At 45.1% G+C, this 67,855-nt stretch overlaps 35 non-coding genes and 5 pseudogenes across 35 annotated transcripts; 3 read left to right on the forward strand and 37 right to left on the reverse strand.

The window, feature by feature from the left end:
- Positions 1 to 12,203: 12,203 nt before the first annotated feature.
- On the forward strand, positions 12,204 to 12,367 carry LOC135006370 (U1 spliceosomal RNA). The gene has a single exon (XR_010206572.1). It is a non-coding gene; the product is annotated as a U1 spliceosomal RNA (small nuclear RNA).
- A 152-nt stretch (positions 12,368 to 12,519) lies between these two features.
- LOC135006487 (U1 spliceosomal RNA) lies at positions 12,520 to 12,682 on the forward strand. The gene has a single exon (XR_010206681.1). It is a non-coding gene; the product is annotated as a U1 spliceosomal RNA (small nuclear RNA).
- A 655-nt stretch (positions 12,683 to 13,337) lies between these two features.
- Positions 13,338 to 13,500, forward strand: LOC135006397 (U1 spliceosomal RNA). The gene has a single exon (XR_010206598.1). It is a non-coding gene; the product is annotated as a U1 spliceosomal RNA (small nuclear RNA).
- A 9,471-nt stretch (positions 13,501 to 22,971) lies between these two features.
- Positions 22,972 to 23,134, reverse strand: LOC135006440 (U1 spliceosomal RNA). Its single transcript, XR_010206638.1, has one exon. It is a non-coding gene; the product is annotated as a U1 spliceosomal RNA (small nuclear RNA).
- A 152-nt stretch (positions 23,135 to 23,286) lies between these two features.
- Positions 23,287 to 23,450, reverse strand: LOC135006622 (U1 spliceosomal RNA). Its single transcript, XR_010206798.1, has one exon. It is a non-coding gene; the product is annotated as a U1 spliceosomal RNA (small nuclear RNA).
- Positions 23,451 to 24,124: 674 nt separating this feature from the next.
- Positions 24,125 to 24,287, reverse strand: LOC135006441 (U1 spliceosomal RNA). Its single transcript, XR_010206639.1, has one exon. It is a non-coding gene; the product is annotated as a U1 spliceosomal RNA (small nuclear RNA).
- Positions 24,288 to 24,439: 152 nt separating this feature from the next.
- On the reverse strand, positions 24,440 to 24,603 carry LOC135006386 (U1 spliceosomal RNA). The gene has a single exon (XR_010206587.1). It is a non-coding gene; the product is annotated as a U1 spliceosomal RNA (small nuclear RNA).
- A 694-nt stretch (positions 24,604 to 25,297) lies between these two features.
- LOC135006544 (U1 spliceosomal RNA) lies at positions 25,298 to 25,438 on the reverse strand (annotated as a pseudogene).
- A 152-nt stretch (positions 25,439 to 25,590) lies between these two features.
- LOC135006420 (U1 spliceosomal RNA) lies at positions 25,591 to 25,754 on the reverse strand. The gene has a single exon (XR_010206620.1). It is a non-coding gene; the product is annotated as a U1 spliceosomal RNA (small nuclear RNA).
- Positions 25,755 to 26,428: 674 nt separating this feature from the next.
- Positions 26,429 to 26,591, reverse strand: LOC135006459 (U1 spliceosomal RNA). Its single transcript, XR_010206657.1, has one exon. It is a non-coding gene; the product is annotated as a U1 spliceosomal RNA (small nuclear RNA).
- A 152-nt stretch (positions 26,592 to 26,743) lies between these two features.
- Positions 26,744 to 26,907, reverse strand: LOC135006362 (U1 spliceosomal RNA). The gene has a single exon (XR_010206564.1). It is a non-coding gene; the product is annotated as a U1 spliceosomal RNA (small nuclear RNA).
- Positions 26,908 to 27,581: 674 nt separating this feature from the next.
- Positions 27,582 to 27,744, reverse strand: LOC135006443 (U1 spliceosomal RNA). Its single transcript, XR_010206641.1, has one exon. It is a non-coding gene; the product is annotated as a U1 spliceosomal RNA (small nuclear RNA).
- A 152-nt stretch (positions 27,745 to 27,896) lies between these two features.
- LOC135006405 (U1 spliceosomal RNA) lies at positions 27,897 to 28,060 on the reverse strand. The gene has a single exon (XR_010206605.1). It is a non-coding gene; the product is annotated as a U1 spliceosomal RNA (small nuclear RNA).
- A 674-nt stretch (positions 28,061 to 28,734) lies between these two features.
- LOC135006478 (U1 spliceosomal RNA) lies at positions 28,735 to 28,897 on the reverse strand. Its single transcript, XR_010206672.1, has one exon. It is a non-coding gene; the product is annotated as a U1 spliceosomal RNA (small nuclear RNA).
- A 152-nt stretch (positions 28,898 to 29,049) lies between these two features.
- Positions 29,050 to 29,213, reverse strand: LOC135006416 (U1 spliceosomal RNA). The gene has a single exon (XR_010206616.1). It is a non-coding gene; the product is annotated as a U1 spliceosomal RNA (small nuclear RNA).
- A 674-nt stretch (positions 29,214 to 29,887) lies between these two features.
- On the reverse strand, positions 29,888 to 30,050 carry LOC135006444 (U1 spliceosomal RNA). The gene has a single exon (XR_010206643.1). It is a non-coding gene; the product is annotated as a U1 spliceosomal RNA (small nuclear RNA).
- Positions 30,051 to 30,202: 152 nt separating this feature from the next.
- On the reverse strand, positions 30,203 to 30,366 carry LOC135006407 (U1 spliceosomal RNA). Its single transcript, XR_010206607.1, has one exon. It is a non-coding gene; the product is annotated as a U1 spliceosomal RNA (small nuclear RNA).
- A 674-nt stretch (positions 30,367 to 31,040) lies between these two features.
- LOC135006480 (U1 spliceosomal RNA) lies at positions 31,041 to 31,203 on the reverse strand. The gene has a single exon (XR_010206674.1). It is a non-coding gene; the product is annotated as a U1 spliceosomal RNA (small nuclear RNA).
- A 152-nt stretch (positions 31,204 to 31,355) lies between these two features.
- LOC135006451 (U1 spliceosomal RNA) lies at positions 31,356 to 31,519 on the reverse strand. Its single transcript, XR_010206649.1, has one exon. It is a non-coding gene; the product is annotated as a U1 spliceosomal RNA (small nuclear RNA).
- A 698-nt stretch (positions 31,520 to 32,217) lies between these two features.
- LOC135006556 (U1 spliceosomal RNA) lies at positions 32,218 to 32,352 on the reverse strand (annotated as a pseudogene).
- Positions 32,353 to 32,504: 152 nt separating this feature from the next.
- On the reverse strand, positions 32,505 to 32,668 carry LOC135006604 (U1 spliceosomal RNA). Its single transcript, XR_010206781.1, has one exon. It is a non-coding gene; the product is annotated as a U1 spliceosomal RNA (small nuclear RNA).
- A 671-nt stretch (positions 32,669 to 33,339) lies between these two features.
- LOC135006484 (U1 spliceosomal RNA) lies at positions 33,340 to 33,503 on the reverse strand. The gene has a single exon (XR_010206678.1). It is a non-coding gene; the product is annotated as a U1 spliceosomal RNA (small nuclear RNA).
- A 152-nt stretch (positions 33,504 to 33,655) lies between these two features.
- LOC135006430 (U1 spliceosomal RNA) lies at positions 33,656 to 33,819 on the reverse strand. Its single transcript, XR_010206629.1, has one exon. It is a non-coding gene; the product is annotated as a U1 spliceosomal RNA (small nuclear RNA).
- Positions 33,820 to 34,513: 694 nt separating this feature from the next.
- Positions 34,514 to 34,655, reverse strand: LOC135006508 (U1 spliceosomal RNA; annotated as a pseudogene).
- Positions 34,656 to 34,807: 152 nt separating this feature from the next.
- LOC135006369 (U1 spliceosomal RNA) lies at positions 34,808 to 34,971 on the reverse strand. The gene has a single exon (XR_010206571.1). It is a non-coding gene; the product is annotated as a U1 spliceosomal RNA (small nuclear RNA).
- A 695-nt stretch (positions 34,972 to 35,666) lies between these two features.
- LOC135006509 (U1 spliceosomal RNA) lies at positions 35,667 to 35,808 on the reverse strand (annotated as a pseudogene).
- A 152-nt stretch (positions 35,809 to 35,960) lies between these two features.
- On the reverse strand, positions 35,961 to 36,124 carry LOC135006546 (U1 spliceosomal RNA). The gene has a single exon (XR_010206731.1). It is a non-coding gene; the product is annotated as a U1 spliceosomal RNA (small nuclear RNA).
- A 671-nt stretch (positions 36,125 to 36,795) lies between these two features.
- Positions 36,796 to 36,958, reverse strand: LOC135006477 (U1 spliceosomal RNA). The gene has a single exon (XR_010206671.1). It is a non-coding gene; the product is annotated as a U1 spliceosomal RNA (small nuclear RNA).
- A 152-nt stretch (positions 36,959 to 37,110) lies between these two features.
- Positions 37,111 to 37,274, reverse strand: LOC135006410 (U1 spliceosomal RNA). The gene has a single exon (XR_010206610.1). It is a non-coding gene; the product is annotated as a U1 spliceosomal RNA (small nuclear RNA).
- Positions 37,275 to 37,889: 615 nt separating this feature from the next.
- LOC135006488 (U1 spliceosomal RNA) lies at positions 37,890 to 38,052 on the reverse strand. The gene has a single exon (XR_010206682.1). It is a non-coding gene; the product is annotated as a U1 spliceosomal RNA (small nuclear RNA).
- Positions 38,053 to 38,205: 153 nt separating this feature from the next.
- LOC135006429 (U1 spliceosomal RNA) lies at positions 38,206 to 38,369 on the reverse strand. Its single transcript, XR_010206628.1, has one exon. It is a non-coding gene; the product is annotated as a U1 spliceosomal RNA (small nuclear RNA).
- Positions 38,370 to 39,052: 683 nt separating this feature from the next.
- LOC135006530 (U1 spliceosomal RNA) lies at positions 39,053 to 39,204 on the reverse strand (annotated as a pseudogene).
- A 152-nt stretch (positions 39,205 to 39,356) lies between these two features.
- LOC135006624 (U1 spliceosomal RNA) lies at positions 39,357 to 39,520 on the reverse strand. Its single transcript, XR_010206800.1, has one exon. It is a non-coding gene; the product is annotated as a U1 spliceosomal RNA (small nuclear RNA).
- Positions 39,521 to 40,191: 671 nt separating this feature from the next.
- On the reverse strand, positions 40,192 to 40,354 carry LOC135006507 (U1 spliceosomal RNA). Its single transcript, XR_010206700.1, has one exon. It is a non-coding gene; the product is annotated as a U1 spliceosomal RNA (small nuclear RNA).
- Positions 40,355 to 40,506: 152 nt separating this feature from the next.
- On the reverse strand, positions 40,507 to 40,670 carry LOC135006363 (U1 spliceosomal RNA). Its single transcript, XR_010206565.1, has one exon. It is a non-coding gene; the product is annotated as a U1 spliceosomal RNA (small nuclear RNA).
- A 615-nt stretch (positions 40,671 to 41,285) lies between these two features.
- On the reverse strand, positions 41,286 to 41,448 carry LOC135006489 (U1 spliceosomal RNA). The gene has a single exon (XR_010206683.1). It is a non-coding gene; the product is annotated as a U1 spliceosomal RNA (small nuclear RNA).
- A 152-nt stretch (positions 41,449 to 41,600) lies between these two features.
- Positions 41,601 to 41,764, reverse strand: LOC135006380 (U1 spliceosomal RNA). Its single transcript, XR_010206582.1, has one exon. It is a non-coding gene; the product is annotated as a U1 spliceosomal RNA (small nuclear RNA).
- Positions 41,765 to 42,379: 615 nt separating this feature from the next.
- On the reverse strand, positions 42,380 to 42,542 carry LOC135006491 (U1 spliceosomal RNA). The gene has a single exon (XR_010206685.1). It is a non-coding gene; the product is annotated as a U1 spliceosomal RNA (small nuclear RNA).
- A 152-nt stretch (positions 42,543 to 42,694) lies between these two features.
- On the reverse strand, positions 42,695 to 42,858 carry LOC135006381 (U1 spliceosomal RNA). Its single transcript, XR_010206583.1, has one exon. It is a non-coding gene; the product is annotated as a U1 spliceosomal RNA (small nuclear RNA).
- Positions 42,859 to 47,295: 4,437 nt separating this feature from the next.
- On the reverse strand, positions 47,296 to 47,369 carry TRNAN-AUU (transfer RNA asparagine (anticodon AUU)). The gene has a single exon. It is a non-coding gene; the product is annotated as a tRNA-Asn (tRNA).
- Positions 47,370 to 67,855: the final 20,486 nt, after the last annotated feature.

Genomic DNA, 67,855 nt, shown 5'->3' on the forward strand with positions numbered 1-67,855 from the left:
TTTCAAACCCCCTGTTATGGTGTAGGGTACCTGGCCTTCTCTGATGTAATCAGAGTTAGATTTGATTCAGTGATTTTATAAAAACAGCTAGGAAGCACAATTTAGCAGTGGGTTGCAGAGAAAAAGAAAAATGCTGGCAGAAAAATCCAATTGAGTGATTAAACAGCTCTTCATTTTCTGGCTTTATTTTTATGCTAACTAATTTGTTCTCTGAAAAGTGTCCACAAAGCCAAGTATCTGATTAACATATTTGTAGGGATGGTTTTTCACCTATTACTAAATTAAACTTGCTTCATTGGAAAGGCAGCAAGATGCATCCTCATTTCAATATCTACTGAAATAATACAGGTTGACACCAGGAAACATTAACGCCACTGCATCCTTGCTGCTTTCTCATGTGGAAGTCTGTTTAATGTGAAAACAAGGTGATATCTAATTAGCACACAGGTAAGGAATTAAGAAAATCTTTATTTAAGGGTGAAGATGTTTCTCACAAAATCGTTGCCCCAATGCATCATTGAAATTCAAGCTGGAAAGATGATTTTAATATATCACTTGTACATTTTGTATTGCTCTTCTGGTGACAATGTAGTTTGTTTTTGTCAATTACCATTTTAATAATCGGGTAAAGAAAATTAATTGGATTTTTGAAAGAAAACAATACTGTCAATATACTATTAAAACAAATTAAAATGGTAAAAGTTATTGTACTTTAAGTAAAAATAAAAGCTAAAATATCAATCCCAGTTTTGGATTACTTTAATGAACAAAAAAAAAATGCATATAGCAAAGGATAGTTTCAATCTGCCTACCTCTGGGTTATGGGCCCAGCATGCTTCCAGTGCAGTACTCTGCTGCACATGTAAGTGCAAGAGATCCTGAAGCACTCACTCATCATGCGAAAGTACCAATGTGTTTCTTCATTGGTTGCTGGAAGAAACATCTTACAAACACTCTCCAGATTATTGACTTTTTAAAGTTTTTCTAGGAAACGTTCTAGATGAATGCTTATTAGTCTTTGTCAGTATATACTTTTCGCAAAGTGTCTCTGTGGCGCAATCGGTTAGTGTGTTCAGCTATTAATCAAAAGGTTGGTGGTTCAATCCCACCCAGGGACGTAATTGACCTTGTGATCAGATTTTGGTGATATTTAAGTAGACAAGTCAAAATTGCAAACCCCCTCTTATGGTGTAGGGTACCTGGCCTTCTCTGATGTAATCAGAGTTAGATTTGATTCAGTGATTTTATAAAAACAGCTAGGAAGCACAATTTAGCAGTGGGTTGCAGAGAAAAAGAAATATGCTGGCAGAAAAATCCAATTGAATGATTAAACAGCTCTTCATTTTCTGGCTTTATTTTTATGCTAACTAATTTGTTCTCTGAAAAGTGTCCACAAAGCCAAGTATCTGATTAACATATTTGTAGTGATGGTTTTTCACCTATTACTAAATTAAACTTGCTTCATTGGAAAGGCAGCAAGATGCATCCTCATTTCAATATCTACTGAAATAATACAGGTTGACACCAGGAAACATTAACGCCACTGCATCCTTGCTGCTTTCTCATGTGGAAGTCTGTTTAATGTGAAAACAAGGTGATATCTAATTAGCACACAGGTAAGGAATTAAGAAAATCTTTATTTAAGGGTGAAGATGTTTCTCACAAAATCGTTGCCCCAATGCATCATTGAAATTCAAGCTGAAAAGATGATTTTAATATATCACTTGTACATTTTGTATTGCTCTTCTGGTGACAATGTAGTTTGTTTTTGTCAATTACCATTTTAATAATCGGGTAAAGAAAATTAATTGGATTTTTGAAAGAAAACAATACTGTCAATATACTATTAAAAAAAATTAAAATGGTAAAAGTTATTGTACTTTAAGTAAAAATAAAAGCTAAAATATCAATCCCAGTTTTGGATTACTTTAATGAACAAAAAAAAAATGCATATAGCAAAGGATAGTTTCAATCTGCCTACCTCTGGGTTATGGGCCCAGCATGCTTCCAGTGCAGTACTCTGCTGCACATGTAAGTGCAAGAGATCCTGAAGCACTCACTCATCATGCGAAAGTACCAATGTGTTTCTTCATTGGTTGCTGGAAGAAACATCTTACAAACACTCTCCAGATTATTGACTTTTTAAAGTTTTTCTAGGAAACGTTCTAGATGAATGCTTATTAGTCTTTGTCAGTATATACTTTTCGCAAAGTGTCTCTGTGGCGCAATCGGTTAGTGTGTTCAGCTATTAATCAAAAGGTTGGTGGTTCAATCCCACCCAGGGACGTAATTGACCTTGTGATCAGATTTTGGTGATATTTAAGTAGACAAGTCAAAATTGCAAACCCCCTCTTATGGTGTAGGGTACCTGGCCTTCTCTGATGTAATCAGAGTTAGATTTGATTCAGTGATTTTATAAAAACAGCTAGGAAGCACAATTTAGCAGTGGGTTGCAGAGAAAAAGAAATATGCTGGCAGAAAAATCCAATTGAATGATTAAACAGCTCTTCATTTTCTGGCTTTATTTTTATGCTAACTAATTTGTTCTCTGAAAAGTGTCCACAAAGCCAAGTATCTGATTAACATATTTGTAGTGATGGTTTTTCACCTATTACTAAATTAAACTTGCTTCATTGGAAAGGCAGCAAGATGCATCCTCATTTCAATATCTACTGAAATAATACAGGTTGACACCAGGAAACATTAACGCCACTGCATCCTTGCTGCTTTCTCATGTGGAAGTCTGTTTAATGTGAAAACAAGGTGATATCTAATTAGCACACAGGTAAGGAATTAAGAAAATCTTTATTTAAGGGTGAAGATGTTTCTCACAAAATCGTTGCCCCAATGCATCATTGAAATTCAAGCTGAAAAGATGATTTTAATATATCACTTGTACATTTTGTATTGCTCTTCTGGTGACAATGTAGTTTGTTTTTGTCAATTACCATTTTAATAATCGGGTAAAGAAAATTAATTGGATTTTTGAAAGAAAACAATACTGTCAATATACTATTAAAAAAAATTAAAATGGTAAAAGTTATTGTACTTTAAGTAAAAATAAAAGCTAAAATATCAATCCCAGTTTTGGATTACTTTAATGAACAAAAAAAAAATGCATATAGCAAAGGATAGTTTCAATCTGCCTACCTCTGGGTTATGGGCCCAGCATGCTTCCAGTGCAGTACTCTGCTGCACATGTAAGTGCAAGAGATCCTGAAGCACTCACTCATCATGCGAAAGTACCAATGTGTTTCTTCATTGGTTGCTGGAAGAAACATCTTACAAAAACTCTCCAGATTATTGACTTTTTAAAGTTTTTCTAGGAAACGTTCTAGATGAATGCTTATTAGTCTTTGTCAGTATGTACTTTTTGCAAAGTGTCTCTGTGGCGCAATCGGTTAGTGTGTTCAGCTATTAATCAAAAGGTTGGTGGTTCAATCCCACCCAGGGACGTAATTGACCTTGTGATCAGATTTTGGTGATATTTAAGTAGACAAGTCAAAATTTCGAAAACCCCTGTTATGGTGTAGGGTACCTGGCCTTCTCTGATGTAATCAGAGTTAGATTTGATTCAGTGATTTTATAAAAACAGCTAGGAAGCACAATTTAGCAGTGGGTTGCAGAGAAAAAGAAATATGCTGGCAAAAAAATCCAATTGACTGATTAAACAGCTCTTCATTTTCTGGCTTTATTTTTATGCTAACAAATTTGTTCTCTGAAAAGTGTCCACAAAGCCAAGTATCTGATTAACATCTTTGTAGGGATGGTTTTTCACCTATTACTAAATTAAACTTGCTTCATTGGAAAGGCAGCAAGATGCATCCTCATTTCAATATCTACTGAAATAATACAGGTTGACACCAGGAAACATTAACGCCACTGCATCCTTGCTGCTTTCTCATGTGGAAGTCTGTTTAATGTGAAAACAAGGTGATATCTAATTAGCACACAGGTAAGGAATTAAGAAAATCTTTATTTAAGGGTGAAGATGTTTCTCACAAAATCGTTGCCCCAATGCATCATTGAAATTCAAGCTGGAAAGATGATTTTAATATATCACTTGTACATTTTGTATTGCTCTTCTGGTGACAATGTAGTTTGCTTTTGTCAATTACCATTTTAATAATCGGGTAAAGAAAATTAATTGGATTTTTGAAAGAAAACAATACTGTCAATATACTATTAAAACAAATTAAAATGGTAAAAGTTATTGTACTTTAAGTAAAAATAAAAGAGCAAAAATATCAATCCCAGTTTTGGATTACTTTAATTAACAAAAAAAAAATGCATATAGCAGAGGATAGTTTCAATCTGCCTACCTCTGGGTTATGGACCCAGCATGCTTCCATTACAGTACTCTGCTGCACATGTAAGTGCAAGAGATCCTGAAGCACTCACTCATCATGGGAAAGTACCAATGTGTTTCTTCATTGGTTGATGGAAGAAACATCATACAAAAACTCTCCACATTATTGACTTTTTAAAATGTTTCTAGGAATCGTTCTAGATGAATGCTTATTAGCCTTTGTCAGTATGTACTTTTGCAAAGTGTCGCGGTGGCGCAATCAGTTAGTGTGTAAGGCTTTTAACCAAAAGGTTGGTGGTTCAATCCCACCCAGGGACTTAATTGACCTTGTTATCAGATTTTGGTGATCTTTAAGTAGACAAGTCAAAATTTCAAACCCCCTGTTATGGTGTAGGGTACCTGGCCTTCTCTGATGTAATCAGAGTTAGATTTGATTCAGTGATTTTATAAAAACAGCTAGGAAGCACAATTTAGCAGTGGGTTGCAGAGAAAAAGAAAAATGCTGGCAGAAAAATCCAATTGAGTGATTAAACAGCTCTTCATTTTCTGGCTTTATTTTTATGCTAACTAATTTGTTCTCTGAAAAGTGTCCACAAAGCCAAGTATCTGATTAACATATTTGTAGGGATGGTTTTTCACCTATTACTAAATTAAACTTGCTTCATTGGAAAGGCAGCAAGATGCATCCTCATTTCAATATCTACTGAAATAATACAGGTTGACACCAGGAAACATTAACGCCACTGCATCCTTGCTGCTTTCTCATGTGGAAGTCTGTTTAATGTGAAAACAAGGTGATATCTAATTAGCACACAGGTAAGGAATTAAGAAAATCTTTATTTAAGGGTGAAGATGTTTCTCACAAAATTGTTGCCCCAATGCATCATTGAAATTCAAGCTGGAAAGATGATTTTAATATATCACTTGTACATTTTGTATTGCCCTTCTGGTGACAATGTAGTTTGTTTTTGTCAATTACCATTTTAATAATCGGGTAAAGAAAATTAATTGGATTTTTGAAAGAAAACAATACTGTCAATATACTATTAAAAAAAATTAAAATGGTAAAAGTTATTGTACTTTAAGTAAAAATAAAAGCTAAAATATCAATCCCAGTTTTGGATTACTTTAATGAACAAAAAAAAAATGCATATAGCAAAGGATAGTTTCAATCTGCCTACCTCTGGGTTATGGGCCCAGCATGCTTCCAGTGCAGTACTCTGCTGCACATGTAAGTGCAAGAGATCCTGAAGCACTCACTCATCATGCGAAAGTACCAATGTGTTTCTTCATTGGTTGCTGGAAGAAACATCTTACAAAAACTCTCCAGATTATTGACTTTTTAAAGTTTTTCTAGGAAACGTTCTAGATGAATGCTTATTAGTCTTTGTCAGTATGTACTTTTTGCAAAGTGTCTCTGTGGCGCAATCGGTTAGTGTGTTCAGCTATTAATCAAAAGGTTGGTGGTTCAATCCCACCCAGGGACGTAATTGACCTTGTGATCAGATTTTGGTGATATTTAAGTAGACAAGTCAAAATTTCGAAAACCCCTGTTATGGTGTAGGGTACCTGGCCTTCTCTGATGTAATCAGAGTTAGATTTGATTCAGTGATTTTATAAAAACAGCTAGGAAGCACAATTTAGCAGTGGGTTGCAGAGAAAAAGAAATATGCTGGCAAAAAAATCCAATTGACTGATTAAACAGCTCTTCATTTTCTGGCTTTATTTTTATGCTAACAAATTTGTTCTCTGAAAAGTGTCCACAAAGCCAAGTATCTGATTAACATCTTTGTAGGGATGGTTTTTCACCTATTACTAAATTAAACTTGCTTCATTGGAAAGGCAGCAAGATGCATCCTCATTTCAATATCTACTGAAATAATACAGGTTGACACCAGGAAACATTAACGCCACTGCATCCTTGCTGCTTTCTCATGTGGAAGTCTGTTTAATGTGAAAACAAGGTGATATCTAATTAGCACACAGGTAAGGAATTAAGAAAATCTTTATTTAAGGGTGAAGATGTTTCTCACAAAATCGTTGCCCCAATGCATCATTGAAATTCAAGCTGGAAAGATGATTTTAATATATCACTTGTACATTTTGTATTGCTCTTCTGGTGACAATGTAGTTTGCTTTTGTCAATTACCATTTTAATAATCGGGTAAAGAAAATTAATTGGATTTTTGAAAGAAAACAATACTGTCAATATACTATTAAAACAAATTAAAATGGTAAAAGTTATTGTACTTTAAGTAAAAATAAAAGAGCAAAAATATCAATCCCAGTTTTGGATTACTTTAATTAACAAAAAAAAAATGCATATAGCAGAGGATAGTTTCAATCTGCCTACCTCTGGGTTATGGACCCAGCATGCTTCCATTACAGTACTCTGCTGCACATGTAAGTGCAAGAGATCCTGAAGCACTCACTCATCATGGGAAAGTACCAATGTGTTTCTTCATTGGTTGATGGAAGAAACATCATACAAAAACTCTCCACATTATTGACTTTTTAAAATGTTTCTAGGAATCGTTCTAGATGAATGCTTATTAGCCTTTGTCAGTATGTACTTTTGCAAAGTGTCGCGGTGGCGCAATCAGTTAGTGTGTAAGGCTTTTAACCAAAAGGTTGGTGGTTCAATCCCACCCAGGGACTTAATTGACCTTGTTATCAGATTTTGGTGATCTTTAAGTAGACAAGTCAAAATTTCAAACCCCCTGTTATGGTGTAGGGTACCTGGCCTTCTCTGATGTAATCAGAGTTAGATTTGATTCAGTGATTTTATAAAAACAGCTAGGAAGCACAATTTAGCAGTGGGTTGCAGAGAAAAAGAAAAATGCTGGCAGAAAAATCCAATTGAGTGATTAAACAGCTCTTCATTTTCTGGCTTTATTTTTATGCTAACTAATTTGTTCTCTGAAAAGTGTCCACAAAGCCAAGTATCTGATTAACATATTTGTAGGGATGGTTTTTCACCTATTACTAAATTAAACTTGCTTCATTGGAAAGGCAGCAAGATGCATCCTCATTTCAATATCTACTGAAATAATACAGGTTGACACCAGGAAACATTAACGCCACTGCATCCTTGCTGCTTTCTCATGTGGAAGTCTGTTTAATGTGAAAACAAGGTGATATCTAATTAGCACACAGGTAAGGAATTAAGAAAATCTTTATTTAAGGGTGAAGATGTTTCTCACAAAATCGTTGCCCCAATGCATCATTGAAATTCAAGCTGGAAAGATGATTTTAATATATCACTTGTACATTTTGTATTGCCCTTCTGGTGACAATGTAGTTTGTTTTTGTCAATTACCATTTTAATAATCGGGTAAAGAAAATTAATTGGATTTTTGAAAGAAAACAATACTGTCAATATACTATTAAAAAAAATTAAAATGGTAAAAGTTATTGTACTTTAAGTAAAAATAAAAGCTAAAATATCAATCCCAGTTTTGGATTACTTTAATGAACAAAAAAAAAATGCATATAGCAAAGGATAGTTTCAATCTGCCTACCTCTGGGTTATGGGCCCAGCATGCTTCCAGTGCAGTACTCTGCTGCACATGTAAGTGCAAGAGATCCTGAAGCACTCACTCATCATGCGAAAGTACCAATGTGTTTCTTCATTGGTTGCTGGAAGAAACATCTTACAAAAACTCTCCAGATTATTGACTTTTTAAAGTTTTTCTAGGAAACGTTCTAGATGAATGCTTATTAGTCTTTGTCAGTATGTACTTTTTGCAAAGTGTCTCTGTGGCGCAATCGGTTAGTGTGTTCAGCTATTAATCAAAAGGTTGGTGGTTCAATCCCACCCAGGGATGTAATTGACCTTGTGATCAGATTTTGGTGATATTTAAGTAGACAAGTCAAAATTTCGAAAACCCCTGTTATGGTGTAGGGTACCTGGCCTTCTCTGATGTAATCAGAGTTAGATTTGATTCAGTGATTTTATAAAAACAGCTAGGAAGCACAATTTAGCAGTGGGTTGCAGAGAAAAAGAAATATGCTGGCAAAAAAATCCAATTGACTGATTAAACAGCTCTTCATTTTCTGGCTTTATTTTTATGCTAACAAATTTGTTCTCTGAAAAGTGTCCACAAAGCCAAGTATCTGATTAACATCTTTGTAGGGATGGTTTTTCACCTATTACTAAATTAAACTTGCTTCATTGGAAAGGCAGCAAGATGCATCCTCATTTCAATATCTACTGAAATAATACAGGTTGACACCAGGAAACATTAACGCCACTGCATCCTTGCTGCTTTCTCATGTGGAAGTCTGTTTAATGTGAAAACAAGGTGATATCTAATTAGCACACAGGTAAGGAATTAAGAAAATCTTTATTTAAGGCTGAAGATGTTTCTCACAAAATCGTTGCCCCAATGCATCATTGAAATTCAAGCTGGAAAGATGATTTTAATATATCACTTGTACATTTTGTATTGCTCTTCTGGTGACAATGTAGTTTGCTTTTGTCAATTACCATTTTAATAATCGGGTAAAGAAAATTAATTGGATTTTTGAAAGAAAACAATACTGTCAATATACTATTAAAACAAATTAAAATGGTAAAAGTTATTGTACTTTAAGTAAAAATAAAAGAGCAAAAATATCAATCCCAGTTTTGGATTACTTTAATTAACAAAAAAAAATGCATATAGCAGAGGATAGTTTCAATCTGCCTACCTCTGGGTTATGGACCCAGCATGCTTCCATTACAGTACTCTGCTGCACATGTAAGTGCAAGAGATCCTGAAGCACTCACTCATCATGGGAAAGTACCAATGTGTTTCTTCATTGGTTGATGGAAGAAACATCATACAAAAACTCTCCACATTATTGACTTTTTAAAATGTTTCTAGGAATCGTTCTAGATGAATGCTTATTAGCCTTTGTCAGTATGTACTTTTGCAAAGTGTCGCGGTGGCGCAATCAGTTAGTGTGTAAGGCTATTAACCAAAAGGTTGGTGGTTCAATCCCACCCAGGGACTTAATTGACCTTGTTATCAGATTTTGGTGATCTTTAAGTAGACAAGTCAAAATTTCGAAAACCCCTGTTATGGTGTAGGGTACCTGGCCTTCTCTGATGTAATCAGAGTTAGATTTGATTCAGTGATTTTATAAAAACAGCTAGGAAGCACAATTTAGCAGTGGGTTGCAGAGAAAAAGAAATATGCTGGCAAAAAAATCCAATTGACTGATTAAACAGCTCTTCATTTTCTGGCTTTATTTTTATGCTAACAAATTTGTTCTCTGAAAAGTGTCCACAAAGCCAAGTATCTGATTAACATCTTTGTAGGGATGGTTTTTCACCTATTACTAAATTAAACTTGCTTCATTGGAAAGGCAGCAAGATGCATCCTCATTTCAATATCTACTGAAATAATACAGGTTGACACCAGGAAACATTAACGCCACTGCATCCTTGCTGCTTTCTCATGTGGAAGTCTGTTTAATGTGAAAACAAGGTGATATCTAATTAGCACACAGGTAAGGAATTAAGAAAATCTTTATTTAAGGGTGAAGATGTTTCTCACAAAATCGTTGCCCCAATGCATCATTGAAATTCAAGCTGGAAAGATGATTTTAATATATCACTTGTACATTTTGTATTGCTCTTCTGGTGACAATGTAGTTTGCTTTTGTCAATTACCATTTTAATAATCGGGTAAAGAAAATTAATTGGATTTTTGAAAGAAAACAATACTGTCAATATACTATTAAAACAAATTAAAATGGTAAAAGTTATTGTACTTTAAGTAAAAATAAAAGAGCAAAAATATCAATCCCAGTTTTGGATTACTTTAATTAACAAAAAAAAATGCATATAGCAGAGGATAGTTTCAATCTGCCTACCTCTGGGTTATGGACCCAGCATGCTTCCATTACAGTACTCTGCTGCACATGTAAGTGCAAGAGATCCTGAAGCACTCACTCATCATGGGAAAGTACCAATGTGTTTCTTCATTGGTTGATGGAAGAAACATCATACAAAAACTCTCCACATTATTGACTTTTTAAAATGTTTCTAGGAATCGTTCTAGATGAATGCTTATTAGCCTTTGTCAGTATGTACTTTTGCAAAGTGTCGCGGTGGCGCAATCAGTTAGTGTGTAAGGCTATTAACCAAAAGGTTGGTGGTTCAATCCCACCCAGGGACTTAATTGACCTTGTTATCAGATTTTGGTGATCTTTAAGTAGACAAGTCAAAATTTCAAACCCCCTGTTATGGTGTAGGGTACCTGGCCTTCTCTGATGTAATCAGAGTTAGATTTGATTCAGTGATTTTATAAAAACAGCTAGGAAGCACAATTTAGCAGTGGGTTGCAGAGAAAAAGAAAAATGCTGGCAGAAAAATCCAATTGAGTGATTAAACAGCTCTTCATTTTCTGGCTTTATTTTTATGCTAACTAATTTGTTCTCTGAAAAGTGTCCACAAAGCCAAGTATCTGATTAACATATTTGTAGGGATGGTTTTTCACCTATTACTAAATTAAACTTGCTTCATTGGAAAGGCAGCAAGATGCATCCTCATTTCAATATCTACTGAAATAATACAGGTTGACACCAGGAAACATTAACGCCACTGCATCCTTGCTGCTTTCTCATGTGGAAGTCTGTTTAATGTGAAAACAAGGTGATATCTAATTAGCACACAGGTAAGGAATTAAGAAAATCTTTATTTAAGGGTGAAGATGTTTCGCACAAAATCGTTGCCCCAATGCATCATTGAAATTCAAGCTGGAAAGATGATTTTAATATATCACTTGTACATTTTGTATTGCCCTTCTGGTGACAATGTAGTTTGTTTTTGTCAATTACCATTTTAATAATAGGGTAAAGAAAATTAAGTGGATTTTTGAAAGAAAACAATACTGTCAATATACTATTAAAACAAATTAAAATGGTAAAAGTTATTGTACTTTAAGTAAAAATAAAAGCTAAAATATCAATCCCAGTTTTGGATTACTTTAATGAACAACAAAAAAATGCATATAGCAAAGGATAGTTTCAATCTGCCTACCTCTGGGTTATGGACCCAGCATGCTTCCATTGCAGTACTCTGCTGCACATGTAAGTGCAAGAGATCCTGAAGCACTCACTCATCATGCGAAAGTACCAATGTGTTTCTTCATTGGTTGCTGGAAGAAACATCTTACAAACACTCTCCAGATTATTGACTTTTTAAAGTTTTTCTAGGAAACGTTCTAGATGAATGCTTATTAGTCTTTGTCAGTATATACTTTTTGCAAAGTGTCTCTGTGGCGCAATCGGTTAGTGTGTTCAGCTAACCCTTGTGCACTATCCTGACTTCTCCTCCTGTCTGCTTACTTTGTGCCTTCCAATGCACAATGCAAACTACAGGTAGTGCTGCAGGGCCCACACCCTTTTACTTGCCTTACGGAGCAGCTCTGGAGCTTTTTCAGTGCCAAGCTGCTGTAAGAAATAAGCTTGAATGCTTCAGAGGCTGGGGCATTGTCAACATGAGCCCCACACCAAAGGAGGGTGGAGGTGTTTAATGCGAACTAGGGGTCATCCAAGCGCCGCAAAAGGCCGCCATACCCTGCACGCCCCTTTTCTCTTTTCATATGCAGATGAGGATTGAAGCCAACTTTGACCCACTGCTTGGATGACATCACCATATGCAAATCCATCTGCTGCAGGCCTTCCCCCCGGAATGCTTGCACTAGTTGTTGCATTTGGTTTGTTGTTTGGGGGTGCTTCAGTATTAGGCAGCCTTCTGCCCTCCCATGTTCATCTGAAAATATGTGTTCTCCCTGCAGTTGTTGTCCCAAGATGAGAGTTCCCTTGTGCTGCCTCAGTTGAATCTCCTTTACTTGACAGAGATGTGCCTGAGCAGCGGCCCTCCCCAGCCCTATCCCAAATCATACTTATTTTGCATAGGAGATACCATGGTCATGAAGATTGTTCTCCCAGGGTGAGGTTCATTCATTGCATTTTGGGTATGCTGATCCCTGTGATTTCCCCAAATGTGGGTAACTCGACTGCATTATTTGTGGTAGTGGGGGACTGTGTTTGTGTTTTCCTCTGGTCAGCTCTGGTAAAAGTCAGATTTCTTTGTTTCAGATCTTCCTCTAGCCTTGTTCTTCTTTCGAGAGTTCCCTTGTGCTTCCTCAGTTGGATCTCCTTCAGTTGACAGGGCGGTGCCCGAGCAGCGACCCTCCCCAGCTCAAGCCCAACTCCTACTTACCTGCCAGGTGAGATACTATGATCATGAAGGTGCTTCTTCCAGGGCAAGGCTTACCCATTGCACTCTGGGTGTGCTGCCCCTGCGATTTCCCCAAATGTGGGAAACTTGACTGCATAATTTGTGTTTCCCCTGGTCGGCTCTCGTATAATTCAGATCTCTTTGTCTCAGGTCTCTCTCCAGCCTAGTTTGCTGTCTGTTTCCACTTCTTTTTTCTTGAGCCCCTCCCTTTTATACCCTTGTGCACTATCCTGACTTCTCCTCCTGTCTGCTTACTTTGTGCCTTCCAATGTACAATGCAAACTACACACCCTTTTACTTGCCTTACAGAGCAGCTCTGGAGCTGTTACAGTGCCAAGCTGCTGTAAGAAATCAGCTTGAATGCTTCAGGGGCTGGGGCATTGTCAACATGAGCCCCACACCGAAGGAGGGTGGGGGTGTTTAATGCGAACTAAGGGTCATCCAAGCGCCGCAAAAGGCCGCCATGCCCTGCATGCCCCTTTTCTCTTTTCATATGCAGATGAGGGTTCCAGCCAACTTTGGCCCACTGCTTGGATGACATCACCGTATGCAAATCCGTCTTCTGCAGAACTTCCCCCAGGAATGCTTGTACTAGTTGTTGCATTTGGTTTGTTGTTTGGGGGTGCTTCAGTATTAGGCAGCCTTCTGCCCTCCCATGTTCATCTGAAAATATGTGTTCTCCCTGCAGTTGTTGTCCCCAGATGAGAGTTCCCTTGTGCTGCCTCAGTTGAATCTCCTATACTTGACAGAGATGTGCCTGAGCAGCGGCCCTCCCCAGCCCTATCCCAAATCATACTTATTTTGCATAGGCGATACCATGGTCATGAAGATTGTTCTCCCAGGGTGAGGTTCATTCATTGCATTCTGGGTATGCTGACCCCTGTGATTTCCAAAATGTGGGAAACTCGACTGCATTATTTGTGGTAGTGGGGGACTGTGTTTGTGCTTTCCTCTGGTCAGCTCTGGTAAAAGTCAGATTTCTTTGTCTCAGATCTTCCTCTAGCCTTGTTCTTCTTTCGAGAGTTCCCTTGTGCTGCCTCAGTTGGATCTCCTTCACTTCACAGGGGGTGCCCGAGCAGCAATCCTCCACAGCTCTGGCCCAACTCCTACTTACCTGCCAGGTGAGATACTATGATCTTCACTGTTAGGGCAATCAGGATGTGGAATTCCCTGCCAGGGAAGGTGGTAATGGCGGACTCTGTAATTGGATTTAAAAAAGGAATGGATACATTTCTGAATGAAAAAGCTATCCAAGTTTATAATACTTAAAATATCAACATGGTTAATCCGGGGGTAACATGAGTTGTAGTAGCTAACTAGTCATAATACATTATTAAGCAAGTATGTAGAATCATCACAACTTAAAACAGGTTGAACACGATGGGCAATTTGCCTCTATTCAACCTCAAAAACTATGTTACTATATGTTACTATATTACTATGTTACTGTAGTATACAGAACACCACAATGCAATGAGCAGTGATAGTGAGCACTGATGAGGATACTAGAACTGACACTGAGCAGCAAGATGCAGCACTGGACTATTAGTAATGTACTGTAGTATGCTGAGCACAACAATGCAGCACAAGACAATGAGCAGTGATACTGAGCACTGATGAGGATACTACTGAGAACTGACACTGAGCAGGAGAGACACACTACTAGTATTACTGAGCAGCAATAAGTATCCACTGATACTGAGCACTGATATTGAGATTTCCACTGAGAGAACATAGCCACGTCCTCTCCGCTCTCTCTTCAATGCACGAGTAAAAATGGCGGCAACGCGCAGCTCTTTATATGGAATCCGAATCTCGCGAGAATCCGACAGCGGGATGATGACATTTTCCCTTGTTCATAGAATTTGGGAGTCATTTTGATCCCAAAGTATTATTAACCTCAATAACCATAATTTCCACTCATTTTCAGTCTATTCTTAACACCTTACACCTCACAATATTATTTTTAGTCCTAAAATTTGCACCGAGGTCGCTGGATGACTAAGCTCAGCGACCCAAGTGGCCGACACAAACACCTGGCCCATCTAGGAGTGGCACTGCAGTGTCACGCAGGATAGCCCTTCCAAAAAACACTCCCCAAACAGCACATGACGCAAAGAAAAAAAGAGGCGCAATGAGGTAGCTGTGTGACTAAGCTCAGCGACCCAAGTGGCCGACACAAACACCTGGCCCATCTAGGAGTGGCACTGCAGTGTCACGCAGGATGGCCCTTCCAAAAAACACTCCCCAAACAGCACATGACGCAAAGAAAAAAAGAGGCGCAATGAGGTAGCTGTGTGACTAAGCTCAGCGACCCAAGTGGCCGACACAAACACCTGGCCCATCTAGGAGTGGCACTGCAGTGTCACGCAGGATGGCCCTTCCAAAAACACTCCCCAAACAGCACATGACGCAAAGAAAAAAAGAGGCGCAATGAGGTAGCTGTGTGACTAAGCTCAGCGACCCAAGTGGCCGACACAAACACCTGGCCCATCTAGGAGTGGCACTGCAGTGTCACGCAGGATGGCCCTTCCAAAAAACACTCCCCAAACAGCACATGACGCAAAGAAAAAAAGAGGCGCAATGAGGTAGCTGTGTGACTAAGCTCAGCGACCCAAGTGGCCGACACAAACACCTGGCCCATCTAGGAGTGTCACTGCAGTGTCACGCAGGATGGCCCTTCCAAAAAACACTCCCCAAACAGCACATGACGCAAAGAAAAAAAGAGGCGCAATGAGGTAGCTGTGTGACTAAGCTCAGCGACCCAAGTGGCCGACACAAACACCTGGCCCATCTAGGAGTGGCACTGCAGTGTCACGCAGGATGGCCCTTCCAAAAAACACTCCCCAAACAGCACATGACGCAAAGAAAAATGAAAGAAAAAAGAGGTGCAAGATGGAATTGTCCTTGGGCACTCCCACCCACCCTTATGTTGTATAAACAGGACATGCACACTTTAACCAACCCATCATTTCAGTGACAGGGTCTGCCACACGACTGTGACTGAAATGACGGGTTGGTTTGGACCCCCACCAAAAAAGAAGCAATTAATCTCTCCTTGCACAAACTGGCTCTACAGAGGCAAGATGTCCACCTCATCATCATCCTCCGATTCATCACCGTGTACATCCCCCTCCTCACAGATTATCAATTCGTCCCCACTGGAATCTACCATCTCAGCTCCCTGTGTACTTTGTGGAGGCAATTGCTGCTGGTCAATGTCTCCACGGAGCAATTGATTATAATTCATTTTAATGAACATCATCTTCTCCACATTTTCTGGAAGTAACCTCGTACGCCGATTGCTGACAAGGTGAGCGGCGGCACTAAACACTCTTTCGGAGTACTACTTGTGGGAGGGCAACTTAGGTAGAATAAAGCCAGTTTGTGCAAGGGCCTCCAAATTGCCTCTTTTTCCTGCCAGTATACGTACGGACTGTCTGACGTGCCTACTTGGATGCGGTCACTCATATAATCCTCCACCATTCTTTCAATGGTGAGAGAATCATATGCAGTGACAGTAGACGTCATGTCCGTAATCGTTGGCAGGTCCTTCAGTCCGGACCAGATGTCAGCATCAGCAGTCGCTCCAGACTGCCCTGCATCACCGCCAGCGGGTGGGCTCGGAATTCTGAGCCTTTTCCTCGCACCCCCAATTGCGGGAGAATGTGAAGGAGGAGCTGTTGACCGATCAAGTTCCACTTGACTTGATAATTTTCTCACCAGCAGGTCTTTGAACCCCTGCAGACTTGTGTCTGCCGGAAAGAGAGATACAACGTAGGTTTTAAATCTAGGATCGAGCACGGTGGCCAAAATGTAGTGCTCTGATTTCAACAGATTGACCACCCGTGAATCCTGGTTAAGCGAATGAAGGGCTCCATCCACAAGTCCCACATGCCTAGCGGAATCGCTCTGTCTTAGCTCCTCCTTCAATGTCTCCAGCTTCTTCTGCAAAAGCCTGATGACGGGAATGACCTGACTCAGGCTGGCAGTGTCTGAACTGACTTCACGTGTGGCAAGTTCAAAAGGTTGCAGAACCTTGCACAACGTTGAAATCATTCTCCACTGCGCTTGAGACAGGTGCATTCCACCTCCTATATCGTGGTCAGATGTATAGGCTTGAATGGCCTTTTGCTGCTCCTCCATCCTCTGAAGCATATAGAGGGTTGAATTCCACCTCGTTACCACTTCTTGCTTCAGATGATGGCAGGGCAGGTTCAGGCGTTTTTGGTGTTGCTCCAGTCTTCTGTACGTGGTGCCTGTACGCCGAAAGTGTCCCGCAATTCTTCTGGCCACCGACAGCATCTCTTGCACACCCCTGTCGTTTTTTAAATAATTCTGCACCACCAAATTCAAGGTATGTGCAAAACATGGGACGTGCTGGAATTTGCCCAGATATAATGCACGCACAATATTGCTGGCGTTGTCCGATGCCACAAATCCACAGGAGAGTCCAATTGGGGTAAGCCATTCTGCGATGATCTTCCTCAGTTGCCGTAAGAGGTTTTCAGCTGTGTGCGTATTCTGGAAAGCGGTGATACAAAGCGTAGCCTGCCTAGGAAAGAGTTGGCGTTTGCGAGATGCTGCTACTGGTGCCGCCGCTGCTGTTCTTGCGGCGGGAGTCAATACATCTACCCAGTGGGCTGTCACAGTCATATAGTCCTGAGTCTGCCCTGCCCCATTTGTCCACATGTCCGTGGTTAAGTGGACATTGGGTACAACTGCATTTTTTAGGACACTGGTGAGTCTTTTTCTGAGGTCTGTGTACATTTTCGGTATCGCCTGCCTAGAGAAATGGAACCTAGATGGTATTTGGTACCGGGGACACAGTACCTCAATCAAGTCTATAGTTGGCTCTGAAGTAATGATGGATACCGGAACCACGTTTCTCACCGCCCAGGATGCCAAGGCCTCAGTTATCCGCTTTGCAGCAGGATGACTGCTGTGATATTTCATCTTCCTTGCAAAGGACTGTTGGACAGTCAATTGCTTGGTGGAAGTAGTAAAAGTGGTCTTACGACTTCCCCTCTGGGATGACCATCGACTCCCAGCAGCAACAACAGCAGCGCCAGCAGCAGTAGGCGTTACACTCAAGGATGCATCGGAGGAATCCCAGGCAGGAGAGAACTCGTCAGAATTGCCAGTGACATGGCCTGCAGGACTATTGGCATTCCTGGGGAAGGAGGAAATTGACACTGAGGGAGTTGGTGGGGTGGTTTGCGTGAGCTTGGTTACAAGAGGAAGGGATTTACTGGTCAGTGGACTGCTTCCGCTGTCGCCCAAAGTTTTTGAACTTGTCACTGACTTATGATGAATGCGCTGCAGGTGACGTATAAGGGAGGATGTTCCGAGGTGGTTAACGTCCTTACCCCTACTTATTACAGCTTGACAAAGGCAACACACGGCTTGACACCTGTTGTTCGCATTTCTGTTGAAATACTTCCACACCGAAGAGCAATTTTTTTTGGTATTTTCACCAGGCATGTCAATGGCCATATTCCTCCCACGGACAACAGGTGTCTCCCCGGGTGCCTGACTTAAACAAACCACCTCACCTCCCCAGCGCCAGCAACACCCATATCCTCCTCATCCTGGTGTACTTCAACACTGACATCTTCAATCTGACTATCAGGAACTGGACTGCGGGTGCTCCTTCCAGCACTTGCAGGGGGTGTGCAAATGGTGGAAGGTGCATGCTCTTCACGTCCAGTGTTGGGAAGGTCAGGCATCGCAACCGACACAATTGGACTCTCCTTGTGGATTTGTGATTTTGAAGAACGCACAGTTCTTTGCTGTGCTTTTGCCAGCTTAAGTCTTTTCATTTTTCTAGCGAGAGGCTGAGTGCTTCCATCCTCATGTGAAGCTGAACCACTAGCCATGAACATAGGCCAGGGCCTCAGCCGTTCCTTGCCACTCCGTGTGGTAAATGGCATATTGGCAAGTTTACGCTTCTCCTCCGACGATTTTTATTTAGATTTTTGAGTCCTTTTTTTTACTGATCTTTTGTGTTTTGAATTTTACATGCTCTGTACTATGACATTGGGCATCGGCCTCGGCAGACGACGTTGATGGAATTTCATCGTCTCGGCCATGACTAGTGGCAGCAGCTTCAGCACGAGGTGGAAGTGGATCTTGATCTTTCCCTATTTTTGGAACCTCAACATTTTTGTTCTCCATATTTTAATAGGCACAACTAAAAGGCACCTCAGGTAAACAATGGAGATGGATGGATACTAGTATACTTATGGATGACGAGTGACTGACGACACAGAGGTAGCTACAGCCGTGGACTACCGTACTGCGTCTGCTAGTATAGAGATGATAATTAATGATATAAAAAAAATATATATATAACTACTGTAGGTATATATTATATAATGACGGACCTGGTGGACACTGTCAGCAGACTGCTAAACTACTAGTATGATGAAGACAGAAAAAAAAACCCCACCACAGGTAGGTAGGTATACAATTATGGACGAGCACTGACGACACAGAGATAGCCACAGCCGTGGCCTACCGTACTGCGTCTGCTAGTATAGAGATGATAATTAATGATATAAAAAAAAATATATATAACTACTGTAGGTATATATAATGTAATGACGGACCTGGTGGACACTGTCAGCAGACTGCTAAACTACTAGTATGAAGAAGATAGAAAAAAAACTTCACCACAGGTAGGTATACAATTATGGACGAGTGACGACACAGAGGTAGGTACAGCCGTGGACTACCGTACTGCGTCTGCTAGTATAGATAATATACTAAATATATTACTACTGTAGGTATATAATATAATGACGGACCTGGTGGACACTGTCAGCAGACTCCTAAACTACTAGTATGAAGAAGATAGAAAAAAAAACCCACCACAGGTAGGTAGGTATACAATTATGGATGAGCACTGACGACACAGAGATAGCCACAGCCGTGGCCTACCGTACTGCGTCTGCTAGCATAGATAATATACTAAATATATTACTACTGTAGGTATATAATATAATGACGGACCTGGTGGACACTGTCAGCAGACTGCTAAACTACTAGTATGAAGAAGATAGAAAAAAAAACCCCACCACAGGTAGGTATACAATTATGGACGAGTGACGACACAGAGGTAGGTACAGCCGTGGACTACAGTACTGCGTCTGCTAGTATAGATAATATACTAAATATATTACTACTGTAGGTATATAATATAATGACGGACCTGGTGGACACTGTCAGCAGACTCCTAAACTACTAGTATGAAGAAGATAGAAAAAAAAACCCCACCACAGTTAGGTATACAATTATGGACGAGTGACGACACAGAGGTAGGTACAGCCGTGGACTACCGTACTGCGTCTGCTAGTATAGATAATATACTAAATATATTACTACTGTAGGTATATAATATAATGACGGACCTGGTGGACACTGTCAGCAGACTCCTAAACTACTAGTATGAAGAAGATAGAAAAAAAACACCCCACCACAGGTAGGTATACAATTATGGACGAGCACTGACGACACAGAGATAGCCACAGCCGTGGACTACCGTACTGCGTCTGCTAGTATAGATAATATAATAAATATATTACTACTGTAGGTATATAATATAATGATGGACCTGGTGGACACTGTCAGCAGACTCCTAAACTACTAGTATGAAGAAGATAGAAAAAAAAAACCCACCACAGGTAGGTAGGTATACAATTATGGACGAGCACTGACGACACAGAGATAGCCACAGCCGTGGACTACCGTACTGCGTCTGCTAATATAGAGATGATAAAGATGATAGAGATGAAAAAAAAATATAACACTACTGCAGGTAAATATTTATATAATATAATGTATGACCGACCTGCTGGACACTGTCAGCAGAATGCGTTTATAGAATAAAAAAAAAAAACACCACAGGAGTGTTTAACTTTTTCAGGCAGACAATATACTGGTGGTCACACTGGCAGCAAAAGTGTGCACTGTACTCCTGCTATAACTGCTCCCCAGTCTCCCCCACAATTAAGCTGTGTGAGCAGTGAGCACTCAGCACAGTCAGATATACATAGATGATATATCATGCAGCACACTGAGGCTGAGCACATATATGGTATGTGTATCGTTTTTTTTCAGGCAGAGAACGGATTATAAATAATAAAACTGGTGGTCACTATCAGCAAAACTCTGCACTACTGAGTACTCCTGACAAGTTCAACTGCTCCCCAAATTAGTAGTAAATCAAATGTCACTCGTCTCTATCTTCTAATCTAAACGGAGAGGACGCCAGCCACGTCCTCTCCCTATCAATCTCAATGCACGTGTGAAAATGGCGGCGACGCGCGGCTCCTTATATAGAATCCGAGTCTTGTGAGAATCCGACAGCGGGATGATGACGTTCGGGCGCGCTCGGGATAACCGAGCAAGGCGGGAGGATCCGAGTCTGCTCGGACCCGTGCAAAAAAGGGTGAAGTTCGGGCGGGTTCGGATTCCGAGGAACCGAACCCGCTCATCTCTAATGGCCACCCAGCATGACGCCTCCCTTCTTGACCATGCTGTAATTGCAGTCGCACTGCAGTTCAGCGTGATCATAAAAAATGGTGTAGCCTCCTGCTGGTGCAGACTGTATGTGCGCGCAGGAAGCCGCCACCATTTTTGTGATCACAGCGGCTGAATGTGATGTCATACAGCCGCTGTGACCACGCCCCCTGTGTCTCCTCCATTGCAGACCCCATTTTGAAGCCTTGCCCCCGCACCGCTCCATCCCTGACTTGGAAATGGAGTGTTGCTGACCCCCCTCTCCCCCCCTGCCCCGATTGACAGGCAGAGGCGATCGCATTCTCTGCGGGGTGCCGCAGAAAATGCAGGCACATGCGTATGCTCTTAGCAATTTTTGCAGTTGGATCGCTTATTGTGATTGCAATCCAACCTGAATCAGGCCCTATTACCTATCACAATGCGCTGCGGGCAGTACAAAATTGGTTTAATATAGGAGAAAAACCCCCAGACCTGTGTTCCTTAACTGTACCTGGTGGCTAGTGGAGCGGCTGCCCAGTAATCAGTGTCCACGACAGTGCGCACACGGTCCACCCCCTACGGCCACGCTCCCCTTCATCAGCGGCCTCGTGATCCGGAAGGGCGGTGTGTGTGTGACTGACCTTAGGAAGAAACCGGAGCCTCCGCTGCAGTGACCCAGCAACCAGGGCACGGGAGTATACAGCGCCGCTGGGAGTGATGAAGCTGCAGTAAAGATGTCTATTAGACCTAGCCTGCTGCAGCCCTTGTAGATTCTCATAAAACAAGTTCTTCTTTTCTTGTCAAAATTAATAGCTAAGAATAGGCTGCCTGAGGCAGGCCCCTGTTAAGTGGCCTGCTACTGAAGGCACCAACTACAAACTGAGCTCCCTGTTCATGGAAGCGGGGTTATAGAGGAGAATGCACTGAGCTTCTTGGGAACAGTCAAAAGCTTTGAGCCGGTTGGTGCCTCAGATCAAGATCCTACTCTACACACCAATGTGAATCCTTGTGGAGTCCAGTGTACCCCACAGAAGAAATTAATGTGTCACACCCATTGGCAGCAACCTTAGAATAGCTGCTGACGGGCACAATTGAGAAAGGAAGGGGGGGGGGGACATTTGAATCCAACACATAGATGCAATTCAAATATGTAATTTGTACCTTCCTATTTTAAAATATAATGGATGAACCTCACCCTGTGAGAACAATCTTCATGATCAAGAGATCTCATATGCAAAATAAGTATGAGTTGGGATAGGGCTGGGGAGGGTGGCTGCTCGGGCAGCCCCTCCCCCGTCAAGTTAAGGAGATTCAACTGAGGAAGCACAAGGGAACTTTCGTCTGGGGACAACAACTGCAGGGAGACCACATCTTTTCAGATGAACATGGGAGGGCGGAAGGCTGCCTAATACTGAAGCACCATCAAATATCAAACCATATGCAACAACTAGTACAAGCATTCCTGGGGGAAGGTCTGCAGAAGACGGATTTGCATACGGTGATGTCATCCAAGCAGTGGGCCAAAGTTGGCTGGAACCCTCATCTGCATATGAAAAGAGAAAAGGGGCATGCAGGGCATGGCGGCCTTTTGCGGTGCTTGGATGACCCTTAGTTCGCATTAAACACCCCCACCCTCCTTTTGTGTGGGGCTCATGTTGGCTCTGCCCCAGCCCCTGAAGCATTCAAGCTGATTTCTTGCAGCAGCTGGGCACTGTAACAGCTCCAGAGCTGCTCTGTAAGGCAACTAAAAGGGTGTGGGCCCTGCAGCACTACCTGTAGTTCGCATTGTGCGTTTGAAGGCACAAAGTAAGCAGACAGGAGGATAAGTCAGGATAGTGCGCAAGGGCATAGAAGGGAGCGGCTCAAGAAAAGAGAAGTGGAAACAGACAGCAAACTAGGCTGGAGAGAGACCTGAGACAAAGAGATCTGAATTATACGAGAGCCGACCAGGGGAAACACAAATTATGCAGTCAAGTTTCCCACATTTGGGGAAATCGCAGGGGCAGCACACCCAGAGTGCAATGGGTGAGCCTTGCCCTGGGAGAAGCACCTTCATGATCATAGTATCTCACCTGGCAGGTAAGTAGGAGTTGGGCTAGAGCTGGGGAGGGTCGCTGCTCGGGTACCCCCCTGTAAAGTGAAGGAGATCCAACTGAGGCAGCACAAGGGAACTCTCGAAAGAAGAACAAGGCTAGAGGAAAATCTGAGACAAAGAAATCTGACTTTTACCAGAGCTGACCAGAGGAAAGCACAAACACAGTCCCCCACTACCAAAAATAATGCAGTCAAGTTTCCCACATTTGGGGAAATCACAGGGGTCAGTATACCCAAAATGCAATGAATGAACCTCACCCTGGGAGAACAATCTTCATGACCATGGTATCTCCTATGCAAAATAAGTATGATTTGGAATAGGGCTGGGGAGGGCCGCTGCTCAGGCACATCTCTGTCAAGTAAAGGAGATTCAACTGAGGCAGCACAAGGGAACTCTCATCTGGGGACAACAACTGCAGGGAGAACACATATTTTCAGATGAACATGGGAGGGCAGAAGGCTGCCTAATACTGAAGCACCCCCAAACAACACACCAAATGCAACAACTAGTGCAAGCATTCCTGGGGGAAGTTCTGCAGAAGACGGATTTGCATACGGTGATGTCATCCAAGCAGTGGGTCAAAGTTGGCTTCAACCCTCATCTGCATATGAAAAGAGAAAAGGGGCGTGCAGGGCTTGGCGGCCTTTTGCGGTGCTTGGATGACCCCTAGTTCGCATTAAACTCCTCCACCCTCCTTTGGTGTGGGGCTCATGTTGGCCATGCCCCATCCCCTGAAGCATTCAAGCTGATTTCTTGCAGCAGCTGGGCACTGTAACAGCTCCAGAGCTGCTCTGTAAGGCAAGTAAAAGGGTGTGGGCCCTGCAGCACTACCTGTAGTTTGCATTGTGCATTGGAAGGCACAAAGTAAGCAGACGGGAGGAGAAGTCAGGATAGTGCACAAGGGTATAGAAGGGAGCGGCTAAAGAAAAGAGAAGTGGAAACAGACAGCAAACTAGGCTGGAGAGAGACCTGAGACAAAGAGATCTGAATTATACGAGAGCCGACCAGGGGAAACACAAATTATGCAGTCAAGTTTCCCACATTTGGGGAAATCGCAGGGGCAGCACACCCAGAGTGCAATGGGTGAGCCTTGCCCTGGGAGAAGCACCTTCATGATCATAGTATCTCACCTGGCAGGTAAGTAGGAGTTGGGCTAGAGCTGGGGAGGGTCGCTGCTCGGGCACCCCCCTGTCAAGTGAAGGAGATCCAACTGAGGCAGCACAAGGGAACTCTCGAAAGAAGAACAAGGCTAGAGGAAGATCTGAAACAAAGAAATCTGACTTTTACCAGAGCTGACCAGAGGAAAACACAAACACAGTCCCCCACTACCACAAATAAAGCAGTCGAGTTTCCCACATTTGGGGAAATCACAGGGGTCAGCATACCCAGAATGCAATGAATGAACCTCACCCTGGGAGAATAATCTTCATGACCATGGTATCTCCTATGCAAAATAAGTATGATTTGGGATAGAGCTGGGGAGGGCCGCTGCTCAGGCACATCTCTGTCAAGTAAAGGAGATTCAACTGAGGCAGCACAAGGGAACTCTCATCTGGGGATAACAACTGCAGGGAGAACACATATTTTCAGATGAACATGGAGGGCAGAAGGCTGCCTAATACTGAAGCACCCCCAAACAACAAACCAAATGCAACAACTAGTGCAAGCATTCCTGGGGGAAGGCCTGCCGCAGATGGATTTGCATATGGTGATGTCATCCAAGCAGTGGGTCAAAGTTGGCTTCAACCCTCGTCTGCATATGAAAAGAGAAAAGGGGCGTGCAGGGCATGGTGGCCTTTTGCGGCGCTTGGCTGACCCCTAGTTTGCATTAAACACCTCCACCCTCCTTCGGTGTGGGGCTCATGTTGGCTATGCCCCAGCCCCTGAAGCATTCAAGCTGATTTCTTGCAGCAGCTGGGCACTGTAACAGCTCCAGAGCTGCTCTGTAAGGCAAGTAAAAGGGTGTGGGCCCTGCAGCACTACCTGTAGTTTGCATTGTGCATTGGAAGGCACAAAGTAAGCAGACGGGAGGAGAAGTCAGGATAGTGCACAAGGGTATAGATGGGAGGGGCTCAAGAAAAAAGAAGTGGAAACAGACAGCAAACTAGGCTGGAGAGAGACCTGAGACAAAGAGATCTAAATTATACGAGAGCCGACCAGGGGAAACACAAATTATGCAGTCAAGTTTCCCACATTTCGGGAAATCGCAGGGGCAGCACACCCAGAGTGCAATGGTGGGCCTTGCCCTGGGAGAAGCACCTTCATGATCATAGTATCTCACCTGGCAGGTAAGTAGGAGTTGGGCTAGAGCTGGGGAGGGTCGCTGCTCGGGCACCCCCCTGTCAAGTGAAGGAGATCCAACTGAGGCAGCACAAGGGAACTCTCGAAAGAAGAACAAGGCTAGAGGAAGATCTGAAACAAAGAAATCTGACTTTTACCAGAGCTGACCAGAGGAAAACACAAACACAGTCCCCCACTACCACAAATAAAGCAGTCGCGTTTCCCACATTTGGGGAAATCACAGAGGTCAGCATACCCAGAATGCAATGAATGAACCTCACCCTGGGAGAACAATCTTCATGACCATGGTATCGCCTATGCAAAATAAGTATGATTTGGAATAGGGCTGGGGAGGGCCGCTGCTCATGCACATCTCTGTCAAGTAAAGGAGATTCAACTGAGGCAGCACAAGGGAACTCTCATCTGGGGACAACAACTGCAGGGAGAACACATATTTTCAGATGAACATGGGAGGGCAGAAGGCTGCCTAATACTGAAGCACCCCCAAACAACAAACCAAATGCAACAACTAGTACAAGCATTCCTGGGGGAAGTTCTGCAGAAGACGGATTTGCATATGGTGATGTCATCCAAGCAGTGGGTCAAAGTTGGCTTCAACCCTCGTCTGCATATGAAAAGAGAAAAGGGGCGTGCAGGGCATGGCGGCCTTTTGCGGCGCTTGGATGACCCCTAGTTCGCATTAAACACCTCCACCCTCCTTCGGTGTGGGGCTCATGTTGGCTATGCCCCAGCCCCTGAAGCATTCAAGCTGATTTCTTGCAGCAGCTGGGCACTGTAACAGCTCCAGAGCTGCTCTGTAAGGCAAGTAAAAGGGTGTGGGCCCTGCAGCACTACCTGTAGTTCGCATTGTGCGTTGGAAGGCACAAAGTAAGCAGACAGGAGGAGAAGTCAGGATAGTGCGCAAGGGCATAGAAGGGAGCGGCTCAAGAAAAGAGAAGTGGAAACAGACAGCAAACTAGGCTGGAGAGAGACCTGAGACAAAGAGATCTGAATTATACGAGAGCCGACCAGGGGAAACACAAATTATGCAGTCAAGTTTCCCACATTTGGGGAAATCGCAGGAGCAGCACACCCAGAGTGCAATGGGTGAGCCTTGCCCTGGGAGAAGCACCTTCATGATCATAGTATCTCACCTGGCAGGTAAGTAGGATTTGGGCTAGAGCTGGGGAGGGTCGCTGCTCGGGTACCCCCCTGTCAAGTGAAGGAGATCCAACTGAGGCAGCACAAGGGAACTCTCGAAAGAAGAACAAGGCTAGAGTAAAATATGAGACAAAGAAATCTGACTTTTACCAGAGCTGACCAGAGGAAAGCACAAACACAGTCCCCCACTACCACAAATAATGCAGTCAAGTTTCCCACATTTGGGGAAATCACAGGGGTCAGCATACCCAAAATGCAATGAATGAACCTCACCCTGAGAGAACAATCTTCATGACCATGGTATCTCCTATGCAAAATAAGTATGATTTGGAATAGGGCTGGGGAGGGCCGCTGCTCATGCACATCTCTGTCAAGTAAAGGAGATTCAACTGAGGCAGCACAAGGGAACTCTCATCTGGGGACAACAACTGCAGGGAGAACACATATTTTTAGATGAACATGGGAGGGCAGAAGGCTGCCTAATACTGAAGCACCCCCAAACAACAAACCAAATGCAACAACTAGTGCAAGCATTCCTGGGGGAAGTTCTGCAGAAGACGGATTTGCATACGGTGATGTCATCCAAGCAGTTGGTCAAAGTTGGCTTCAACCCTCGTCTGCATATGAAAAGAGAAAAGGGGCGTGCAGGGCATGGCGGCCTTTTGCGGTGCTTGGATGACCCCTAGTTCGCATTAAACACCTCCACCCTCCTTTGGTGTGGGGCTCATGTTGGCCATGCCCCATCCCCTGAAGCATTCAAGCAGATTTCTTGCAGCAGCTGGGCACTGTAACAGCTCCAGAGCTGCTCTGTAAGGCAAGTAAAAGGGTGTGGGCCCTGCAGCACTACCTGTAGTTTGCATTGTACATTGGAAGGCACAAAGTAAGCAGACGGGAGGAGAAGTCAGGATAGTGCACAAGGGTATAGAAGGGAGCGGCTGAAGAAAAGAGAAGTGGAAACAGACAGCAAACTAGGCTGTAGAGAGATCTGAGACAAAGAGATCTGAATTATACGAGAGCCGACCAGGGGAAACACAAATTATGCAGTCAAGTTTCCCACATTTGGGGAAATCGCAGGGGCAGCACACCCAGAGTGCAATGGGTGAGCCTTGCCCTGGGAGAAGCACCTTCATGATCATAGTATCTCACCTGGCAGGTAAGTAGGAGTTGGGCTAGAGCTGGGGAGGGTCGCTGCTCGGGCACCCCCCTGTTAAGAGAAGGAGATCCAACTGAGGCAGCACAAGGGAACTCTCAAAAGAAGAACAAGGCTAGAGGAAGATCTGAAACAAAGAAATCTGACTTTTACCAGAGCTGACCAGAAGAAAACACAAACACAGTCCCCCACTACCACAAATAAAGCAGTCGAGTTTCCCACATTTGGGGAAATCACAGGGGTCAGCATACCCAGAATGCAATGAATGAACCTCACCCTGGGAGAATAATCTTCATGACCATGGTATCTCCTATGCAAAATAAGTATGATTTGGGATAGAGCTGGGGAGGGCCGCTGCTCAGGCACATCTCTGTCAAGTTAAGGAGATTCAACTGAGGCAGCACAAGGGAACTCTCATCTGGGGACAACAACTGCAGGGAGAACACATATTTTCAGATGAACATGGGAGGGCAGAAGGCTGCCTAATACTGAAGCACCCCCAAACAACAAACCAAATGCAACAACTAGTGCAAGCATTCCTGGGGGAAGGCCTGCCGCAGATGGATTTGCATATGGTGATGTCATCCAAGCAGTGGGTCAAAGTTGGCTTCAACCCTCGTCTGCATATGAAAACAGAAAAGGGGCGTGCGGGGCATGGTGGCCTTTTGCGGCGCTTGACTGACCCCTAGTTTGCATTAAACACCTCCACCCTCCTTCGGTGTGGGGCTCATGTTGGCTATGCCCCAGCCCCTGAAGCATTCAAGCTGATTTCTTGCAGCAGCTGGGCACTGTAACAGCTCCAGAGCTGCTCTGTAAGGCAAGTAAAAGGGTGTGGGCCCTGCAGCACTACCTGTAGTTTGCATTGTGCATTGGAAGGCACAAAGTAAGCAGAAGGGAGGAGAAGTCAGGATAGTGCACAAGGGTATAGAAGGAAGCGGCTGAAGAAAAGAGAAGTGGAAACAGACAGCAAACTAGGCTGGAGAGAGACCTGAGACAAAGAGATCTGAATTATACGAGAGCCGACCAGGGGAAACACAAATTATGCAGTCAAGTTTCCCACATTTGGGGAAATCGCAGGAGCAGCACACCCAGAGTACAATGGGTGAGCCTTGCCCTGGGAGAAGCACCTTCATGATCATAGTATCTCACCTGGCAGGTAAGTAGGAGTTGGTCTAGAGCTGGGGAGGGTTGCTGCTCGGGTACCCCCCTGTAAAGTGAAGGAGATCCAACTGAGGCAGCACAAGGGAACTCACGAAAGAAGAACAAGGCTAAAGGAAAATCTGAGACAAAGAAATCTGACTTTTACCAGAGCTGACCAGAAGAAATCACAAACACAGCCTCCCACTACCACAAATAATGCAGTCAAGTTTCCCACATTTGGGGAAATCACAGGGGTCAGCATACCCAAAATGCAATGAATGAACCTCACCCTGGGAGAAAAATCTTCATGACCATGGTATCTCCTATGCAAAATAAGTATGATTTGGAATAGGGCTGGGGAGGGCCGCTGCTCATGCACATCTCTATCAAGTAAAGGAGATTCAACTGAGGCAGCACAAGGGAACTCTCATCTGGGGACAACAACTGCAGGGAGAACATATATTTTCAGATGAACATGGGAGGGCAGAAGGCTGCCTAATACTGAAGCACCCCCAAACAACAAACCAAATGCAACAACTAGTGCAAGCATTCCTGGGGGAAGGCCTGCCGCAGATGGATTTGCATATGGTGATGTCATCCAAGCAGTGGGTCAAAGTTGGCTTCAACCCTCGTCTGCATATGAAAAGAGAAAAGGGGCGTGCAGGGCATGGTGGCCTTTTGCGGCGCTTGGCTGACCCCTAGTTTGCATTAAACACCTCCAACCTCCTTTGGTGTGGGGCTCATGTTGGCTATGCCCCAGCCCCTGAAGCATTCAAGCTGATTTCTTGCAGCAGCTGGGCACTGTAACAGCTCCAGAGCTGCTCTGTAAGGCAAGTAAAAGGGTGTGGGCCCTGCAGCACTACCTGTAGTTCGCATTGTGCGTTGGAAGGCACAAAGTAAGCAGACAGGAGGAGAAGTCAGGATAGTGCGCAAGGGCATAGAAGGGAGCGGCTCAAGAAAAGAGAAGTGGAAACAGACAGCAAACTAGGCTGGAGAGAGACCTGAGACAAAGAGATCTGAATTATACGAGAGCCGACCAGGGGAAACACAAATTATGCAGTCAAGTTTCCCACATTTGGGGAAATCGCAGGGGCAGCACACCCAGAGTGCAATGGGTGAGCCTTGCCCTGGGAGAAGCACCTTCATGATCATAGTATCTCACCTGGCAGGTAAGTAGGAGTTGGGCTAGAGCTGGGGAGGGTCTCTGCTCGGGCACCCCCCTGTCAAGTGAAGGAGATCCAACTGAGGCAGCACAAGGGAACTCTCGAAAGAAGAACAAGGCTAGAGGAAGATCTGAAACAAAGAAATCTGACTTTTACCAGAGCTAACCAGAGGAAAACACAAACACAGTCCCCCACTACCACAAATAAAGCAGTCAAGTTTCCCACATTTGGGGAAATCACAGGGGTCAGCATACCCAGAATGCAATGAATGAACCTCACCCTGGGAGAATAATCTTCATGACCATGGTATCTCCTATGCAAAATAAGTATGATTTGGGATAGAGCTGGGGAGGGCCGCTGCTCAGGCACATCTCTGTCAAGTTAAGGAGATTCAACTGAGGCAGCACAAGGGAACTCTCATCTGGGGACAACAACTGCAGGGAGAACACATATTTTCAGATGAACATGGGAGGGCAGAAGGCTGCCTAATACTGAAGCACCCCCAAACAACAAACCAAATGCAACAACTAGTGCAAGCATTCCTGGGGGAAGGCCTGCCGCAGATGGATTTGCATATGGTGATGTCATCCAAGCAGTGGGTCAAAGTTGGCTTCAACCCTCGTCTGCATATGAAAACAGAAAAGGGGCGTGCAGGGCATGGTGGCCTTTTGCGGCGCTTGTCTGACCCCTTGTTTGCATTAAACACCTCCACCCTCCTTCGGTGTGGGGCTCATGTTGGCTATGCCCCAGCCCCTGAAGCATTCAAGCTGATTTCTTGCAGGAGCTGGGCACTGTAACAGCTCCAGAGCTGCTCTGTAAGGCAAGTAAAAGGGTGTGGGCCCTGCAGCACTACCTGTAGTTTGCATTGTGCATTGGAAGGCACAAAGTAAGCAGACGGGAGGAGAAGTCAGGATAGTGCACAAGGGTATAGAAGGGAGCGGCTGAAGAAAAGAGAAGTGGAAACAGACAGCAAACTAGGCTGGAGAGAGACCTGAGACAAAGAGATCTGAATTATACGAGAGCCGACCAGGGGAAACACAAATTATGCAGTCAAGTTTCCCACATTTGGGGAAATCGCAGGAGCAGCACACCCAGAGTACAATGGGTGAGCCTTGCCCTGGGAGAAGCACCTTCATGATCATAGTATCTCACCTGGCAGGTAAGTAGGAGTTGGGCTAGAGCTGGGGAGGGTCGCTGCTCGTGTACCCCCCTGTAAAGTGAAGGAGATCAAACTGAGGCAGCACAAGGGAACTCTCGAAAGAAGAACAAGGCTAAAGGAAAATCTGAGACAAAGAAATCTGACTTTTACCAGAGCTGACCAGAGGAAAGCACAAACACAGTCTCCCACTACCACAAATAATGCAGTCAAGTTTCCCACATTTGGGGAAATCACAGCGGTCAGCATACCCAAAATACAATAAATGAACCTCACCCTGGGAGAAAAATCTTCATGACCATGGTATCTCCTATGCAAAATAAGTATGATTTGGAATAGGGCTGGGGAGGGCCGCTGCTCATGCACATCTCTGTCAAGTAAAGGAGATTCAACTGAGGCAGCACAAGGGAACTCTCATCTTGGGACAACAACTGCAGGGAGAACATATATTTTCAGATGAACATGGGAGGGCAGAAGGCTGCCTAATACTGAAGCACCCCCAAACAACAAACCAAATGCAACAACTAGTGCAAGCATTCCTGGGGGAAGGCCTGCCACAGATGGATTTGCATATGGTGATGTCATCCAAGCAGTGGGTCAAAGTTGGCTTCAACCCTCGTCTGCATATGAAAATAAAAAAGGGGTGTGCAGGGCATGGCGGCCTTTTGCGGCGCTTGGATGACCCCTAGTTCGCATTAAACACCTCCACCCTCCTTCGGTGTGGGGCTCATGTTGGCTATGCCCCAGCCCCTGAAGCATTCAAGCTGATTTCTTGCAGCAGCTGGGCACTGTAACAGCTCCAGAGCTGCTCTGTAAAGCAAGTAAAAGGGTGTGGGCCCTGCAGCACTACCTGTAGTTTGCATTGTGCGTTGGAAGGCACAAAGTAAGCAGACGGGGAAGTCAGGATAGTGCACAAGGGCATAGAAGGGAGCGGCTCAAGAAAAGAGAAGTGGAAACAGACAGCAAACTAGGCTGGAGAGAGACCTGAGACAAAGAGATCTTAATTATACGAGAGCCGACCAGAGGAAACACAAATTATGTAATCAAGTGTCCCACATTTGGGGAAATCTTAGGAGCAGCACACCCAGAGTGCATTGGGTGAGCCTTGCCCTGGGAGAAGCACCTTCCTGATCATAGTATCTCACCTGGCAGGTAAGTAGGAGTTGGGCTAGAGCTGGGGAGGGTCGCTGTTCGGGCACCCCCCTGCCAAGTGAAGGAGATCCATCTGAGGCAGCACAAGGAAACTCTCGAAAAAAGAACAAGGCTAGAGGAAGATCTGAGACAAAGAAATCTGACTTTTACCAGAGCTGACCAGAGGAAAGCACAAACACAGTCCCCCACTACCACAAATAATGCAGTCGAGTTTCCCACATTTGGGGAAATCACAGGGGTCAGCATACCCAGAATGCAATGAATGAACCTCACCCTGGGAGAACAATCTTCATGATAATGGTATCTCCTATGCAAAATAAGTATGATTTGGGATAGGGCTGGGGAGGGCCGCTGCTCAGGCACATCTCTGTCAAGTAAAGGAGATTCAACTGAGGCAGCACAAGGGAACTCTCATCTGGGGACAACAACAGCAGGGAGAACACATATTTTCAGATGAAAATGGGAGAGCAGAAGGCTGCCTAATACTGAAGCACCCCCAAACAACAAACCAAATGCAACAACTAGTACAAGCATTCCTGGGAAAAGGTCTGCAGAAGACGGATTTGCATACGGTGATGTCATCCAAGCAGTGGGCCAAGGTTGGCTGGAACCCTCATCTGCATATGAAAAGAGAAAAGGGTTATGCAGGGCATGGCGGCCTTTTGCGGTGCTTGGATGACCCTTAGTTCGCATTAAACACCTCCACCCTCCGTCGGTGTGGGGCTCATGTTGGCTATGCCCCAGCCCCTGAAGCATTCAAGCTGATTTCTTGCAGCAGCTGGGCACTGTAACAGCTCCAGAGCTGCTCTGTAAGGCAAGTAAAAGGGTGTTGGCCCTGCAGCACTACCTGTAGTTTGCATTGTGCGTTGGAAGGCACAAAGTAAGCAGACAGGAGAAGTCAGGAGAGTGCACAAGGGCATAGAAGGCAGGGGCTCAAGAAAAGAGAAGTGGAAACAGACAGCAAACTAGGCTAAAGAGAGACCTGAGACAAAGAGATCTGAATTATACGAGTAGCCGACCAGAGGAAACACAAATTATGCAATCAAGTGTCCCACATTTGGGGAAATCGTAGGAGCAGCACACCCAGAGTGCAATGGGTGAGCCTTGCCCTGGGAGAAGCACCTTCCTGATCATAGTATCTCACCTGGCAGGTAAGTAGGAGTTGGGCTTGAGCTGGGGAGGGTCGCTGCTCGGGCACCCCCCTGTCAAGTGAAGGAGATCCAACTGAGGCAGCACAAGGAAACTCTCAAAAAGAGAACAAGGCTAGAGGAAGATCTGAGACAAAGAAATCTGACTTTTACCAGAGCTGACCAGAGGAAAGCACAAACACAGTCCCCCACTACCACAAATAATGCAGTCGAGTTTCCCACATTTGGGGAAATCACAGGGGTCAGCATACCCAGAATGCAATGAATGAACCTCACCCTGGGAGAACAATCTTCATGACCATGGTATCTCCTATGCAAAATAAGTATGATTTGGGATAGGGCTGGGGAGGGCCGCTGCTCAGGCACATCTCTGTCAAGTAAAGGAGATTCAACTGAGGCAGCACAAGGGAACTCTCATCTGGGGACAACAACTGCAGGGAGAACACATATTTTCAGATGAACATGGGAGAGCAGAAGGCTGCCTAATACTGAAGCACCCCAAACAACAAACCAAATGCAACAAATAGTACAAGCATTCCTGGGGGAAGGTCTGCAGAAGACGGATTTGCATACGGTGATGTCATCCAAGCAGTGGGCCAAAGTTGGCTGGAACCCTCATCTGCATATGAAAAGAGAAAAGGGGTATGCAGGGCATGGCGGCCTTTTGCGGCGCTTGGATGACCCTTAGTTCGCATTAAACACCTCCACCCTCCGTCGGTGTGGGGCTCATGTTGGCTATGCCCCAGCCCCTGAAGCATTCAAGCTGATTTCTTGCAGCAGCTGGGCACTGTAACAGCTCCAGAGCTGCTCTGAAAGGCAAGTTTAAGGGTGTGGGCCCTGCAGCACTACCTGTAGTTTGCATTGTGCGTTGGAAGGCACAAAGTAAGCAGACAGGAGGAGAAGTCAAGAGAGTCCACAAGGGTATAGAAGGGAGGGGCTCAAGAAAAAAGAAGTGGAAACAGACAGCAAACTAGGCTGGAGAGAGACCTGAGACAAAGAGATCTGAATTATATGAGAGCCGACCAGGGGAAACACAAATTATGCAGTCAAGTTTCCCACATTTGGGGAAATCGCAGGGGCAGCACACCCAGAGTGCAATGGGTGAGCCTTGCCCTGGGAGAAGCACCTACATGATCATAGTATCTCACCTGGCAGGTAAGTAGGAGTTGGGCTAGAGCTGGGGAAGGTCGCTGCTCGGGCACCCCCCTGTCAAGTGAAGGAGATCCAACTGAGGCAACACAAGGGAACTCTCGAAAGAAGAACAAGGCTAGAGGAAGATCTGAGACAAAGAAATCTGACTTTTACCAGAGCTGACCAGAGGAAAGCACAAACACAGTCCCCCACTACCACAAATAATGCAGTTGAGTTTCCCACATTTGGGGAAATTACAGGGGTCAGCATACCCAGAATGCAATGAATGAACCTAACCCTGGGAGAACAATCTTCATGACCATGGTATCTCCTATGCAAAATAAGTATGATTTGGGATAGGGCTGGGGAGGGCCGCTGCTCAGGCACATCTCTGTCAAGTAAAGGAGATTCAACTGAGGCAGCACAAGGGAACTCTCATCTGGGGACAACAACTGCAGGGAGAACACATATTTTCAGATGAACATGGGAGGGCAGAAGGCTGCCTAATACTGAAGCACCCCCAAACAACAAGCCAAATGCAACAACTAGTAAAAGCATTCCTGGGAGAAGGTCTGCAGAAGACGGATTTGCATACGGTGATGTCATCCAAGCAGTGGGCCAAAGTTGGCTGGAACCCTCATCTGCATATGCAAAGAAAAAAGGGTTATGCAGGGCATGGCGGCCTTTTGCGGTGCTTGGATGACCCCTAGTTCGCATTAAACACCTCCATTCTCCTTCGGTGTGGGGCTCATGTTGGCTATGCCCCAGCCCCTGAAGTATTCAAGCTGATTTCTTGCAGCAGCTGGGCACTGTAACAGCTCCAGAGCTGCTCTGTAAGGCAAGTAAAAGGGTGTGGGCCCTGCAGCACTACCTGTAGTTTGCATTGTGCGTTGGAAGGCACAAAGTAAGCAGACAGGAGGAGAAGTCAAGAGAGTCCACAAGGGTATAGAAGGGAGGGGCTCAAGAAAAAAGAAGTGGAAACAGACAGCAAACTAGGCTGGAGAGAGACCTGAGACAAAGAGATCTGAATTATATGAGAGCCGACCAGGGGAAACACAAATTATGCAGTCAAGTTTCCCACATTTGGGGAAATCGCAGGGGCAGCACACCCAGAGTGCAATGGGTGAGCCTTGCCCTGGGAGAAGCACCTACATGATCATAGTATCTCACCTGGCAGGTAAGTAGGAGTTGGGCTAGAGCTGGGGAGGGTCGCTGCTCGGGCACCCCCCTGTCAAGTGAAGGAGATCCAACTGAGGCAACACAAGGGAACTCTCGAAAGAAGAACAAGGCTAGAGGAAGATCTGAGACAAAGAAATCTGACTTTTACCAGAGCTGACCAGAGGAAAGCACAAACACAGTCCCCCACTACCACAAATAATGCAGTTGAGTTTCCCACATTTGGGGAAATCACAGGGGTCAGCATACCCAGAATGCAATGAATGAACCTAACCCTGGGAGAACAATCTTCATGACCATGGTATCTCCTATGCAAAATAAGTATGATTTGGGATAGGGCTGGGGAGGGCCGCTGCTCAGGCACATCTCTGTCAAGTAAAGGAGATTCAACTGAGGCAGCACAAGGGAACTCTCATCTGGGGACAACAACTGCAGGGAGAACACATATTTTCAGATGAACATGGGAGGGCAGAAGGCTGCCTAATACTGAAGCACCCCCAAACAACAAACCAAATGCAACAACTAGTAAAAGCATTCCTGGGAGAAGGTCTGCAGAAGACGGATTTGCATACGGTGATGTCATCCAAGCAGTGGGCCAAAGTTGGCTGGAACCCTCATCTGCATATGCAAAGAAAAAAGGGTTATGCAGGGCATGGCGGCCTTTTGCGGTGCTTGGATGACCCCTAGTTCGCATTAAACACCTCCATTCTCCTTCGGTGTGGGGCTCATGTTGGCTATGCCCCAGCCCCTGAAGTATTCAAGCTGATTTCTTGCAGCAGCTGGGCACTGTAACAGCTCCAGAGCTGCTCTGTAAGGCAAGTAAAAGGGTGTGGGCCCTGCAGCACTACCTGTAGTTCGCATTGTGCGTTGGAAGGCACAAAGTAAGCAGACAGGAGAAGTCAGGAGAGTGCACAAGGGCATAGACGGCAGGGGCTCAAGAAAAGAGAAGTGGAAACAGACAGCAAACTAGGCTGGAGAGAGACCTGAGACAAAGAGATCTGAATTATACAAGCGCCGACCAGGGGAAACACAAATTATGCAGTCAAGTTTCCCACATTTGGGGAAATCGCAGGAGCAGCACACCCAGAGTGCAATGGGTGAGCCTTGCCCTGGGAGAAGCACCTTCATGATCATAGTATCTCACCTGGCAGGTATGTAGGAGTTGGGCTAGAGCTGGGGAGGGTCGCTACTCGGGTACCCCCCTGTCAAGTGAAGGAGATCAAACTGAGGCAGCACAATGGAACTCTCGAAAGAAGAACAAGGCTAGAGGAAGATCTGAGACAAAGAAATCTGACTTTTACCAGAGCTGACCAGAGGAAAACACAAAAACAGTCCCCCACTACCACAAATAATGCAGTTGAGTTTCCCACATTTGGGGAAATCACAGGGGTCAGCATACCCAGAATGCAATGAATGAACCTCATCCTGGGAGAACAGTCTTTATGACCATGGTATCTCCTATGCAAAATAAGTATGATTTGGGATAGGGCTGGGGAGGGCCGCTGCTCAGGCACATCTCTGTCAAGTAAAGGAGATTCAACTGAGGCAGCACAAGGGAACTCTCATCTGGGGACAACAACTGCAGGGAGAACACATATTTTCAGATGAACATGGGAGGGCAGAAGGCTGCCTAATACTGAAGCACGCCCAAACAACAAACCAAATGCAACAACTAGTACAAGCATTCCTGGGGGAAGGTCTGCAGAAGACGGATTTGCATACGGTGATGTCATCCAAGCAGTGGGCCAAAGTTGGCTGGAACCCTCATCTGCATATGAAAAGAGAAAAGGGGTATGCAGGGCATGGCGGCCTTTTGCGGCGCTTGGATGACCCTTAGTTCGCATTAAACACCCCCACCCTCCTTCGGTGTGGGGCTCATGTTGGCCATGCCCCAGCCCCTGAAGCATTCAAGCTGATTTCTTGCAGCAGCTTGGCACTGTAACAGCTCCAGAGCTGCTCTGTAAGGCAAGTAAAAGGGTGTGGGCCCTGCAGCACTACCTGTAGTTTGCATTGTGCATTGGAAGGCACTTAAGAAAAGAGAAGTGGAAACAGACAGCAAACTAGGCTGGAGAGAGACCTGAGACAAAGAGATCTGAATTATACGAGAGCCGACCAGGGGAAACACAAATTATGCAGTCAAGTTTCCCACATTTGGGGAAATCGCAGGAGCAGCACACCCAGAGTGCAATGGGTGAGCCTTGCCCTGGGAGAAGCACCTACGTGATCATAGTATCTCACCTGGCAGGTAAGTAGGAGTTGGGCTAGAGCTGGGGAGGGTCGCTGCTCGGGTACCCCCCCTGTCAAGTGAAGGAGATCCAACTGAGGCAGCACAAGGGAATTCTCGAAAGAAGAACAAGGCTAGAGGAAGATCTGAGACAAAGAAATCTGACTTTTACCAGAGCTGACCAGAGGAAAACACAAACACAGTCCCCCACTACCACAAATAATGCTGTCGAGTTTCCCACATTTGGGGAAATCACAGGGGTCAGCATACCCAGAATGCAATGAATGAACCTCATACTGGGAGAATAATCTTCATGACCATGGTCTCTCCTATGCAAAATAAGTATGATTTGGGATAGGGCTGGGGAGGGCCGCTGCTCAGGCACATCTCTGTCAAGTAAAGGAGATTCAACTGAGGCAGCATAAAGGAACTCTCATCTGGGGACAACAACTGCAGGGAGAACACATATTTTCAGATGAACATGGGAGGGCAGAAGGCTGCCTAATACTGAAGCACCCCCAAACAACAAACCAAATGCAACAACTAGTGCAAGCATTCCTGGGGGAAGGCCTGCAGCAGATGGATTTGCATATGGTGATGTCATCCAAAGCAGTGGGTCAAAGTTGGCTTCAACCCTCGTCTTTATATGAAATGAGAAAAGGGGCGTGCAGGGCATGGCGGCCTTTTGCGGCGCTTGGATGACCCCTAGTTCGCATTAAACACCTCCACCCTCCTTCGGTGTGGGGCTCATGTTGGCTATGCCCCAGCCCCTGAAGCATTCAAGCTGATTTCTTGCATTAGCTGGGCACTGTAACTGCTCCAGAGCTGCTCTGTACGGCAAGTAAAAGGGTGTGGGCCCTGCAGCACTACCTGTAGTTTGCATTGTGCATTGGAAGGCACAAAGTAAGCAGACGGGAGAAGTAAGGATAGTGCGCAAGGCCATAGAATGGAGCGGCTTAAGAAAAGAGAAGTGGAAACAGACAGCAAACTAGGCTGGAGAGAGACCTGAGACAAAGAGAACTGAATTATACCAGAGCCGACCAGGGGAAACACAAATTATGCAGTCAAGTTTCCCACATTTGGGGAAATCGCAGGGGCAGCACATCCAGAGTGCAATGGGTGAGCCTTGCCCTGGGAGAAGCACCTTCATGATTATAGCATCTCACCTGGCAGGTAAGTAGAAGTTGGGCTAGAGCTGGGGAGAGTCGCTGCACGGGCACCCCCCTGTCAAGTGAAGGAGATCCAACTGAGGCAGCACAAGGGAACTCTCGAAAGAAGAACAAGGCTAGAGGAAGATCTGAAACAAAGAAATCTGACTTTTACCAGAGCTGACCAGAGGAAAGCACAAACACAGTCCCCCACTACCACAAATAATGCAGTTGAGTTTCCCACATTTGGGGAAATCACAGGGGTCAGCATACCCAGAATGCAATGAATGAACCTCACCCTGGGAGAACAATCTTCAAGACCATGGTCTCTCCTATGCAAAATAAGTATGATTTGGGATAGGGCTGGGGAGGGCCGCTGCTCAGGCACATCTCTGTCAAGTAAAGGAGATTCAACTGAGGCAGCACAAGGGAACTCTCATCTGGGGACAACAACTGCAGGGAGAACACATATTTTCAGATGAACATGGGAGGGCAGAAGGCTGCCTAATACTGAAGCACCCCCAAACAACAAACCAAATGCAACAACTAGTGCAAGCATTCCTGGGGGAAGGCCTGCAGCAGATGGATTTGCATATGGTGATGCCATCCAAGCAGTGGGTCAAAGTTGGCTTCAACTGTCGTCTGCATATGAAAAGAGAAAAGGGGCGTGCAGGGCATGGCGGCCTTTTGCGGCGCTTGGATGACCCCTAGTTCGCATTACACACCTCCACCCTCCTTCGGTGTGGGGCTCATGTTGGCTATGCCCCAGCCCCTGAAGCATTCAAGCTGATTTCTTGCAGCAGCTGGGCACTGTAACTGCTCCAGAGCTGCTCTGTAAGGCAAGTAAAAGGGTGTGGGCCCTGCAGCACTACCTGTAGTTTGCATTGTGCGTTGGAAGGCACGAAGTAAGCAGACGGGAGAAGTCAGGATAGTGCGCAAGGGCATAGAAGGGAGCGGCTCAAGAAAAGAGAAGTGGAAACAGACAGCAAACTAGGCTGGAGAGAGACCTGAGACAAAGAGATCTGAATTATACGAGAGATGACCAAGGGAAACACAAATTATGCAGTCAAGTTTCCCACATTTGGGGAAATCGCAGGGGCAGCACAACCAGAGTGCAATGGGTGAGCCTTGCCCTGGGAGAAGCACCTTCATGATCATAGTATCTCACCTGGCAGGTAAGTAGGAGTTGGGCTAGAGCTGGGGAGGGTCACTGCTCGGGCACCCCCCTCTCAAGTGAAAGAGATCCAACTGAGGCAGCACAAGGGAACTCTCGAAAGAAGAACAAGGCTAGAGGAAGATCTGATATAAAGAAATCTGATTTTTACCAGAGCTGACCAGAGGAAAGCACAAACACAGTCCCCCACTACCACAAATAATGCAGTCGAGTTTCCCACATTTGGGGAAATCACAGGGGTCAGCATACCCAAAATGCAATGAATGAACCTCACCCTCGGAGAACAATCTTCATGAAAATGGTATCTCCTATGCAAAATAAGTATGATTTGGGATAGGGCTGGGGAGGGCCGCTGCTCAGGCACATCTCTGTCAAGTAAAGGAGATTCAACTGAGGCAGCACAAGGGAACTCCCATCTGGGGACAACAACTGCAGGGAGAACACATATTTTCAGATGAACATGGGAGGGCAGAAGGCTGCCTAATACTGAAGCACCCCCAAACAACAAACCAAATGCAACAACTAGTACAAGCATTCCTGGGGGAAGTTCTGCAGAAGACGGATTTGCATACGGTGATGTCATCCAAGCAGTGGGCCAAAGTTGGCTGGAACCCTCATCTGCATATGAAAAGAGAAAAGGGGTATGCAGGGCATGGCGGCCTTTTGCGGCGCTTGGATGACCCTTAGTTCACATTAAACACCCCCACCCTCCTTCGGTGTGGGGCTCATGTTTGCTATGCCCCAGCCCCTGAAGCATTCAAGCTGATTTCTTGCAGCAGCTGGGCACTGTAACAGCTCCAGAGCTGCTCTGTACGGCAAGTAAAAGGGTGTGGGCCCTGCAGCACTACCTGTAGTTTGCATTGTGCATTGGAAGGCACTTAAGAAAAGAGAAGTGGAAACAGACAGCAAACTAGGCTGGAGAGAGACCTGAGACAAAGAGATCTGAATTATACGAGAGCCGACCAGGGGAAACACAAATTATGCAGTCAAGTTTCCCACATTTGGGGAAATCGCAGGAGCAGCACACCCAGAGTGCAATGGGTGAGCCTTGCCCTGGGAGAAGCACCTACGTGATCATAGTATCTCACCTGGCAGGTAAGTAGGAGTTGGGCTAGAGCTGGGGAGGGTCGCTGCTCGGGTACCCCCCTGTCAAGTGAAGGAGATCCAACTGAGGCAGCACAAGGGAATTCTCGAAAGAAGAACAAGGCTAGAGGAAGATCTGAGACAAAGAAATCTGACTTTTACCAGAGCTGACCAGAGGAAAGCACAAACACAGTCCCCCACTACCACAAATAATGCTGTCGAGTTTCCCACATTTGGGGAAATCACAGGGGTCAGCATACCCAGAATGCAATGAATGAACCTCACCCTGGGAGAATAATCTTCATGACCATGGTCTCTCCTATGCAAAATAAGTATGATTTGGGATAGGGCTGGGGAGGGCCGCTGCTCAGGCACATCTCTGTCAAGTAAAGGAGATTCAACTGAGGCAGCACAAGGGAACTCCCATCTGGGGACAACAACTGCAGGGAGAACACATATTTTCAGATGAACATGGGAGGGCAGAAGGCTGCCTAATACTGAAGCACCCCCAAACAACAAACCAAATGCAACAACTAGTACAAGCATTCCTGGGGGAAGTTCTGCAGAAGACGGATTTGCATACGGTGATGTCATCCAAGCAGTGGGCCAAAGTTGGCTGGAACCCTCATCTGCATATGAAAAGAGAAAAGGGGTATGCAGGGCATGGCGGCCTTTTGCGGCGCTTGGATGACCCTTAGTTCACATTAAACACCCCCACCCTCCTTCGGTGTGGGGCTCATGTTTGCTATGCCCCAGCCCCTGAAGCATTCAAGCTGATTTCTTGCAGCAGCTGGGCACTGTAACAGCTCCAGAGCTGCTCTGTACGGCAAGTAAAAGGGTGTGGGCCCTGCAGCACTACCTGTAGTTTGCATTGTGCATTGGAAGGCACTTAAGAAAAGAGAAGTGGAAACAGACAGCAAACTAGGCTGGAGAGAGACCTGAGACAAAGAGATCTGAATTATACGAGAGCCGACCAGGGGAAACACAAATTATGCAGTCAAGTTTCCCACATTTGGGGAAATCGCAGGAGCAGCACACCCAGAGTGCAATGGGTGAGCCTTGCCCTGGGAGAAGCACCTACGTGATCATAGTATCTCACCTGGCAGGTAAGTAGGAGTTGGGCTAGAGCTGGGGAGGGTCGCTGCTCGGGTACCCCCCTGTCAAGTGAAGGAGATCCAACTGAGGCAGCACAAGGGAATTCTCGAAAGAAGAACAAGGCTAGAGGAAGATCTGAGACAAAGAAATCTGACTTTTACCAGAGCTGACCAGAGGAAAGCACAAACACAGTCCCCCACTACCACAAATAATGCTGTCGAGTTTCCCACATTTGGGGAAATCACAGGGGTCAGCATACCCAGAATGCAATGAATGAACCTCACCCTGGGAGAATAATCTTCATGACCATGGTCTCTCCTATGCAAAATAAGTATGATTTGGGATAGGGCTGGGGAGGGCCGCTGCTCAGGCACATCTCTGTCAAGTAAAGGAGATTCAACTGAGGCAGCACAAGGGAACTCTCATCTGGGGACAACAACTGCAGGGAGAACACATATTTTCAGATGAACATGGGAGGGCAGAAGGCTGCCTAATACTGAAGCACCCCCAAACAACAAACCAAATGCAACAACTAGTGCAAGCATTCCTGGGGGAAGGCCTGCAGCAGATGGATTTGCATATGGTGATGTCATCCAAACAGTGGGTCAAAGTTGGCTTCAACCCTCGTCTGCATATGAAAAGAGACAAGGGGCGTGCAGGGCATGGCGGCCTTTTGCGGCGCTTGGATGACCCCTAGTTCGCATTACACACCTCCACCCTCCTTCGGTGTGGGGCTCATGTTGGCTATGCCCCAGCCCCTGCTTCAGGGGCTGGGGCATAGCCAACATGAGCCCCACACCAAAGGAGAGTGGGGGTGTTTAATGCAAACTAGGGGTCATCCAAGCACTGCAAAAGGCCGCCATGCCCTGCATGCCCCTTTTCTCTTTTTATATGCAGATGAGGGTTCCAGCCAACTTTGGCCCACTGCTTGGATGACATCACAGTATGCAAATCCGTCTGCTGCAGACCTTCCCCCAGGAATGCTTGTACTAGTTGTTGGATATGGTTTGATATTTGATGGTGCTTCAGTATTAGGCAGCCTTCCGCCCTCCCATGTTCATCTGAAAAGATGTGGTCTCCCTGCAGTTGTTGTCCCCAGACGAGAGTTCCCTTGTGCTTCCTCAGTTGAATCTCCTTAACTTGACGGGGGAGGGGCTGCCCGAGCTGCCACCCTCCCCAGCCCTATCCCAACTCATACTTATTTTACATATTAGATCTCTTGATCATGAAGATTGTTCTCACAGGGTGAGGTTCATCCATTATATTTTAAAATAGGAAGGTACAAATTACATATTTGAATTGCATCTATGTGCTGGATTCAAATGCCCCCCCCCCCCTTCCTTTCTCAATTGTGCCCGTCAGCAGCTATTCTAAGGTTGCTGCCAATGGGTGTGACACATTAATTTCTTCTGTGGGGTACACTGGACTCCACAAGGATTCACATTGGGGTGTAGAGTAGGATCTTGATCTGAGGCACCAACCGGCTCAAAGCTTTTGACTGTTCCCAAGATGCTCAGCGCATCCTCCTCTATAACCCCGCTTCCATGAACAGGGAGCTCAGTTTGTAGTTGGTGCCTTCAGTAGCAGGCCACTTAACAGGGGCCTGCCTCAGGCAGCCTATTCTTAGCTATTAATTTTGACAAGAAAAGAAGAACTTGTTTTATGAGAATCTACAAGGGCTGCAGCAGGCTAGGTCTAATAGACATCTTTACTGCAGCTTCATCACTCCCAGCGGCGCTGTATACTCCCGTGCCCTGGTTGCTGGGTCACTGCAGCGGAGGCTCCGGTTTCTTCCTAAGGTCAGTCACACACACACACCGCCCTTCCGGATCACGAGGCCGCTGATTAAGGGGAGCGTGGCCGTAGGGGGTGGGCCGTGTGCGCACTGGGGTGGACACTGATTACTGGGCAGCCGCTCCACTAGCCACCAGGTACAGTTAAGGAGCACAGGTCTGGGGGTTTTTCTCCTATATTAACCCAATTTTGTACTGCCCGCAGCGCATTGTGATAGGTAATAGGGCCTGATTCAGGTTGGATTGCAATCACAATAAGCGATCCAACTGCAAAAATTGCTAAGAGCATACGCATGTGCCTGCATGCGATCGCCTCTGCCTGTCAATCGGGGCAGGGGGGGAGAGTGGGGTCAGCAACACTCCATTTCCAAGTCAGGGATGGAGCAGTGCGGGGGCAAGGCTTCAAAATGGGGTCTGCAATGGAGGAGACACAGGGGGCGTGGTCACAGCGGCTGTATGACATCACATTCAGCCGCTGTGATCACAAAAATGGTGGCGACTTCCTGCGCGCACATACAGTCTGCACCAGCAGGAGGCTACACCATTGTTTATGATCACGCTGAACTGCAGTGCGACTGCAATTACAGCATGGTCAAGAAGGGAGGTGTCATACTGGGTGGCCATGCCCTGTCACTGTGCAGGAGCCAGCACCGCTTACACACTAGTCCCCGGGTGCAGCACCCAACCCCCGGGACACCCGGAGCAACAAAATGTAGATTCAGGCCACCAGGCCACGCCCCTACCTATGAAATCATGCCTCCTTTTTACCATTGCGCTGCTTATTTGCACGCACTGCATTACAATCTCCCTCGACACCTCTCTGGGTGTCACCAGTGATAGTGACACCTCTGCCATGCTTGTAGCAGCTAGTCCAAAGATCTATGCCTCAAGCCCTGAGTGTTTGCCCTTGTGACTTGTTGATCATCATAGCGAAGCAGATGCTTACAGAAAACTGCAGGGGCTTAGATTGAAAATAAAAAAAATTGATGGGTATAAGGTAGAGAGGAGCGGGTTCGGTTCTCCGAGAACCGAATTCCCCACGAACTCCACGTGGTTTACACTGGTCTGAGGCAGGCTCGGTTGTTCCCGCCTGACTCGGAAAACCTGAACAAGGGAAAATGTCATCATCCCGCTGTCGGATTCTCGCGAGATTCGGATATTATATATAGAGCTGCGCGTTGCCGCCATTTTTACTCGTGCATTGAAGAGAGAGCGGAGAGGACGTGGCTATGTTCTCTCAGTGGAAATCTCAATATCAGTGCTCAGTATCAGTGGTTACTTATTGCTGCTCAGTAATACTAGTAGTGTGTCTCTCCTGCTCAGTGTCAGTTCTCAGTAGTATCCTCATCAGTGCTCAGTATCACTGCTCATTGTCTTGTGCTGCATTGTGGTGCTCAGCATACTACAGTACATTACTAATAGTCCAGTGCTGCATCTTGCTGCTCAGTGTCAGTTCTAGTATCCTCATCAGTGCTCACTATCACTGCTCATTGCATTGTGGTGTTCTGTATACTACAGTAATATAGTAACATATAGTAACATAGTTTTTGAGGTTGAATAGAGGCAAATTGCCCATCGTGTTCAACCTGTTTTAAGTTGTGATGATTCTACATACTTGCTGAATAATGTTTTATGACTAGTTAGCTACTATAACTCATGTTACCCCCGGATTAACCATGTTGATATTTTAAGTATTATAACCTTGGATAGCTTTTTCATTCAGAAATGTAGCCATTCCTTTTTTAAATCCAATTACAGAGTCCGCCATTACCACCTTCCCTGGCAGGGAATTCCACATCCTGATTGCCCTAACAGTGAAGAAACCTTTCCTCCATTGCGTTCTGAACTTTCCTCCAGTCGCAGCGAGTGACCACGTGTTCTTTTAATAAATAATTCCTCTGATAACTCTTTGTTATGTATCTTTACATATTTGAAGATATTAATAATATCTCCTCTTAGGCACCTCTTTTCTAGTGTATACATATTCAGCCTAGTAAGTCTTTCCTTATAGTCCAGTACTTTTAGGCCTTTAATCAATTTAGTCTTCAGGATCTCTCGGACTTCCATGAGCAGCAGAGTAGTGCAATGGAAGGATGCTGGGCGCATAACCCAGAGGTCGATTAATCGAAACTATCCTCTGCTATGTGCATTTTTTTTTATAATTAAAGTAATCAAAAACTGGGATTGATATTTTGGCTCTTTTATTTTTACTTAAAGTACAATAACTTTTATCATTTTAATTTGTTTTAATAGTATATTGACAGCATTGTTTTCTTTAAAAAATCCACTTAATTATCTTTACCCTATTACTGAAATGGTAATTGACAAAAACAAACTACATTGTCACCAGAAGAGCAATGCAAAATGTACAAGTGATATATTAAAATCATCTTCCATCTTGAATTTCAATGATGCATTGGGACAACAATTTTGTGAGAAACATCTTCACCCATAAAGAAAGATTTTCTTAATTCCTTATCTGTGTGCTGATTAGATATTACCTTGTTTTCACATTAAACAGACTTCCACATGAGAAAGCAGCAAGGATGCAGTAACGTTTATGTTTCCTGGTGTCAACCTGTATTATTTCAGTAGACATTGAAATGAGGATGCATCTTGCTGCCTTTCCAATGTAGCAAGTTTAATTCAGTAATAGGTGAAAAAACATTCCTACAAAGGTGTTAATCAGAGACTTGGCTTTGTGGACACTTTTCAGAGAGCAAATTTGTTAGCATAAAAATAAAGTCAGAAAATGAAGAGCTGTTTAATCACTCAATTGGACTTTTCTGCCAGCATAATTTTTTTTTCTCTGCAACCCACTGCTAAATTGTGCTTCCTAGCTGTTTTTTATAAAATCACTTAATCAAATCTAACTCTGATTACATCAGAGAAGGCCAGGTACCCTACACCATAAGAGGGGGTTTGAAATTTTGACTTGTCTACTTAAAGATCACCAAAATCTGATCACAAGGTCAATTACATCCCTGGGTGGGATTGAACCACCAACCTTTTGGTTAATAGCCAAACATGCTAACCGATTGCACCACAGAGACACCTCGTAAAAGTCCATTCTGACAAAGGCTAATAAGCATTCATCTAGAACGTTTCCTAGAAAAACTTTAAAAAGTCAATAATCTGGAGAGTTTTTGTAAGAAACACATTGCTACTTTCCCATGATGAGTGAGTGCTTCAGGATCTCTTGCACTTACATGAGCAGCAGAGTACTGCAACGGAAGCATGCTGGGCCTATAACCCAGAGGTAGGCAGATTGAAACTATCCTCTGCTATATGCATTGTTTTTTGTTAATTAAAGTAATCCAAAACTGGGATTGATATTTTGGCTCTTTTATTTTTACTTAAAGTACAATAACTTTTACCATTTTAATTTGTTTTAATAGTATATTGACAGTATTGTTTTCTTTCAAAAATCCACTTAATTTTCTTTACCCTATTATTAAAATGGTAATTGACAAAAACAAACTACATTGTCACCAGAAGAGCAGTACAAAATGTACAAGTGATATATTAAAATCATCTTTCCAGCTTGAATTTCAATGATGCTTTGGTGCAACAATTTTGTGAGAAACATCTTCACCCATAAAGAAAGATTTTCTTAATTCCTTACCTGTGTGCTGATTAGATATCACCTTGTTTTCACATTAAACAGACTTCCCCATGAGGAAGCAGCAAGGATGCAGTGACGTTTATGTTTCCTGGTGTCAACCTGTATTATTTCAGTAGACATTGAAATGAGGATGCATCTTGCTGCCTTTCCAATGAAGCAAGTTTAATTCAGTAATAGGTGAAAAACCATCCCTACAAAGGTGTTAATCAGAGACTTGGCTTTGTGGACACTTTTCAGAGAGCAAATTTGTTAGCATAAACATAAAATCAGAAAATGAAGAGCTGTTTCGTCACTAAATTGGACTTTTCTGCCAGCATAATTTTTTTTCTCTGCAACCCACTGCTAAATTGTGCTTCCTAGCTGTTTTTTTATAAAATCACTTAATCAAATCTAACTCTGATTACATCAGAGAAGGCCAGGTACCCTACACCATAAGAGGGGGTTTGAAATTTTGACTTGTCTATTTAAAGATCACCAAAATCTGATTACAAGGTTATTTACATCCCTGGGTAGGATTGAACCACCAACCTTTTGGTTAATAGCCAAACATGCTAACCGATTGCGCCACATAGACACCTTGCAAAAGTAGATACTGACAAAGGCTAATAAGCATTTATCTAGAACGTTTCCTAGAAAAACTTTAAAAAGTCAATAATCTGGAGAATTTTTGTAAGAAACACATTGGTACTTTCCCATGATGAGTGAGTGCTTCAGGATCTCTTTCACTTACATGGGCTATTAACCAAAAGGTTGGTGGTTCAATCCCACCCAGGGATGTAATTGACCTTGTGATCAGATTTTGGTGATCTTTAAGTAGACAAGTCAAAATGTCAAACCCCCTCTTATGGTGTAGGGTACCTGGCCTTCTCTGACGTAATCAGAGTTAGATTTAATTAAGTGATTTTATAAAAAACAGCTAGGAAGCACAATTTAGCAGTGGGTTGCAGAGAAAAAAATAACATTTTAAACCTACCGGTAAATTTTTTTTCTCGTAGTCCGTAGAGGATGATGGGGACTCCGTAAGGACCATGGGGGATAGACGGGCTCCGCAGCAGACATGGGCACTTTAAGAAAGACTTTAGATCTGGGTGTGCACTGGCTCCTCCCTCTATGCCCCTCCTCCATACCTCAGTTAGAGAAACTGTGCCCAGAGGAGACGGACAGTACGAGGAAAGGATTTTTGTTAATCCAAGGTCAAGATTCATACCAGCCACACCAATCACACCGTATAACTTGTGATATACTACCCAGTTAACAGTATGAAAACAACATAGCATCAGTCCAAGACCGATGAAAACTAACATATAACCCTTATGTAAGCAATAACTATATACAAGTCTTGCAGAAGTAGTCCGCACTTGGGACGGGCACCCAGCATCCTCTACGGACTACGAGAAAAAGATTTACCGGTAGGTTTAAAATCTTATTTTCTCTTACGTCCTAAAAGATGCTGGGGACTCCGTAAGGACCATGGGGATTATACCAAAGCTCCCAAACGGGCTCCTGCGGATGACTCTGCAGCACCGATTGAGCAAACAGGAGGTCCTCCTCAGCCAGGGTATCAAACTTATAGAACTTTGCAAAGGTGTTTGAACCCGACCAAGTAGCAGCTCGGCACAGCTGTAGTGCCGAGACCCCCGGGCAGCTGCCCAAGAAGAGCCCACCTTCCTAGTGGAATGGGCCTTGACTGAATTAGGCAACGGCAATCCCGCCATAGAATGCGCCTGCTGAATCGTGTTACAGATCCAGAGAGCAATAGTCTGATTTGAAGCAGGGGTGCCAATCTTGTTGGCTACATACAGGACAAACAGTGCTTCTGTTTTTCTGACTCTAGCCGTTCTGGCCACGTAAATTTTCAAAGCCCTGACCACATCAAGGGACTCGGAATCCTCCAAGTCACGCGTAGCCACAGGCACCACAATAGGTTGGTTCATATGAAAGGATGAGTCCACTTTTAGCAGGAATTGAGGACGGGTCTGCAATTCCGCTCTATCCATATGGAAAACCAGATAGGGGATTTTATGTGATAAAGCTGCTAATTCCGACACTCGCCTAGCGGAAGCAAAGGCTAATAACATGACCACCTTCCAAGTGAGATATTTAAACTCCACCATTTTAAGTGGTTCAAACCATAACCTTAACACCACGTTAAGGTCCCAAGGGACCACCGGAGGTACAAAAGGAGGCTGAATATGCAGTACTCCCTTCACAAAAGTTTGTACTTACTTCAGGAAGAGAGGCCAATTCCTTTTGAAAGAAAATGGATAAGGCCAAAATCTGAACCTTAATAGAGCCTAATTTTAGGCCCAAATTCACTCCAGTTTGTAGGAAGTGAAGGAAGTGGCCCAGGTGGAATTCTTACGTATGAGCATTCCTGGCCTCACACAAAGAAACATATTTTCGCCATATACAGTGATAATGTTTAGATGTCACGTCCTTCCTAGCCTTTATTAGCGTAGGAATGACCTCATCTGGAATACCCTTTTCCGCTAGGATCCGGCGTTCAACCGCCATGCCGTCAAACGCAGCCGCGGTAAGTCTTGGAACAGACAGGGCCCCTGTTGCAACAGGTCCTGTCTTAGAGGAAGTGGCCACGGATCTTCTGTGAGCATTTCCTGCAGATCTGGATACCAGGTCCTTCGCGGCCAATCTGGAACAATGAGAATTGTTCTTACTCCTCTTTTTCTTACTATTATCAACACCTTGGGTATGAGAGGTAGAGGAGGAAATACATAGACCGACCGGAACACCCACGGTGTCACTAGGGCGTCTACAGCTACTGCCCGAGGGTCTCTTGACCTGTTGCAATACCTCTGTAGCTTTTTGTTGAGGCGGGACGCCATCATGTCTATCTGGAACAGTCCCCACCGACTTGCAATCTGTGCGAAGACTTCCTGATGGAGTCCCCACTCTCCTGGATGTAGGTCGTGTCTGCTGAGGAAGTCTGCATCCCAGTTGTCCACTCCCGGAATGAACACTGCTGACAGTGCGCTTTGATAAAGCTAAATATTTATCTTATTTAAAACCCTTTGTGAGGTCTAAGAACACTGTACGCTATTTGCGTATGGAGTACCGTAAGGGTACGCTCGTTGCGTAACAATCGCTTAGCCGTGGTCGAGACGCTCAAGCGTCACGTTCGCTCACGGCCAAGAGATCACAGGCAGGCACGCTATTGGCTGCTGACTAACGTAATGGTTCGCTATAGCGTAACGGACGCTGTATCGGGAGCGGGCTGCTCGAGCGATACAGACGCTCACGAGAATACGCTGTTGGTATCGGGCACACTTATAGGTGAGCGACTACCGTAATGCTACGCTATCAGCGTAGCGGACGCTCGAGACCACGAGGAGATCACGAGCGGCGCCGACGCTCACAATGTTAAACCTTTATGTCTAAACCACAAACAATGTAATTTGCTGTAAAACCTTAGTGTAGAGATAGGGTGTAAATGCAACACTGTATAACCTTATTAACTCAAAAGCTGTTCGAGCGTCACCGACGCTCTGAGAATACTTAACACTATAAGAAATACACAAATACCGTGCTTAGGGTCCAACGCCTAATATATATATTATGAATGTTATACTTGCAAAAGAATTAATACAATACAAGTCATACACTACAATATAACATAGACTAACTAACCAGGTAACTACACAGTAAATACAATACAAGTACGTTTAAGAGAAAATGAGAGAAAGAGAAGAGAGAGAGAGAAAGATATGGCCCATAATAACAAGAAAAGACAATATGATTACGGAGAAAACTTACGCACAAAGGAAACGATCGCATGCGCCTCTGGACATCCAGCTCCCGATTTTCAGCAATGATAACCGATGAAGAGTGAGTGCTGGATGTGATCGGCCTGTCTATTTATGCCCCACACACAATACAATTCAATGGTCCCTACAATCTCATTGTTCATTGGACACAGGAATTCGTCTTCGCATTATAACAAAAGGTCATAGGTTGATTCATACAGGTGGGCTGTGACTATTTCCAACAGCTCAGGTGGGAGGGAAACTGGGTTTCCCGCCGCATGGATAAGTAAGTGCAAATACAGTAAATGTTCATAAACTTCTTATGTCCATAACTATTCGCACGAGCGATTGATCCGCTTCAAACCAACACCGGAATATTGCTAATTAAATACTCTTCCGATGGATACTAAACACCACTGTATTACTCCTGTCTGACCCTTCGTATCAAACAATGAGGGATCTCTCTGTCCAGGAACATACTACATTAACTAAACTTTCAGAATCTATCAAAGGGACCATAATCTACAAAATGCATTATATGGTGAAAATATGTAACGAAAGAGTCGCCCGCTAGACGCACACAATCTCTACCGTAAATGTGCATACCGTGCGCCTGCGGGTGCCCGCAACAGCGAGTATGCGCACGCACGGTAGAGCGCACGCATGCGCAGCAGGGACACATATGAGGTGCAAATATGGCAGTGTGCATCGTGATATTTTTCTGACTTTGACAGTCCACCCTTTGGCAGTCAACAATAACTGCCACTTCCTAAAACATTTCAAAAAGAGAAAAATATATGTCAGGGGTTAATACATTTACATGGTTGGGTAGGGGAGGAGAGGAGAAGGTAGGAAAAGGGTATGACCTAGTGAGATAGCAGAAGCATGTGTGTATGAATCCATGTTTGGGGGGTCATGTATCATCGTGCCGTACGTGTTTTAAATCAAGCTTTGAGGTATTGCGAAGTATACATTTGAATTCCTTCTTATCCCGTGGTACGGGTCTGTGGATGGGCTGTCAAACTTTACCGAGCTTTTTTCGGATTTTGGTTGTAACAAAAATGGGGAGCACATTTTAGTTGATGATACATGAATGGGGGAATATGTGATTGCTGATATCTGTGCCTGTATTCCCTATACTATGTGTGTAATTACCTGAAGGTTGTAGAGATGTAGAAAATACATAGTTACGGTAAATGCAGTGGTATTCTATGTCAGGTTAATGAACATTCGTCGATTGAGGTCTTGTTTGGTGTCTGTTGAATGCATTCTTCTTTGTGCTTTTGCCCATAAGGTGCGAGCAAAAAGCTTTGTCAATGTCCATAGATTTACAAAAGTGTTGGGCTAGAGTAATTTTAAAATTTCTAGGGAAACTGGGGATCTATGGCATAGTTCATCAAAAATCTGTGTATAAGGTTGTCAAAACTTCTTCTTTAATCCATCTGTTGTCTGTATATCGGCTCATCAAATTCCTCGTCCAAGTGGGTCTTTTTACCTCAGAGGAAAACGGAAAAACAGGTGAAAGAAACGGACCGTAGAAATCGCATTACAATTTCCTCACTCCTTAAACTCATCACCCTGGTACTTCGTTTGCACTTCGTTAAAGCCTGACCGCATCTAAATATCAAGCCAATCGTTATGATAACACCTAAGATACATAGGAGAAACTTCCCTACATCCATTATAACTCCTTGAGCCCATTCTCCTAAACCGGAGAACCAATTTCGCGGGTTCAACCATGACACCCAACTAGTCAGCTCATTACTCACAGCAGCAAGGGTGAGATTGTGTCTCCTGCGAAATTCCCACTTCAATTGGAGAATATCGTCCATCTTTTGGTCTATGACCTCGACCGGGTCCTCGGTACTATTCGTTATATATGTGCAGCATTTCACGCCGTACTGCGTTGCCAGTGTGACACAATATCCACCTGTTACTGCTGTGAGATAATTGAGAATCATTCTATGCTGAACTAGTTCTGTTTTATAAGCTTGAAGTTCTCTTCCAGTATACCTAAACGTGTCATCATACATTTCTGTGATATTGTCTAACAAATTTGCGAGCGCAGATATGTATTTATAATTCAACACTCCTCTGGCGGTGCGAGTGAGGTCTAACGCAAGTAGAAACTGAATCCCGGTGGATTCATGGATCATGTCAGAGGCCGGGTGCTCTGTTCTTTCTATCAGGTGCCGTTTAACTACGTGCTCGTAATGGGTGTGAGTATAAGGAGTTTGGGCAACACGGTGTATGTCTTTCATTTTGGCATGTGATACAGTCATTACCTCAGGCAATACTTTTCCAATATAACACAATCCTTCAGAGTTTGGGGCAAGCCACTTATACGCCTTCCTCCCGCATATGAAATATGCATCATCGGGGAGAACATATGGGACGGAGTAGGACATAACCATATTACACATTTTCCATGTGAAATCTCCTAACCCTAATTCTCCCATCTGTCTAGTACACGTATCAGCTTGTACGATATGTGCACAGTATCCTGGTGATACCTCTCCAACTCTCGTAATCCTACTTCCTAGGGTATACCTATACCGGAAAGATTTTCCTCTACTGGCTATGTGGCGTATAAGCTCTGTATCTGTCGGCATTCTATCTGCTCTATATGAAAAGGTCATGGTTTGGTTACTCCATGACACTTCCCAATTTCCCGGCTTTCGGGGATTGGAAATGTTAAAACATATGAGGGATCTATCCACATGATATTGGTGGAGCTTCAAACTAGGAGGACTGGAGATATTAAACCTCCTGTCCACCGGTCTCCCACCACTTAGCTCAAGTACCTCCCCTATCGTTAAAGGAAATGGTACTAGTCCTGATTTGCTATGACCTTGAGGTACTTGAGAGCATACCCAACAATCTGTTTGATTTAACACGCTACCCACTAAGGAGTGATAGTCACTCAAGGGATGCCGGTCCATGTGGATATTAAAACTGGATTGGCATTTCTTAATGCACCCATCCTCGACTACGTTGTCACAGAGCCTACAGATACAGTTTTCTTCAGCTAACAATCCTTCACAATTCCTTCTATTGTCAATGCTATCGGATCGTTTTCTGATACTCGCCTTTGCTTGTTGATTATGTTGTTCTCGGAAAACTACGCCTCCATCTCTGTCATCAGAACCCATTCCAGAACCTCTCTCGACCTCCATGGTACTCTCGCCGGAACAGACTGCTCTGGTCAACATCATGGTCAACAGGAAAATCCGGATCACAGTCTCTTGGGGCAAGTCCATCTTATAGGAGGAAACGAAGAAGAATGAGAAGGGGGGGGAAATAATTTGAGGGAGAGGGGATGGGAAGTTGGAGAAAAACAATAAAAGGGAACAGGGAATCGACAACTGCTTTTGATCTTGTGATTTTCAATGCTCAGGTGCCGCCTCAGTCCTCCTGGAACAGACACTCCAGTGATACAATGTCCTCTACCGTCTGTTCCTTATCACGGGACCTCTCTGGATCAGCAACCTTCTTACAATGGGACGAATGAACCCAAGTCTCTCTCTCGGCAACTTTCAATGCTGTAGTGCTAGTCAATAAGACTTGGTATGGTCCTTCCCATCTGTCAATAAGGCAACCTGAGCGTAGAAAATTTTGTATCATTACATACTCCCCAGGTTCAATGTCATGACAATTACTATCTGGTAAATCAGGAATCACCAACTTCAAATTATTATTTTGATTCCTTAGCTGTTTACTCATATTAACCAGGTACTTTACAGTCACTTCATTGTTACACTTCAAATCATCCTGAGGGTTAATCATAACATGCGGTTGTCGACCAAACAAGATTTCAAAAGGGGACAGATTAAGAGGGGACCTGGGAGTGGTTCTGATGCTGTACAGTACAATGGGTAAAGCTTCTGGCCATGTCAATCCTGTTTCTGCCATAACTTTGCTCAAATTATTTTTAATAGTGCTATTCACTCTTTCCACCTTCGCACTCGCCTGTGGACGGTATGGAGTGTGCAGCTTGCTATCAATTCCCATCAACTTACACATTCCTTGAAAGACATCACCTGTAAAATGGGTACCCCTATCACTTTCGATAATTCTAGGGATACCATATCTACATACAAATTCCTGCACAATTTTCTTAGCAGTAAACATAGCGGTATTTGTGGCCGCCGGGAATGCTTCAACCCAATTTGAGAACACATCTATACAAACAAGTACATATTTCAAATTTCGACAAGGGGGTAATTGAATGAAGTCAATCTGTATTGCCTGGAAAGGACCGCCTGCAGGTGGGATATGAGATGGTTCTGTTGGTATTGCCTTTCCGATATTCTTTCTCAAACAGGTAAGGCATGACATTGCTCTCTTACTTGCATGAGATGAAAATCCTGGGGCGCACCAATATGCTCTTACCAACTTGCACATTCCTTCCTTGCCCAGATGAGTCAGCCCGTGAGCTGCCTCAGCTAAACATGGAAGATATGCTCTGGGGGCCACCGGTTTACCTTGTCCATCCGTCCAGAGTCCTGAGGACTCCTGGCCATATCCCTTCGCCTTCCAGACTGCCTTTTCCTGTGTGGAACACAAATTTTGCATTTCACACAACTTCTGTGTGTTGATGGTATTAAATACCATCAGTTGTGTGGTGTCTGTCTGTCTGGGGGTACCAGCTGCTAACTTAGCTGCTTCGTCTGCTTGGCTGTTACCAAGTGATACTGGGTCCTGGCTATATGTGTGTGCTTTACACTTGATAACAGCCACTCTGTCGGGTTCCTGTATCGCTGTTAGAAGCCTTTTGATGTGAGCTGCATGCGCTACCGGTGTACCAGCTGCCGTCATGAAATTTCTGAGGCGCCATAGGGCTCCGAAATCATGGACTACCCCGAATGCGTATCTAGAGTCGGTGTAGATATTGGCTGATTTGCCCTTAGCCAATTCACATGCTCTGGTTAGGGCGACCAGTTCAGCAACCTGGGCTGAGTGAGGTGGGCCTAGCGGTTCCGCTTCTATGGTGCCTTGGTCATCTACGACTGCGTATCCAGTACACAAGTCTCCCGAGTCTGACTGTCTGTGACAACTACCGTCCGTGTAGAAAGTTAGATCTACATTTTCCAGCGGGTTGTCACTGATGTCAGGCCTTGCGGTAAAATTTTGGGTCAAATATTCCATACAATCATGTGTGTCCTCCTGTGTGTTAAATTCTCCTTCCCCACCACTCTCATCCTCCACCCTTTGTGCCTGTCCAGGCACACCTGGGAGATATGTTGCAGGATTTAATGCACTGCATCTCCTTATGGTGATGTTTACGGGGGCCATTAGTGCCAATTCCCATCTTGTAAACCGCGCTGATGAGACGTGCCTGGTTTGGGCAGAATTTAGCAAGGCTGACACTGCATGTGGTGTATGAATTGTGAGGTTGTGACCTAGCACTACATCTTCGCTTTTCGTTACTAGCAATGCTATCGCAGCGACGCTTCGCAAGCATGTGGGGAGGGATCGCGCTACCGTGTCTAGCTGAGCGCTGTAGTATGCTACTGGCCTGCTGGCATCACCATGCTTTTGGGTTAAGACGCCTGCCGCGCAACCAGCACTTTCTGTTCCGTACAGCTCAAAGGGTTTCCCATAGTCTGGCATACCTAATGCTGGTGCCTGCGTTAGGCACTGTTTAAGTCTCTCAAATGCCATCTCGGACTCGTCTGTATGCGAAATCCGATCAGGTTTGTTTGAGGAGACCATCTCCTGCAGAGGTAACGCTAGAATGGAAAACCCTGGGATCCAGTTACGGCAATACCCACACATTCCTAAAAATGTTCTGATCTGTTGCTGGGTTTTTGGCAGAGTCATGTCTCTAATTGCTTGAATTCTATCAGTGGTCAGGTGTCTCAGTCCTTGTGTTAGACAGTGTCCCAAATATTTTACCTTAGTTTGGCATAATTGCAACTTGTCTTTGGAAACCTTGTGTCCTGTGTCTGAAAGATGAAACAGGAGCTGTTTCGTATCCTTCAGGGATGCTTCCAATGAATCAGAACACAGTAGTAGATCATCCACGTACTGTATTAATACTGATCCACTCTCTGGTTGGAAAGACTGTAAACAATCATGCAAAGCCTGGGAAAATATACTTGGACTGTCTATGAAACCTTGTGGTAATCGAGTCCATGTGTATTGGACTCCTCTGTATGTGAATGCAAACAAATATTGGCTGTCAGGGTGCAGAGGTACCGAAAAGAAAGCGGAGCAGAGGTCAATAACAGTGAAAAATTTCGCAGTGGGAGGGATTTGCATAAGGATGACAGCTGGATTTGGCACTACGGGGAACTGACTCTCAACTATTTTGTTGATCCCCCTTAGATCCTGCACTAGCCGGTAACCCCTCCCCCCACTCTTTTTCACAGGGAAGATGGGACTATTGGCAGTGCTGGACGTTCTTACCAGAATACCCTGTTGTAGCAAGCGCTCTATTACGGGATACACTCCTAACTCCACCTCTGGCTTCAGAGGGTACTGTGGGATTTTTGGAGCTATCCTACCATCTTTTACTTGTACAACTACTGGAGCTACGTTTGCCATTAATCCAGTGTCCTGTCCATCTTTAGTCCAAAGTGACTCTGGTATCTGGGATGTCATTTCTTCTACTTTGGATGGAGTCCTATTTGTCATAATGGTATGTGACATTAATTTTGATGGGGAGTCTAACATGTCTCGCACTTCCTGAGCGTGATTCTCAGGTATGTCCAAGAATACACCTTCAGGAGTACAATAAATGACGCACCCCATTTTACACAATAAGTCTCTTCCCAGGAGATTAGTCGGTGCCGATGCAGCCAGCAAAAAGGAATGCTTGGTATGTAAAGGCCCTACTGTAATCTCGGCTGGTTTGCTAACAGGGTAGTGCTGGACTACTCCCGTTACCCCTATGGCTGGAATTGTCTTACCAGTGGTTCTCATGCCCACTGTCGAATTTATCACTGATTTGGCCGCCCCTGTGTCTACAAGAAAGTTTAATGATTTACCAGCTACATTGATTGCAATTTCAGGTTCACTCCCAAGGCTTGCAATCAATTTTACTGGCTGCAGATTACAGGTATGGCTACACCCCTATTGGGTATGGTGACCTCCCTGAATCCCGCTGGCAGCAACTACTTGTGAAGGGGTTAAATGGGAACTGCCAGGAGTTTGCCAGTCTCTGTTCGGGGGGTATCTTTTTGTTTCTCCTGCATGTGGCTCATAACTCCGTCTCTGCGGACCTTGCTCCCAATGTCGTGTGTCGTGTCGTTGTCTAGGGGGTTGGTAAGATCTTTGCGAATTTTTCGCTCTACAGTCTCGTGCTATGTGTCCCTGTTTATGACAAAAATAACATGTTACCACATTTGACTTACCCACAGGGTTTGGTGATATAAACACAGGCTGTTTTGTGGTCAGGGCCTGTATACTTACTGACATTAACTTATCACCTTGCGACTCCCTGTGTCTGGTGATATTCCGGTCGTGATCAATAGCAGCCTCTCTCAAAGTAGCCACTGACAGACCTCGCCAACATGGTTGCGTGGTCTGTACCCTTGTCTTTAATGCTTCTTTTAAACCATCCATTAGCACAGATACTGCTACTTCTTGATGGTTTGCATTGGTCCTAATGTCCTCTATGCCAGTGTACTTTGCCATTTCTAATAATGCCCGGTGAAAATAATCAGCAGCTGTTTCTGTCTCTTTTTGTTTAATGGAAAAAATTCTATTCCATTTGGCTACAGCTGGGAAATACTCCTTTAACTGTAAATTTATTCTTTTTACGTTATCTTTGTTGTACACATCTGTAAGAGGTACATCCAGATCCAATCCACAGTCAGCTAAAAATTGAGCTGAGTCGACATTGGAGGGTAAACATGCCCTCAGCAATATCTGCCAGTCTTTGTTATTGGGCTCTAAAGTGTTTCCTAGGTCTCTGATGTATTTTTGGCTAGCAACTAAGTCTTTTCTGGGGTCAGGGAATTCAGACACTATGGTCCTTAATTCCATTCTGGAAAATGGGATATACATGGCAATGTTCCTGATAGGAGTGACTCCTGATGTGTCAGTTTTCCCATTTGGAACAGCTATTACCCTAACAGGATTAAGTCTACTAACATCATTCTGTGTAGATTCTACAGCCTGTGGTGAAATGGTTTCAGCATAGTGTAAGGTGCCGTACTTACCCGTTGATACGACCTCACCTGTCCCTCCGCTAGGGGGCTTTGTTACTAATCTTATGGGTTGGGCCGTGCCTACTGTCGTTTCTGATATAGTGGCTGCTAGAGAGAGCGCCGATATTGTTGCCGATTCGTCCTCTTGATCACACTCCTGGGGAAAGTTCAAAACAGGGTACAACTTGCACGGGTTAATGCTTGCATTGGTTAACTTATTAACATTATCCTTAACATTTATACAGTTGCTAAGTGCCTGTTTGTTACCCCCTGATGCGTCATTCTCCGCAACCAATTTCTCTCCTGATATGTATGGTGGCGGCGGGGCCGTGGCTATCAGTTTCCTGATAGGGCCAGATCCCGCCGCCAGAGCCAATCCTCTCTGTATTTCACCCTCCTGTTGCCATAGCTGCAAATAATCATAATGTTGGATTCGTCTCTTTGTTGATTTAATGAGACATATCCTCCTCCTTAAATTCATTAACACTTCTGGGCTGAAGCTACCTACTCTTGGGAATTTCTCCCCGTCATGTACTGTCATTCTCTCCCATTCATCACATAAAATTTCTGTATGTAAACCATATTTTTCACACATTACATACCTTGCCGACCCGACTGGTCGGTTTACTGAATCAACCCGAACCGAGGTTGATCGCCCCCTTCCTGAACAACTGGCCCCCATAATTTGCAGGTGTTGCTTGCTCTACCTCTGACCTTTATCTCAGGGTCTTCAGCGAACCCTTACAAAAAACCAAAATATTAAAAGATAGGTTGACGGTGAAGTTTACCGAGCACCTCACTCACTCGCCCACGCCGACCAATACGCCCACACACTGATATAGCGCTGGCGTACTCGACCCAGGGCCCCTATGAACCTCTATTTACTGGAACATGCGAGAGATATCCGAAGAACACTTACTCTTTCCAGTAACTATTGGTTGTTGGACAATTCCTGAGTGACCAGCGAACTTCCCTTCAGAAAATAAAAAATTACACAAATAACGTCAGAATGTACAAATAGTTTTATGACCGGGTTTGTACACAAATGGTACTGGTCAGACTAACTTAATGCACACAATTACGTGCGGTACAATCGTTCAGCACATAAGCAACTAATCTTATGTACGGAGCGACCAGTGGAATCGACATTCAGCAGCTGCGAATTCCTTCAGCCTGAGCTTTTTATGGCCTATATGGGTGTCGCACCAACCCTTCTTGGTGTTGTGCCTTGTCTCTATAGCGGACTTCCTTGTCTGCTGTACTTGGACCTCCTGGTCTGTTATGCGACCTCCTGGTCTGACCTCCTGGTCTGTTACAGTATGACCTCCTGGTCTGCTACACTCTAATGCTCAAATTTTATGTTTAACCAGAGATGCCTCCCTAGCCACCACGTATGTCACTTACACGTATGTACTTCACGAGAACTCGATGATTTCTGTGGTTCAATCCCCAAAATTGTAAAAACAAACACTTACTCACCACATACACACTTTTGTTTCTATTTCTATTTCTGCGCAGAAATTTTTCTTTAGACCAGATGTGTTGTAAATTTGGAGAAGGATCTGTTAATTTAAATTTCGGATTTAAAATAGATTTGCGCTATTTATCGCCTGTTGCGCTATTTATCGCTTGTTGCGCTATTTATCGCCTGTTGCGATATTTATCGCTTATTGCGCTATTTATCGCTTATTGTGCTATTTAAAAATCAACACTATCGTGTGATTTGAGTTACGTGGGCGTACCCAGACGCTCCGTTGCATAATTTACGCTGCGTGCGTCGGCCTTTGCGTACGCGAGTCTCAGCCTTTTGTTAGAGACACGTGTATACAAAACCAATGTCCACCGTAACACAACTAACACGTTTTATCAATGTAGATGATCCTCAGTCGTCTACCGTGCAACACACCAATCTCTCCTTTTACCTTTAGGTAGAGCTGCGTGTGTGCTTTACACTTTATCCCTTAACGCATTACTTTTACACTTTAACTATGAAATAGCGACAAATCTCTCTTAGCACGTTTTATCAATTATAAAATGGCAAACAGGAGAGTGATATATGAAAATACACGAATGAAAAAGAAATGCAGATATGCGTGTGTGCGTACGCAAGATAGAAATAAACAGTTTTAAAAGACACTAGTGTGTTGTTCTTACCTCCGGTTCCCGGATTCCTTCAGCACCCTTTACTAAGCGAAACAGACGCTTATCCCGTCAGCACTGCGAAGAATATGATCTCCCGCCCTTTGCTGATGGATAATGTCTGCTGAAATTACCTAGCAGAGATATGTGAAGGACAGGACGAGCCGCCAATTGATAAAGCTAAATATTTATCTTATTTAAAACCCTTTGTGAGGTCTAAGAACACTGTACGCTATTTGCGTATGGAGTACCGTAAGGGTACGCTCGTTGCGTAACAATCGCTTAGCCGTGGTCGAGACGCTCAAGCGTCACGTTCGCTCACGGCCAAGAGATCACAGGCAGGCACGCTATTGGCTGCTGACTAACGTAATGGTTCGCTATAGCGTAACGGACGCTGTATCGGGAGCGGGCTGCTCAAGCGATACAGACGCTCACGAGAATACGCTGTTGGTATCGGGCACACTTATAGGTGAGCGACTACCGTAATGCTACGCTATCAGCGTAGCGGACGCTCGAGACCACGAGGAGATCACGAGCGGCGCTGACGCTCACAATGTTAAACCTTTATGTCTAAACCACAAACAATGTAATTTGCTGTAAAACCTTAGTGTAGAGATAGGGTGTAAATGCAACACTGTATAACCTTATTAACTCAAAAGCTGTTCGAGCGTCACCGACGCTCTGAGAATACTTAACACTATAAGAAATACACAAATACCGTGCTTAGGGTCCAACGCCTAATATATATATTATGAATGTTATACTTGCAAAAGAATTAATACAATACAAGTCATACACTACAATATAACATAGACTAACTAACCAGGTAACTACACAGTAAATACAATACAAGTACGTTTAAGAGAAAATGAGAGAAAGAGAAGAGAGAGAGAGAAAGATATGGCCCATAATAACAAGAAAAGACAATATGATTATGGAGAAAACTTACGCACAAAGGAAACGATCGCATGCGCCTCTGGACATCCAGCTCCCGATTTTCAGCAATGATAACCGATGAAGAGTGAGTGCTGGATGTGATCGGCCTGTCTATTTATGCCCCACACACAATACAATTCAATGGTCCCTACAATCTCATTGTTCATTGGACACAGGAATTCGTCTTCGCATTATAACAAAAGGTCATAGGTTGATTCATACAGGTGGGCTGTGACTATTTCCAACAGCTCAGGTGGGAGGGAAACTGGGTTTCCCGCCGCATGGATAAGTAAATGCAAATACAGTAAATGTTCATAAACTTCTTATGTCCATAACTATTCGCACGAGCGATTGATCCGCTTCAAACCAACACCGGAATATTGCTAATTAAATACTCTTCCGATGGATACTAAACACCACTGTATTACTCCTGTCTGACCCTTCGTATCAAACAATGAGGGATCTCTCTGTCCAGGAACATACTACATTAACTAAACTTTCAGACTCTATCAAAGGGACCATAATCTACAAAATGCATTATATGGTGAAAATATGTAACGAAAGAGTTGCCCGCTAGACGCACACAATCTCTACCGTAAATGCGCATACCGTGCGCCTGCGGGTGCCCGCAACAGCGAGTATGCGCACGCACGGGAGAGCGCACGCATGCGCAGCAGGGACACATATGAGGTGCAAATATGGCAGTGTGCATCGTGATATTTTTCTGACTTTGACAGCTTACATGATTCTCCGCCCAGCGAAGAATTCTGGTGGCTTCCGCCATCGCCACTCTGCTCCTTGTGCCGCCTTGGCGGTTTACATGAACTAGTGCGGTGACGTTGTCTGACTGGATCAGAACTGGTTGGTCGCGAAGTAAGGTCTCCGCTTGACATAGGGCGTTGTATATGGCCCTTAGCTCCAGGATGTTGATGTGAAGACAAGTCTCCTGACTTGACCAAAGACCTTGGAAATTTCTTCCCTGTGTGGCTGCTCCCCAACCTCGGAGGCTCGCGTTCGTGGTCACCAGGATCCAGTCCTGAATGCCGAACCTGCGGCCCTCTAGAAGGTGAGCACTCTGCAGCCACCACAGGAGAGATACCCTGGCCCTGGGGGACAGGGTGATCAACTGATGAATCTGTAGATGTGACCCGGACCACTTGTCCAGTAGGTCCCATTGCAAGATCCTCGCATGGAACCTGCCGAAGGGAATGGCCTCGTATGATGCCACCATCATTCCCAGGACTCGAGTGCAGTGATGCACTGACACCTGTTTTGGTTTCAATAGGTTCCTGACCAGAGTCATGAGTTCCTGGGCCTTTTCTATCGGAAGATAAACCCTTTTCTGGTCCGTATCCAGAATAATGCCCAAGCAAAGTCAGACGAGTCGTAGGAACCAACTGCGACTTCGGGATATTGAGAATCCAGCCGTGTTGCTGTAACACCTTCAGTGAAAGTTATACGCTGTTCAGCAACTGCTCTCTTGATCTCGCTTTTATGAGGAGATCGTTCAAGTACGGGATAATTGTGACACCTTGCTTTCGCAGGAGCACCATAATTTCCGTCATTACCTTGGTGAAAATTCTCGGAGAAAATTCTGGAGAGACCAAACGGCAACGTCTGAAATTGGTAATGACAATACTGTACCGCAAATCTTAGGTACGCCTGATGAGGTGGATAAATGAGTACATGAAGGTATGCATCCTTTATGTCCAGAGATATCATAAAATCCCCCCCTTCTAGGCTGGCGATGACCGCTCTTAGCGATTCCATCTTGAACTTGAACCTTTTCAAGTATAGGTTCAGGGATTTTAAATTTAATATGGGTCTGACCAAACCGTCCGGTTTTGGGACTACAAACAGGGTCGAATAATTTCCATTTCCTTGTTGAAGCAGGGGAACCTTGACCACCACCTGTTGAAGATACAATTTGTGAATTGCATTTAACACTATCTCCCTTTCCTGGGGAGAAGATGGTAGGGCCGATTTGAAAAACCGGCGAGGAGGCACCTCTTCGAATTTCAGCTTGTAACCCTGAGAAACAATTTCTATTGCCTAGGGATCCACCTGCGAATGAACCCAGATGTGGCTGAAAACTCGAAGACGTGCCCCCAACTGGGCGGACTCCTTTAGCGGAGCCCCAGCGTCATGCGGTGGATTTTGTAGAGGCCGGGGAGGACTTCTGTTCCTGGGAACTAGCTGTGTTGTGCAGCTTCTTCCCTCTGCCCTTACCTCTGGCAAGAAAGGACACACCTCGTACTTTCTTGTTTCTCTGTGATCGAAAGGACTGCATTTGATAATGTGGTGCTTTCTTAGGCTGTGAGGGAATATAAGGCAAAAAATTTGATTTACCAGCTGTAGCTGTGGAGACTAGGTCCGAGAGACCTTCCCCAAACAATTCCTCACCCCTGTAAGGTAAAACCTCCATATACCTTTTTGAGTCGGCATCACCTGTCCATTGCCGGGTCCATAGGACTCGTCTAGCAGAAATTGACATAGCGTTTATTCTAGAACCCAGTAGACTAATGTCACTTTGAGCATCTCTTATATATAGGACAGCATCTTTTATATGCCCTATGGTCAATAACATAGCATCCTTATCTAGGGTCTCAATCTCTGCTGATAAGGTATCTGTCCATGCTGCCACCGCGCTACAACCCCGGCCGACGCAATTGCCGGTCTGAGTAAGGTACCAGAATGTGTGTAAATGGACTTTAGGGTAACCTCCTGCTTGCGGTCAGCATGGTCCCTGATGGTAGCCGTATCCTGGGATGGCAGCGCTACCTTTTTGGATAAGCGTGTCAATGCTTTATCCACCCTAGGGGAGGATTCCCACCGTATCCTGTCCATTGGCGGGAAAGGATACGCCATAAGAATCCTTTTGGGAATCTGCAGCTTTTTGTCTGGAGATTCCCAAGCTTTTTCACATAATTCGTTCAACTCATGTGAGGGGGGAAAGGTTATCTCAGGTTTCTTTCCCTTATAGATGTGTACCCTCGTGTCAGGGACAGGGGACTCTGTGATGTGCAAAACATCTTTTATTGCAATAATCATATATCGAATACATTTAGCCAATTTTGGCTGTAACTTTGCATCATCGTAGTCGACACTGGAGTCAGAATCCGTGTCGGTATCTGTGTCAACTATTTGGGATAGTGGGCGCTTTTGAGACCCCGAAGGTCCCTGCGACATAGGGACAGGCATGGGTTGACTCCCTGACTGTTCCCTAGCTTCAGCTTTGTCTAATCTCTTGTGTAATAAGTTTACATTAGCACTTAAAACATTTCACATATCCATTCAGTCAGGTGTCGGCGTTGTCGATGGAGACACCACATTAATTTGCTCCTGCTCCTCTCTAGGAGAGCCTTCTACCTCAGACATGTCGACACACGTGTACCGACACACCATACACTCAGGGAATCCTCTTATCTGAGGACAGTTCCCCAACAAGGCCCTTTGGAGAGACAGAGAGAGAGAGTATGCCAGCACACACCCCAGCGCTATATGACCCAGGAAAAAAACACAATAATTTTATGTTTACCCAGTAGCGCTGTATTTCCATATATATATGCGCCTAATTATGTGCCCCCCTCTTCTTTAAGACCCTCTTTCTACCGTGGTATAAGCAGGGGAGAGTCCGTGGAGCTTCCCCTCAGCGGTGCTGTGGAGAAAATGGTGCTGGTGAGTGCTGAGGGAGAAGCCCCACCCCCTCAGCGACGGGCTTCTGTCCCGCTCAAATATAGTAAAAAAATGGCGGGGGCTCTTATATATATATATACAGTGCCTAGCTGCATATATATTTATTTTGCCAAAGAGAGGTCTATATTGCTGCCCAGGGCGTCCCCCCTGAGCCCTTCACCCTTACACTGACTGCCGTGTGTGAGGTGTATGGGAGCAATGGAGCACAGCTTTACTGCTGTGCGTTACCTCAGTGAAGATCATGAAGTCTTCCGCCGCCTCTGAAGTCTTCTTTTCTTCTCATACTCACCCGGCTTCTATCTTCCGGCTCTGCGAGGGGGACGGCGGCGCGGCTCTGGGACGGACGGCGAGGGTGAGACCTGCGTACCGATCCCTCTGGAGCTAATGCTGTACAGTAGCCTAAGAAGCAGAGCCTATCAACTCACAGAAGTAGGTGTGCATCTCTCCCCTCCGCCCCTCGATGCAGGGAGTCTGTTGCCAGCAGGCTCCCTGAAAATAAAAAAATCTAACAAATATACTTTCTGTCAGGAAACTCAGGAGAGCTCCCTGAAAAGCACCCAGTCTCCTCTGGGCACAGTAGTAAACTGAGGTCTGGAGGAGGGGCATAGAGGGAGGAGCCAGTGCACACCCAGATCTAAAGTCTTTCTTTAAGTGCCCATGTCTCCTGCGGAGCCCGTCTATCCCCCATGGTCCTTACGGAGTCCCCAGCATCCTCTAGGACGTAAGAGAAAAATTATGCTGGCAGAAAAATCCAATTGAGTGATTAAACAGCTCCAGAGCTGCTCTGTAAGGCAAGTAAAAGGGTGTGGGCCCTGCAGCACTACCTGTAGTTTGCATTGTGCATTGGAAGCCTAGTTTGCTGTCTGTTTCCACTTCTTTTTTCTTGAGCCCCTCCCGTCTATACCCTTGTGCACTATCCTGACTTCTCCTCCCGTCTGCTTACTTTGTGCCTTCCAATGCACAATGCAAACTACAGGTAGTGCTGCAGGGCCCACACCCTTTTACTTGCCTTACAGAGCAGCTCTTGAGCTGTTACAGTGCCCAGCTGCTGCAAGAAATCAGCGTGAATGCTTCAGGGGCTGGGGCATGGCCAACATGAGCCCCACACCGAAGGAGGGTGGGGGTGTTTAATGCGAACTAGGGGTCTCGCACAATGCGAACTACAGGTAGTGCTGCAGGGCCCACACCCTTTTACTTGCCTTACAGAGCAGCTCTGGAGCTGTTAC

This window comes from Pseudophryne corroboree, unplaced genomic scaffold, assembly GCF_028390025.1.
Source record: "Pseudophryne corroboree isolate aPseCor3 unplaced genomic scaffold, aPseCor3.hap2 scaffold_213, whole genome shotgun sequence".
NCBI classification, from domain to species: domain Eukaryota; kingdom Metazoa; phylum Chordata; class Amphibia; order Anura; family Myobatrachidae; genus Pseudophryne; species Pseudophryne corroboree.